General features: G+C 43.9%; 2 protein-coding genes across 2 annotated transcripts; one reads left to right on the top strand and one right to left on the bottom strand.

Moving 5' to 3' along the window:
• Window positions 1-1,699: 1,699 nt before the first annotated feature.
• Window positions 1,700-3,705, top strand: hexim1 (HEXIM P-TEFb complex subunit 1). Its single transcript, XM_080043541.1, has one exon. It carries the CDS (start codon window positions 2,017-2,019, stop codon window positions 3,175-3,177), a length of 1,161 nt encoding a protein of 386 aa, XP_079899667.1. The 5' UTR covers window positions 1,700-2,016; the 3' UTR covers window positions 3,178-3,705.
• Window positions 3,706-4,351: 646 nt separating this feature from the next.
• On the bottom strand, window positions 4,352-40,934 carry arhgap23a (Rho GTPase activating protein 23a). The gene is given in 25 exon segments (XM_080044278.1): window positions 4,352-8,922; window positions 9,041-9,072; window positions 11,053-11,146; window positions 11,896-11,937; window positions 12,059-12,184; window positions 12,280-12,369; window positions 12,733-12,787; window positions 12,789-12,804; window positions 12,940-13,018; window positions 14,842-14,994; window positions 15,107-15,225; window positions 15,564-15,670; window positions 16,134-16,195; window positions 16,311-16,619; window positions 16,719-16,856; window positions 17,301-17,340; window positions 17,445-17,556; window positions 18,434-18,589; window positions 23,322-24,966; window positions 26,719-26,773; window positions 27,459-27,537; window positions 28,817-28,909; window positions 29,347-29,371; window positions 32,291-32,494; window positions 39,176-40,934. Coding segments are annotated over 25 exon segments (5,538 nt in total). The 5' UTR covers window positions 39,416-40,934; the 3' UTR covers window positions 4,352-7,455.
• Window positions 40,935-60,948: the final 20,014 nt, after the last annotated feature.

Here is a 60,948-nt window from a genome sequence, read left to right as displayed (position 1 = left end):
TAGTTCTGAAGAGATTTTATTGAGAATGTATTTGTAGATTATGCTAGCGGGTAAAGCAAACGACCAGCAAAATAAAGGAAAAGCTTCAATGCTGCCTTGCCAGATTGGTGCCGTCTACTTCCTGAAACTTAAGTAGTTCCTCGAGGGGTTCACTGTCACATATTAAACACGAACAAAGGCTGTTTTCTTATATTTGAAGTGTTGCTGGTTCCTGATAAATGCCATTGGTGAGTGATGTATAGAGCGCAAATGTTAAAAATACTGAATCCTATCTCTATAGTGGGAAGCTCACAAGGTGAATATTATGTCCCAGCAGTTACACCAAGCCCAGATAAACACATTGGCCTAGTTAGCAGGCGGCTAATGTTAGCGTCCAATATGGCTTGTTTTGTTTGTTTACTTTGTTGCATCTATATCGACAAAAAGATAAAAAGGACACGTTTGGTTTTGAAACACTTCGACCGCTTATGGTTTATCAGTTAGCATTAGCAAGCTTGAACTACACTATTGTGTCGGTTCTGTTGGTCCTAGCGACTAATAATTTGCTATGAAATGTTTAAATGTCAGATATATACGAATTCATTTTGGTTTCAGTGCGTATGGGTACACACTTTATACTTTTATGTCGTGTAGTTTGGGAGCAAAACCGCGTTCACATTTGGCTAACGCTAGCTAGCTTATCTTTAGCTGTTAACTCGAGACAACAGCGTGGAGACTAGCACTGCAAACATATATGAACATTTGTTTTGCGCAGAACTACTCGGAAAACATCTCCAGCGAACCCCGTCCACTAGAAAAAGCCTTGTTGAGTGCGTGTGATCGACTGACCCACCCTTTAACAACGAAGGGCTTGTAGCTGTGCTCACGGCGGCAGCTCGACTGTAAATGTCGTTTGTTTACGCTGATTCCACACTTGCCCCGAGCCCCTGCCCCCACAACGTATCACTCCGCACAACACACGGACTATTCAAACTGAAACATTTAATGACCAAACCGGCACCAAAAGGACGCCTTTAATCCCACTAAACACGATAAATTCTAGAAGTTTGAGAAAGAGCTTGTTTTACGAAATTGCTTACATGAACATTCAAAACGGACTAGTTTCCGCTAGAGGCTTCTTTCATTTTGCCTCAAATAAAGGAGGGTTTTATTTAATTGTAAACTCTGCATTTGACTGTTTGATCCACCAATACAAATTAAACCCCATAATCTTATAAGTAAATACTGTTAAGGAATTATATTTATAATATAATGCTATTATAAAGTACTGAAATTAACTTCCATTACCTGTCTTTTAACCGTGACCCCCACATTTGTAGATGGTATCGACCATGAAAATGCCCCGGACTGCTTTCTTGGTGTGGGCTACGTATTTGTGATTGACTATCAAACAGTCCAATCAGAAAATACTTTAAGCTTAGCAACAGCAAAGTTACCATCTTGTCCAATCAGCATCGAGATGGGTGGGACTTATCGTGCTCATGATTCTACCATCTGATTGGTTGATACACGGGTCAGTTATGGTGGGCTTGTGGACTGTGTAGTTTGCTGTGGGACCTCCGCAGGCGCTTAGCTGACAATTAAAACCACATGTCCCATAATCCAACTGGCGTCACAAGCAGCAGCATGCGCACGGCTAGAGGCGGAGCTGGTATATAAACACGAGCTCCCTCTTCTTGAGCAGCACACTGGACACTGTTGTAACGGTGAGACGTCGTCCCCGAGTGAACGACAGCCCTGACAGCATCGAAACAGTTAATGGTAGTTAGCGACAGTTGCTCTGACAAACCCTTGGAGGAGTAACAAGTGTTTATTATTCAGAAGTTTACGAGAGTTTAATTTCAAACGTTCGAACTCGAACTTTCTTTAGTGACACCGCTTCATTCTGGAATACGAATATTTTCGTTCAAATTAACTTTAACATCTTTTAACTAACTTTTGAAGCTCAGTTTTAAAGAGCGTGAACATGATTTGAAATGCGCTGAAAAAGTACAGCCATCGGATCGGATCATCAGGATGACAGAACCAAGGGAGCAGCAGACCCACCATCACCTGAAAACTTCAGGCAGCCCATCAGGTGGGAGCAGCGGAGACGCGTTGGAGCATCTCCCAGCGCGCAACCGTGGAACGCCAGAGAATGGCGACAGGGGGCGCCAGAGAGAGCTGAAGTGGCGGCAGCAGCAGAGGCAGCGCGCGGAGAACTGCGAGGATATCAACACAGACAAGTTATGGCAAGTGAAAGGCGGACAGAGGGGGGTGTGCCCTGCCTTAACAGCCGGAAACGATGTCCTAAAGTGCACGATTGCAACGCAGTCTCGTCAGAAAAACGACGTGCGTGCAGCCGGAGACGGCAACCACAACAGCACACATCAGCAGGGGGAAAACGGAGAAGGCAGACCACCACTGGAGGAGCCTTTCAACCAGGTGCAAGAGGAGAGTTTGCAGGTCGACTCCGACACTGGCTTTGACCCGCGTCTGGGCAGGAAGAGGCACAGGCGCAGGAACCACAAGAAGAAGCGCGCCTGGAAGCCTTACTACAAACTTTCCTGGGAGGAGAGGAAAGCCCTGGAGGAGAAGGAGACGGCCAGGGCTTCCCGGCTGAGAGAGGAGATGTTCGCCAAGGGGCTTCCAGTGGCGCCCTACAACACCACTCAATTCCTGATGGACGAGCACGACCGAGAAGAGCCCGATCTCAACACTGAAAGCGGGGTAAGGCGACCCTCGGGAGTGGGCATCCGTATAGAGGACACGGGCAGCGAGGAAGAGTTTTGCGACCATGAGGAAGAGGACGATGACGATGGAAGCGGCGGAGGCAGCGACGGCATCGGGAGGCCAGGGAACGCAGGTGGGGAGTTTCTCCAGAGAGACTTTTCCGAGACCTACGAGATGTACCATGTCGAGAGCCTGCAGAATATGACCAAGCAGGAGCTGGTGCAGGAGTACCTGGAGCTGGAGAAGTGCATGTCTCGTCTGGAGGAGGAGAACAACCGACTGAGGAGCGCCGCCGTCCCTCCCGTGGTGCCGGAGCCCGGTGGGGTTGTTAAGGTGGAAAGCCCCGTGGACCGGTTCAAGGAATTGGAAATGGAACTGGAGAGACTGAGGGCCCAAAACATGGAGCTCCTCCTGCAGAACCAGCCCAGCAACGACAACAGGGGCCCGGTACCCGCCACCAATTAAAAGGACACAATCCAAGTTGAGAAAAGGTAAACAAACAAAACAAAAAAACATGATGGGACTGCTGCATTTTTTAAAAAACATTTGTCATATTTTTTCTGTAATCAGTCAGTCATGTGGACGAGGACGAGGTCCTTTGCATTGTGATGCAATTTACTTGACGTTTCTTTTCTATAAACTGTTAAGGGTGTCCTGTTAATATTTTTTTTTCAAGAATAAATGTAAATATTTCAAAAAGTTAAATTCTTTTTATAAAGAGAATGTATGACTATACGAGAATACGTTGTTCGTTTCCCTGATCAACTTCGTAGTATGTACCCATTAACTTAATATACTGTTCCGTTTTTTGAATTTTACAGACATATGTTGCATTTTTCTTTTCCCGGAATAAAATCATAAACAAATGAAGTACAGTTAATTTGGGCCAGTTTGGCAAAAGACCGTGTTGCAAGAAGTAAATTCCAGTGTGAACGTTTTAACAGTTGTGTGTTGACATAAGTTCAAATAAAAAATAAATAAATTCTGCTGTCATGTGTTGTAAAGCCTCTAAAAAAGCACAGGAAATGTCTCATATTTGTTACAGTGTTGTTGTAGGCCTACTGTATGCGGCTTTTTCTTTTTTGACAACATAATAATCACAAAGCCTTCGTTGTGAGGATCCTGAAATGGGCCAGACAGACGACATCTTTTCAGAAGTGGGGGGATGGGATATGATGGGAGATGCTCTTTTCATGAAGGTTAACCAACTCGGAGTTACATCTATTGGTAATATTTTGGAAGCAGGAATGCAAAATGGGTTTATTTGAAACATTAAGTTAACGAGAAGTGTTTTATAAACCAATTAATACACATAGCATTTACTAAAGCTTTATTGTTAGGCAGAAAAGACCCTGAGTTAGGCTATATATTTGCTATGTTTAAGCTAATTTTAACAAAATGCATAAATATTTAGCTCTTCATATAAGTTAAAAATGCAGATTCAAAGTAGTTTTAGCTGAAGTTTCCTTCATGTGTAGAAAGGATCAGTGCCTGAGCCCTGGAGAGACATTACCCACCCGCAGCCACCAGATGGCGCCATTCAGCTCATATTTTAAAGTCGACCCACACACACACACACCTAGCCAAGTAGAAAAAACAAACACACCTGTAAACATACGTGTTTTTTTGTTGTGTTTTGAACATAGTTCTGTTTTTATTTACATCATATAACCTTGCTTTAAAGCACACAGCCACGGGGGGTGAGGGGGGAAATAGTTTCAGGTGGACAGCCTTTTTAAGTCCAGTCATTTTTCATATTAGTTATACTCAAAAAGCAATTCCAAATGTACACAATACAATATGTTACATAGTAAGATAGTATGTACAAAAAGATCATTTCTTTAAAATACAACAAATGATAGACATCAGGTGAATCACATTTCAGACGACACAAACCAAGTTGAGTTTTTTTCCTTTCTGATGGGCTGTTCATTCATCTCATAGGAAACTGAATGCTGTTTAACATGACCTAATAATGGATTTTTTTCGGGTATAGGGCTCGTTTTAAGTGTACCATATTCACACAGTCTATATCGAGAGATATCGAGAGAGATGACCTGGGTTCATTAAGAAAAAAGCAGCTGAGAGAATAGGCTACCACGCCTCCTCCCTCAATGCAGCGTGGGTAATAGCTGTTAACGCCTCTGTTAAAGTCAGAGAGAGTGCATAGACATATCCTTGGCTTGAAGTGTGCTTCTGTCTATTCTTTACAGCTCAGTTAGACAGCTCCTATTATAATGTATGTACACATCTTTGGGGTCTTTAGTTTATACCGTCATCAGCCACTGGAGAGGAGGGAGAAGACCCAGGAACGACAACAAAAGGAAACGGAAAAGATAAAAACCGACCATGGCACTGCAGAACAAAAAACACATTCCAGAAAATCAGGCACTTTGTAGAACAAATCTTTGAGGTAAGACGAGCCTATATAAATTATGGTTTACTACTATTATTATTATTATTTCTTCTTCTCACTGGGTGACTTGGTCAGGTGAACAAAAAAAAGCCAGTGGGAAGTGTGTGTGTGCACCTCCTGTTTGTGTTATTTACTATGTGATGGCAAATTGCTTCCACAGCCAAGAACAATGGATTCACTTCTGCGTTTTTCATTTCCTTTTAATGTACCGTTCCACACCAAGTCAGGGAGGATTTATTAGGGGCCGGTTGGCCTCATGGAACACTCCTCGTCACGGTTTACCCCTAGAGGTCATGGAAGTGATGTAAAAACACACAGAGATCCCAGCCGACACAGGTGGAAATGTAGCCGTTTGTATGCACTGCACAATATCTTGATAGCCTATTCAACACTGTTATGCTTCTACCCTTTGTCAGTCGTACAAGAGGAGAACACACTTTTGCTGGAGCTCAGTAAATACACAGTCGATCTGTGGAGAAATCCCAGACATGAATAACAAAACAAACAAGGTTTAGCCATCACAGTGTGGCGCTGAGCTGCCTGGAAAACTGCCCCATGTAATATAAGAATAACCAGATTGCATTTTATTCTATCTCCTGCTACTCTGCAGTGTTACCCAGATAGATTTGTGTATGTCAATGCAAACTTAGCTGGAAATTAAAGTCACCCAACATTAATTGATAAAGGTTTTCCTGCACAGAGCTAAGAATCAGAGAAGAAGGCCATCTATGAGGAAATAAGGAACAGGTTTTAGTCATGTTTCGTCTTGTCTCCTTTCGAACAGGTACACGAAAAGAGGTGAAATCACAATAAAAGTTTTTTTTACTTTAATACAAAATATATATAATATATATATATTGAATATAAAACAAAAAAAGGAATATATTAAGGGAAACATTTCAAGTAACATCTTGAAAGAAATGACTGTGCACTCGTACGCACTTTTTGTAAACCATAAAAAAAGGAACTAAAAAAAGTAAAAACACATGTGATGACATAATATTTATATTTACAAAGGTTAACTTAACAAGGCTTTGTACAAATGTTACAAAATTCTTCAACACAAACACCTGCACACGCTCGGACATGATCACAAATATTGTTGCGCAAACACACACATACGTAGATATTATTAAAACGTAGAGAGAGACGAGGGAGTTTTGTCTTGTTTGTAAATGTGTTGTTAGGAGAATAAATGAGTGGATTACAGTGTGTGTGGTCTAAGGAGGAAGACTGATATTTAAAAAATCTGTTGAAATGGTTTAAAACTGACCAATTAATATCTTATAAAAGTGTCAGTGACTTTGAGTCTTTAGCTTGAGGGAAATGTTCTAAAAGTTACCGTTAAACCTCTATTTTGATAAAAAGCACCATTTTCTCAAGGACCAGAGGGAGTTTTTTTTGCATTTCAGCATCCTTCTCTTCTCTTCTCTCTGGTCGATTTTAATGTGTGTCGTCTGCGAGACAGGCAGAACGGTCGAGGAGGCGGGAAGGATGCTCTCCTATAACCCCAATGATATATCTTGGCTGTAACGTGGATCTTAACGAGGTCTGTTTGTGTCTCTGTCCTATTCCTCTTTATTATTTCTATAAAAGCACACATATAGAAAAAAAAACACAAAAACTTTGGCAACACTGGAATGCCCCTTGCCATGCAAATGGAGCTCATCGCAAAATAAATTTAAAAAAGTTGACCTGTTTCTTGGTACTCTGTGCTGCACCTGACAACTATCACTGTAAAAATGAAAAAGTTAGGAAAACTTACATTTTCAAGGCAACTTTCTTCACTAGATTTTAAACTAAGACCCTTAAGTTTTAAGGAAAATGGATTACATTTGAGACAAACTTTTTATCTTTTATTTTATTCATTATAAAAAAAAAGTTGTGCAAGTTATTCTTTTTTTGTTCAGAGTTTTACAGACAGCTTAACACTGTTTACATGTTTAAATCAACATTTCTTTTTGAACTTGGTTTTGCTTGTTATCTGTATGACAGATAATTAATTGGCACAACTGTTATTATTCTTAGTATTCAAAACTCTAAATCCTAAATTTGTTTCAATACATATGAAAGTACATTGTCATTACATATGAATGATATGTTATCTCAACAGAAGATAATTATTTGGCTTAAGGCCATTTTCCTTAAAACTTAAAAGTTTTCAGGAAAACTAAAAAATCTAGTGCAGACAGTTGCCTTCAAATGTTTTAGTTTTCCCGAGGTTTTGAATTTTTATAGTGTAACCAGCACCCTGTTCATGCTGCTGCCGGTCTACTGACCTGCAGGGGGTCAGCTTGAGTTAAGGGTGTGGGTCAGCTGTATGGGTGTCACAGGTACTGGTGGAATCTAGAGGTGGGTGCTTGACGTGTGGCCGGTGATTGGTCGAGCCCGTCCGCATCCCGAGGCAGCCCTGGTGTTTTGACCTGGTTCTGAGGGGACATGGGGAAGTCATTGACAGTCATTGTGGGTCTCTTTTCGGACGTCTCGGTCGGGGAGGCTACCACGGTGTGCCGGCGCCAGGCCCGCCTCTTCCTCCGCGTCTCGGGCGACAGCGGCTTCCTCAGCCCCACGCTGCGCAGGTCGTCGGCCGAGCCCAGCAAGCGAGCCCGCACCTGGTCCGCCAGAGACCTGGGGCCTCCTCCAGGGCCGGTGGGGGTGAAGGAGGCCGCCTCACTGGGGGGCAGGGAGGGCTTGGGCCTGGCCGGGCGCAGGCTCTCCTGGCTGCTCGCAGAGGAAGGGTTGGTTCTGGAAGTGTCTCTCCGCACTCTAATGGGCGCACCATCTGTACCAGAACCCGAACCGGACCTGTCGCCCTGGGAAACAACGGCCCCTACCCCAGACAGCTCCAACAGGTCCATGGAGCGAGCCTTGGCCTTGTCCGACTTCATCTTCTTGCGGGCCAGCGTGTCGCATTGGATCAGCTTGTGGGAGTTGAAGGACGGCCGCGAGTGCAGTCTGTGATTGGTGGAGGAGGAGGAGGAGGAGGGCGTGGTGGAGCGTGCCCCTCCCTCGCTCCTCTCTGCAGTGGTGGGCTCCGGGGTCTGTGTGAGAGATGTGGGCGGGGCCTGGAGGTTGGTGGGCGAGAGAACTGGGGATTTGTAATGTGTGTAAAGGAAGCTGCGCGGGGTGCCTGGCGGCTGCTGCTGTGTGTCTGCGGGCGGCGTGGCCGGGTGTTTGTCTGGTCTCTCCTGGGTCAGGGAGCGCGATGCGAAGCCGCTCTCGTTGTCCGTCTCGCTCACCAGCTCACTGTTCTCGTCGTCTGCGTCGTCGCCCCGCCCCTCTGAGCCCAGGCTCCGCCCCAACGTGGAGAGAGTGGAGTAACCCGACACGATGGAGCGAGCGTCCTCTGGAGCTCTCTTCACATGCGCCCGCACCACCACTACCTCCTCCTCCTCCTGTAACAAGATGGCTGCCTGTCTCACTCCAGCCTCCTCTACCTCTTTACAGGGAACCACCGTCGACACAGGCTCCTGTACCATTTCTGCCTTCACTTTTCCGCTTTCTACAACTTCCTGGTCTTCCTCTTCCTCCTCTCCTTCCTCTTCCTCCTCTTCGTCCTCCTCTCCCTCGGCTCGCGGTGCAGTGTCTCCTCTCGCGGGCGCCTCTGTCCCCTCCCCCTCCCCAGCCCCCAGAAGTCCAGCTTTGATTGGCTCGTGCTCCGAGTCGTCGTCGGTGCTGCTGCCCACGCGGCGCCCGTTGTGGCGTTTCCTGCGCTTGCGGCCCGTAACGGCTGACATGATGGACAGAGCCAGGAAGTCCTTGGCTCCGAGGTCTTTCTTTGAGCCCCACGACCCCTGGAAAAAAGGGGAAAAAAATTACTGTGACAATGTCATACATTATGTTTGATATCTAATAACGGATGGTCGTACGACTGGAACAGCTAAACCTTGTACCATTAGAGGAAGGTTTTACCTTTGATTTAGCTGAGTCACTGTTGGTTGAGTCTGGGGAAAAGAGAATAAAAACATCAGCGGGTCAGAACCATTGAAGTTGACAAAAGGCCAGAGAAGTCATGGTGGAGGGCACAGAGGCAGTTGGTGCGATCATATTTTTTTAAAGGACAAATCTACACTGTATGACAGAAAATGAGTTGGCACAACTGCTATTTTTTTAGTTGGCCTCAAAATTCAAATATCTAGTTGCCTTGCAATTTTAAGTTTTCCTAATTTCTTTATTTATACAGTGTTCAATAAATCACAGCAATCTGCTACTGCACTGCTTTATGGGATGACGCTTTAAAGACTGTTAATGGGAAAACACCTGTTGTGACATCATAATTGATTGACGGACCACAACATACTCTGAAGTTACTCTGTGTAGTGAGCAGCAGTTTGTATTAATTGAAAAATAAAACGATAACTATGAGACAAATTCTCCTCTACCTAATCTTCCTCTGTGCCCTCGGACCCTTTGACAGACAATGTAACAACACCAATGTGCACACTGGAGTATGTGGAGGAGAGAGACAAATGATTGGGTAAGCAGGGGTTTTGGTGTAGGAGAAATTTGAATTGAATTAGGGAAAACCACGGCACACAACAATGACATCACAGAAAAAACAACTGATGACATCGTCCAGAGAAAGAAGCGTAGGCAGAAATGATTTTGAGTCGACGATAAAATCACATTCCCTCACAAACACAGACACACAGGTACAGGATGAAAGCCCTTATTCTGTCTTCCACAAGTAGTTTATCAATCTAGATCTTTTGAGTTGGTGGCTTATTTGAGGGTCTCTAGATGGAATTACTTCTCATGTACAAACAACAACAACAATAGTAAAACCAATTATTTTGTGTGCTGCTTCCAGTCAGTGTTGTTGATGTTATGCCTTTTAGAGAAAAATCAATCAGAGTACTATAAGGTCAGCTAAGGATAAAAAAAATCAAACAAATATTGACATGTGAGGCATGTTCAGGCACAGACAGTCCTGACAGGCCTATTACTACTAGTCCTGAACCAATATTTTGAAGAAGTGAATCAGCATAAACACATAAACTTGATTCAAATAAATCCATCTCTTCTATCGTCATTGGCATGGAGGGTCAGAAATGGCGCCATCTAGAGTTGATGAGAGCACTATACTGACTGAAACTGCCTGTAGGACGAGTGGAACCACCAGTGACGGGCCACACTTTACATTCAAGTGTCAGACACAGCAGCTCTAACAGGCAAAGAGCGAACCTGACACTGGGGGGCACAAGCTGACTTTAAGGACGGTAATGGAGACCAGGGAGACACAAACCATCACCATCACCATCACTAACACTCTCTCACCCACCCACACATTATTTCACTTTCACAATATGATGCACTGACTCGGTTGCACACACACACACACACACGCACACGCACACACATACACGCACACACACACGTATTGCCAGGGGAGTTCCCATCCTACCGCAGTGGCTGCTCCACAGGCTCAGCTAAGAGAAGGAAATGCAGAAATGTACAGAGAAAGTGAAAGATGAGCAAATGTGTCAGGGGGGAGAAAAAGAGGTCAGCAGTAAAGAGAGAAGTATAGGCACGCTATCAAACACAGAAAACACTCCAATTGATAACGGATGCAGAGGAAATCTCAATCAAGCCTCATAGTTCCTTTTGTTTAGTTTTTTGTTTCTAAAAAGATCAATCTGAAGTCATTTAGTGTTATAGAATCGAAGATATATATACAGTATATCCATTGGAAAAAGGAGTCATTTGCCAAAATCTTCTTCAGATTTGACCAAACTCGTTTTATTCATAATTAAGTTGACTGTATTTGTAATCATCATGACACACTAGTCGGGAATTTTCCTACTTCCAGCTTCAAACAGCAACAGCATTCTTTTCTTTTTACTCAGCTACAACGTTTGCTATTGGTTGGTACTTTGGTCAGAGCTGGCACATGATTGGCTGAGAGTGACGCAGTGAGTTCTCACCTGAGGCCTCCCCGAGCAGACCGGTCCTGCCGATGTTGGAGAGCAGGTGGTCGATGTTGGGGGCCGGCTGCACATCCTCAGTGTCAACCGGCGTCTGGATGAAGCAAACAACAATGTTCAATTATACAATGAAAGGCACTGATTTACTGCCACTTTAAATGCATTAAAAAGCATTTTTTGTATCAGAACGTGTTTGTGTTAAGAGTATCAGTGCTCTTAATCACAAAGCCAAAGACTACCAGATCAAATTTACAAAGCACTGTATTTGCAGTAAGTGTCATCTTGCAAACAGCATAATCATTTCCATTGTATGGTCAAAAGACCAAGATCACAATTCAATCAATCTTCAACTTCAATGCTAATTAGCTGAATTATGTTAACGTCAGAGTGCAGGCTAATGAGGGATGATTAGCCAGCATTTGTCTCAGATCTGGGCCGAAAAATATATGATCAATTCACAAAATTACAAGTTATGTGCAAACGAGAGATTTTTTTTAAAAATTGCTGTGCTACAATCCATTGAATGTCACTTCCTTTTAGGATCCTGACATACTTTTACTTTTATTTTGTCAAAGGTGAGAGAGTGGAAGATTTTTTTTGCTTGAGAAAAATATAATACCTCATAACTTCTGTCCAAATAGAGATCCTGAGCTTTTACTACATAATTGAAGTCACACACAAATAAGGAAAGATGAAATTGCGAGTCTCAGAGCTCCTGAACGACCTCAGCTAAAACACTGAATAACTAAATAAACAAACGAATAATATATTTAAATAGGCTAATTAATAGTCTAATAAAGCTTTATTGTCCCCTGCTATAAAACAGGAACACAGGGAGTGTACCTTTTCATCCTTGTCCTGCTCTTCAGCGAAAAACCAGTTACACTACGAGAAAGACAGAGCAAAATAATTAGCATGATGATGAGTATTAGTCATTTGTGTGTGTATAAATGTGTGTGTGGGTGTGTGTGTGTGTGTGTGTGTGTGTGTGTGTGGCATCTCTCACATGTTGGATGAGCGTCTCCACTATCTTGTAGCGGTCAGGCATGTGTGTGACCATATCTTTCATGTTGTCTTCAGACGTCCGAACCAGAGTCGGCCCGAAAACCAGAGCTAGATTACGAGGCTCCATCTGCACACACACACAAAGAGAAAAGAACATTAACACCAAAAGATACTACATGTTAACATTTTCATAACATACATTCATCAAACTTCCTTCCGCACCTTGTTTTTATCGCAGGCATCGGCTACAGTCTTCAGGTGAACGACCAGGAATTTGAGAGTGTGGTAATAATAATCTGGGAGGTCTCGGATCTGTGGAGGAGAAACCAGAGGAATGACAACACTGATAAACCAGTTCATCCTGCCGCGCACACACACACACACACGCGCGCACACACACACACACACACACACACACACACACACACACACACACACACACACACACACACACACACACACACACACACACACACACACACACACACACACACACACACACACACACACACACACACACACACACACACACACACACACACACACACACACACACACACACACACACACACACACACACACACACACACACACACACACACACACACACACACTAGCTAAATAGCAAAATGATTCATTTGGATTTCACTCATGAATAAAGAACAAAACACCAACCAGTTTCTTCATTGTCTTTAGTCTCTCTGATGTAGTGTCCAACCGATTGGCGTCTGAAGTCGTTGTACTTGTCTGTAGAGATATTTTTGAATTATTAAAAATACACATGTGGTGTGACCTGGTTTGATATGAATGCATGTGGCAGCGTGAGAAGGTGGTCTGGGTATGTGTGATGGATTGTGCGAGTCCCGACATGTTTGGACTCACCGTTGGTGAAGAGCGGCTCTGGGAGTTTCCTGAAGAAGGATTTGAGTAAACTGCTGACCACGTTGAGATCCTGCCACTTCTGTAGGACGGCAGAAAAGACACAACAAGAGTCAAGGGATTATAATGCTTAACCATGTGCAAATGAATCCATCTGTAGTAATCATTTAAAGTTAAAGGAGAAGTTAATTATATATTTTTAGTTAATATATGTGTAAAATCACTATATATTCATACAGCAATCACTTAAATGATCTGCACAGTTCATAACACAGGTCCTCCAGTCATTCAGCTTTACAGTAATTTCCAGATAAAATAGTTCTCCATTAAAGCTGGGGTAGAGGATTTGGGGAGAAAATGGCAGTTGGGATAGAGATTCGAATCCAAATAGGGAGACCGGGGTAAGTAGGCACAATGTTTACTCTAGTGAGAATTGCTCATCACCTAAACATCTTTCAACAGTCATTCCTACATTAAATTTAAGCTTAAGGTGTTGGCTTGAAATGTGAACCCCTCACTTTTACTGACTTATTGTAATAAAGAAGAAATTTACCATCAAATACACTCTAACACATTGTGACAACCAACCCCATCAAGGGGTCAGTTGTCACACACTATGGGGTTGTTTGTCACAATGTTATCTTTATGGGAAAAATCTTAAAAAGAAGGCAAGAAAGCAGAACTGCATTTGAAAGTTTAATTTCATTGTCACGTTGAAAAATTGGCCTACATAACTTAAAACACAAAATGAGCAAGGAATTAACAAAAAGGAAATCCATATTAAGACCAACCTACTGTATGTAACAACATAAAGAACAAAACAAATAGGTCTAACAATAATAGCCTACTCAACTAGGATACACACATTCACTATCTGAGTTACAGTGATGGCAAATGTAGGGTCTGCTCACTCTAACTAAGCAGAGATTGTGTGCCCACTGGTTGCACATACAACACTTCTCCCTTAACTCCCCTGAACGGGTGCTGGATAACGTTTCCATACAAACCAAACACAAACTATCCTCTTCATCTGATGAAGATTCCTCCTCCTGTCTCTTTCTCTTCTGTTTCTTCTTCCCCAGCTGGGGTGGAGTGCACTGGGGTGCAGTAGCCTTGGCAACTGGTCTAGTTTGGGATGCACTGGGTCGTTTTGATTTTGTTGCCCCTTTTCTCTTTTGCATGCTAGCTGCCTTTCCTGCTCAATTCTCTCCTTCTCTGGGGTGTCAGTGAGGATACAGCTTGACATTTTATTTTGTTATTGGGTTCCTTTCCCGGCTGCACCCTTTGGATAACATGTGACAACCAACCCCCCAAAAAATGTGACGACCAACCCCAACTGGAATTTCTTGCTAGCATCAAGGCCAACAACCATCTGACAACTAATTAGCTTGCTAAAACAATCTAAACTATAGCTTACCCTTCACACATTTTTAGGGTAACAAGTGTTTTGTTATAAACCCATTGTGTAAAAGCCTAGAAGAAAAATACTGAGGAGCTAAATATTTTCAATTTGACATGAAAAACACTAACAGTCCTCTCACCTCAAATGCAGCAGTCTAACTCCAAGGAAGACTATGTAGGTGACCTCTGATCCCAGTTGTGGATATTTACATACCAAAATTTAACAGACAGCGCCTTCTGGTTCCGAGATATAACGATTGTGACAACCTACCCGTGTGACAAATTACCCCGTTCTCCCCTACCTCAACCGCTCCACTTGTTCTCTTTGGTCCCTCCCCTATGGTCCCAACAGCCAATAAGAACAGAGAATCGGAGCCTCGCTCTGATTGGTCAAAGTGTACAGCTCATGTTAACTTTGACCAATCAGAAATCACATACCCCAGCTTTAAGTGCGGACATATTATGTTGCTCCTATATACAAGTCTATATGGTTTTTCTACTCACCTCTTCTTCAGGGTTGATGTCCACGCCTTTGTTGAGCTGATCCTGGAGCAGCGACACCATGGCGTTGTTGCCGGGCACCCTGTATATCCCTGTGTATTCCAGACCCATGTCCTCCACCAGGCCACAGCAGATCTCCACGATCAATGGGATGAACTGAGATGAGACACAGGCAGAATGTTATCACCAAATAAATAAAACCCTCAGAAGTCATAAACATCTGTTTCAATGCCCTTGGGTTAAGTCAGAGGAGGTTGTTGAGGCTGACCTTGTTTTTTACTCCCGGCTGACAGTCCTCCAACCTCACGCCGAAAGCTTTAGGCCCCGCCTTCTTGGACTTCTTCATGATGTTGATTCCCCACGGAGACTTTGGCGGGCCGCTCTCATCTACAGACACAGACAGTGAGTAAGTAAGTAAGACTTCACTGTTTGACACAGATCCTCAAATTTGCTTTTGGGTTAACCCCTGTCCTTTTGGGTTAACCCAAATTGTGGTTTAATTAATACGAAAATTATACCGTTGCCAGTTTTGGGCGGTTTGAATGTATAGCAATGATGGTAACTTTACAAAAAGAGTTAATGTGTAGCTGACTGTGTGCTTCAGTCATGTTGAATTGATTTTTTCTTTTCTTCTTTGTTGCACAACAAGAGGTACGTACACTTTTCTATGTGCAGCAGATGCTTGCACTGTGTTTTCTTTTTTCTTTGCAGTGACACTGACTGACCTTTGCCGTCTGGTTTGGGGGAGCGCGGCGCCCCGGCAGCGTTTTGCAGGAATGGAGGTTTCATGCGGGACATCCTGGGAGAGGAGTCGGGCTTGCTGCCTGTTGGACTGCAGGGGGAGACAGAGAGTCAGGTTTAATTCAGTTGGAGCATGTACAGTAGATCGGCCAAATTCCAATCCGGCCCCTATATGTCAGTTCTGTACAGTTATCCTTCTGTGCCGAAGTATTATGTTGCCCTACCTAAAACAGACATTTGCTTGACATTTTTCGATTGTATTTTGGAATAAACATTCTGTTTTACCTGTGAAAACACAACACTTGTTGAATTGACTAAATGTCAGGGCTGGGGATAAAATTACGGAGCTTATTAATTAAGAATGAGACATATTAAAATGTAATAAAAAAGAAATGTGGCAGAAATTTTTAATTATTATTTTTTTATCTCAAAGGCTTATTGTGTAATGAATCTGACATAGTCTTATTAAAATTAATAAAGAAGAAAGGAGATAGAAAATAGAGACAGGAGCATTTTGTGGAGTGGCATTCCAATCCATCATCACAAGAACTCACCTCTGTTTTCTGTAATCATTCAGTTTCTTATTGATGAGGGCCTGCCGGGAAAAGCCCAGCTCCTGCAACAACCACAAACACCCTTTTATTATTGACTTGTCCCTAATAAGAACTGCACACTGCAGCAGCCACAGTTGGAGGGTAAAACGTGAGAAGGTAAAATGTGTGTCCTCTGACCTCATTGTCCGTCTTGCTGTTCTCCCTGATGACTTTGATCCAGTCCAGCATGTCCTCCCTGTCCTCGGCCTGCAGCAGATACTCACAGAAGTCCTGCGTGGTGAGTCGCAGTGCATGTTTTCGTTTGGTCTCGCTGTACGCGATGTCCACCAGACAGCCGCGGATGCTGATTGGCTCATCGTCATCGGCCGAGCCCCCTATCGTGGCGCCACGAAGCACCGCCTCCCTCTTGTCCTTGTAGAGGAACAGCGAATGGGAGCGAAGCACCGAAAAGACTCGCTTCCACGGGCGCATGCCGCTGCCCACCTTCTGCGGAGGGACAAATCAGATGCGGTGTTGTGAGTTATTGATTGCTTTAAAATACTTTTCTGTCTTCAATTGTTTTCTTATCTAGCTTGTCGTGCCCACCTTGCCCTTTTCCGTGAGGATTTGTTTGTAGTGCAGCCACCCTTCTCGCCGCACGTCGCTGTACGTGATGTTTCCCAGCTCGGAGGTTGAGTGGCGTTTGGATCGAACCTCCTCCGCCGTCCGTAGGTTCTCCAGAGACTGAAACACAAGCATGGAACTGTTGAGTTTGTTGGGTAAGCCAGAATTTCAGTATTAAAGTTATGGTGAAATCGTAAGAAAATCTAATACAATTGTATTAAATAAATAACATCCATTTTAACTGCTCATCATTTTCCTGCTGAGGTGTTGAGTCAACTTTGTGTTTGGCAGATTTTGTCATGATTTTTGAGACATTGCATAATTTTGCAACTGCTGAAACTATCTGACTGTAAATTACAGAACATTGACTTTGAAACTCACGTTAAAATGATTTGTGATAGAGATTTATTACAGCTGACAATTTTTTTTTTTATATCTTAAGTTGCTAAACCAGCTACGAGGAACTTTTAAATATCTTTAAAAAAGCCCCATTTTTCCTCTGATGATCATGAATTACCACACGTAGTTGATAAAAAGTCGCTCTCTGAGCATTCATCAACTCACCCCATCTGTGAAGAAGCTCTTCACTCTCTTTGGAAGCCTCCTGTGAAGCAGAACAACAAACACAGCTAAGAGTTAAACAACTGCATGCACACGTCATGAAAAAGCAAATGTCATTTTATGAATCCGATGCACAGCAGTACTCACGAGAAGACCCGGCCTTCCTCTCTGAACGTGTTGAGTCCCTCGTCACACGACTTGGAGCGCTCGGTGGTGATGGCTAGAACATAGGAGGAACGGCGACTGGATTTAATACTGCCTGCTCGGTCAGAGGATGAATGAAGAGAATAGAAAGAGACAGAGAAAGAAAGAGAGAGATAGTGGAAGAACAAGAGAAACAAAGAGACAGACAGAGAGAGAGAGAGAGAATGTTGTCGATGTAATGCCAATCACCGGAGTGGACAGTGTTGGATTAGGACAGGGTGCAATGAGGGAGCAGCAGAGGAGGGGTGAGGTGAGGTGAGGATGGACGGTGGGCAGATGAGCTGGAGCGGTGGGTTAGATCAAGTAATCTCCCATCACTTCTCTCATCACTGACATGCAGGTGGAGCTTCGGTCAACATCGACAGACGTGCATTGAGCCAATACTTTTTTTTTTCAAGTTACGAATATCATGCAAAGGTGGTGAGTTGGTCAAATTGAACTAAAGTGGGAACCAATTTAATCGAAAAAACACTGACTTTCGGGCATCTTCATGCTGGGCACAGTTGGAAAAATACATTCGGAAGCACACATGTTTTTGGTGCAAACATGCAATCTACAAATTTAGCATGCAAAAGTGTTGTAGGAAGAGCTGCTTGAAAAACATTATCTTTACAGGGATTTTTTTTTATCTATTAATGAGCCTTAAAAGTCTATTACAGTTACTACCACCACTTACTTGAGAAAATAAGACTTTTACGGCCCAGAAATAAGGAATCAATTCTTGATAAGATGGAAACTATTAGCAGCGAAGACGTACAACCAACCACAAGGGGTCTTGAAATATCATGCATGAAACGTCAACCCCTCTATGAGGGTAAGAAGAGTGACAATCTACGCAATCATCTCGCAGGTAAACAAACATAAAGTAGATCCTTTTTTTGGGGGCTGCATGCAGTGGCGGAGGAAGGCAGGGAGAGATGGGGGGCACTCACTGCCGTCGGGTGAGAAGAGCCTAGAGAGGGGAAAGGTGAAGGTGGGGGAGGCGGGGCTGGTGACCACGGGGGGCGCAGAACTCATGCCGCTGGACACCACCGAAGAAGCCGGCACGTGGCGGGCGCGCAAGTCAGCGCCGGGGCTGGTCGGCTCATCTGTTGGAAGGGGGGGAGGGAAGGAAGGAAGGAAGGAAGGAGAAATGAAAGAAAGGGGGAATAGGGTTAGGTGTTAGAGCAAAAAAAGGTCAGAAGAGGAAAAAAAGAAAGGACAGTTAGAAAAAGGGGTTCAGATTAGGTGTGGAAGAGGAGAGGTTTGTTTGTTAAGGGAGAGGAGAGGAACCACGAGGGGCCGCATGGTGGGTTACCATCGGAGATAGATACCAAACAAGACAACTCAATACACAGTTGTTTCCATTTCTTTCATAGTATCTTTGAATTCAATTCTTTCAAATGCAGAAAATCGACACACGCTCGAATGAGAGGCATTCAGTGGATTCAGGTAATGAAGAAGTAAGAGCACTTTCAAAGACAGAACGCAACCTCGTGCATCTCACTCTACTTTACAAACACGCAAAAAGAAGCTGAAGGATTTGAAAGCCTTTGCGACTGTCTAGGGATAAAAGAAGCACAAATGCAACCTGGGTAAAGTCACACAGAAGTTACATAGTGACACACACGTGTAAAAATAGGTAGAAAATCAAATAGTTTATGAATAATGCAGTACCTGTACCTCCTGTTGCCATAGGAAGAGCTATTCTGAGGCTTACAGAGAGGGGGGACTTTGGCTCTGAGATTTACTGGCTCCAGGTTTCAGTTCTTCAGGAAATGTACAGTAGTGTTTAATCGGATAGGTATGAAGATACATGCAAGATAAAGTGTCCAAACCACGGGCCCCAAAAAAAGAATTTTGTGGAAGAAAATAATGTAGATATCAAGAGGTGGTTTTGATGCCATGAATGAAGCTTCATGGTGTTTAAGAAGAGAAAGGCATGAGAAAGCTTCACAGGGTACACATGCTACAAGTCTTTATCTGATCAGTCACAGCACATGCAAAGGGATATGAAACCAAACAAACAAAGACAGTGACACACACACACACACACACACACACACACACACACACACACACACACACACACACACACACACACACACACACAGACTGACAGAGAGGTTTCAAACTGCCAGGACTGTAGCTGCGTGTTCCCTGTGCTAGCAATAGAGGGCAGCACCGCCTCAGACAGCTCTGCAGACTGGAAGGACACAGTCAGAGATCCATCCACCACGCCCACAGACAACCACACAAGAGTTCTTGCCATTCTTGCTATAGGGTAGCTCATTTTCACTCACCCCTGCTCCGATTTTTCCTTTATTCCTATTTTATTTTGTCCATGCAATTTACCTGCAAATATCCTTCATTATTCCTAGTCATCATTCCAAACCCTCTGCCTCTGGCTTGCCTCCATCTCCCACCCACCCAACCTCTCCCCGTTCTATTCTCCGCTCCTGTGCATAGTGTGGAGCCCGACATAAGGCGGAAAACATTTCCAATCTGGGACCAGGAATCTGCCTGTTTACAGCGCTGCCCAGAAATAGCCGGGCTGTGGGTTTAACAAAGGCCATCATTAACAGGGCAGCCAGAGAGAGAGAGAGAGAGAGAGAGAGAGAGAGAGAGAGAGAGAGAGAGAGAGAGAGAGACGGACCAGCAGAGGGGAGAGCAACATACTACAGCACACTCTGTCCCAACTTCACTGTGTGTGTGGGGTTCAGCTCTGATAGATTACATGGGGGAGAGAGCAAGAGTAGAGGAAAAGCAAAAGAGGAAAATAATGAAAATGAAACAGGAGCTTAAAAGAGTCTAAACTATTATTTTAAAACACACCTGCATACAAGCTGTTTATATAGTTTACCCGAGTTTGTACATTAAACAAAGCAAAACATGCGTAAATCTAAACCAGTTAAAGGGAAGGATACAATTTATTTAAAGCCCATGTAAAGGTAACAATTTCAAATTGCATTATTTGTTTTAGATATTCAGTTTATTATCATGTAAGACCAAAAACAATAAAATTGAAAATCCTCATAATAAAGAAGCCACTAATTATTCAATTCAATATTTTGCTGGAACAATCAGTTCAACAACAATTCGACTATCAAAGCGATTCCATCATTAATTTTGGTACTTTTTTCTAAATGTTCTATATTTCCTAGGTCATGTTTTGGTTCAGTCCCCTGGTTTGAACAGAATTAAAAAATCAAAATCAAATGGAGAAGAAGAGGAAAGAAAAAAAGAAAAATAATGACATTAAGAGACAGAGGGGGAAAAAAGTAGGCTGGTGCCTGTGAGACAAGACAGCGGGGACCAGAAGCCTTTTGGGGAAGCAGGACAGAAGCCAGAACAGAAGGTCTTGGTCCTGGTCTGTTGTGTCCAGGGTCCAGCCAGTAAGGATAGCCACAGACTGAACCCCCACACAGACAAACAAACCCCTTCATCATCTACAGCACAATAGCTGCATTGAGGGCGGGCGGGAGCTGAGTGTATGGGCCCCTACTGTTCCCCACAAGCACCGCCACAAAAACCTCCCGGTAATTTGCAGCTTAGATTCAATTTTAAAAGACTCCAAGTGGGCAGAGAGTAAAATAGTGCATCTGTTGGCATGCCTCTTCCTGTTTTTATTCACAATGCATGAGCTTCACAAATAGAACAATTCATGAATGCTTGATTAGAGATTGCAAATCTTCTATATCTCTTTACAAAAACGTCATAAAAAGCGGCAGACACCGCATGCCATTGTGCTTGCTACCTCACACAGACATCCGTGCTGTGCAGACAAGAACGACAACAGGCAGCCTATTAAAATCGCATGTAGCCAAACAGGCCCGGGCCATATCAGCATCTCTGTCAGAGAGATAAAGAGATGGAAAAAAATAAAAGAGAAAGAGAAAAAAAGCGAGTTCTTGTCTATGGGGAGAAACTAGCCCAGTTTCAGTTCATGGCTATTAAACATGCCCCGGCCTGCAGCTCTGACTGCCTGGTTTCTGAAGGTACGAGGCAAGAATGTGCACAGACTGAGAGAGGCACGGAGATGCATCTTGGTTTGCTGATCCACTGGATTTTCATCCCCTTTAAATGACTTTTCCCCGGGCCGAACGTGGCTTGGCTCAAGTATCGACGGCCATTCCATGTTGGGTCAAAGCGTCCAAGTCAGCTGAATTGAATCTATTCTACGTTAGGTTAAGGGTAAGCAGTGCACTGACGGTGATAGGAGGCCCGGCTCGTCCGACTAACCAACTTGGTTTGCATAGGGTTTGACTTAATGGCTGCTGAACATGGCAAAGTGATACAGGCTAATATGAAGCCTGCAGAGCCCCTTTTTCTATGAGCCTTTTCAAAGCAAGGAACAAGCCGGGACACGACCACAGTCTACTCCCACTGACACTGACAACATACGTAGGCCATAACTGTACAAACAACATATTTATGGAAACGTCACACATACACAAAAATGCATATCCTGCATACAAAGGTCAGATTTAGCCAATAAGGGAACTTTTTTCAACAAATTCCTTTAGTCCAACTTTCATTTTAAACTTCTGCAAACCTTAACATGTTTCAATGTAAAGCGCAATTCTTTCCGCGTTCTGTTCTGTTGCCTTTCGTTTTGCATAGAGCCAATCCCTAAATTTACCAGGCAAAATTCACAATGTTAAAAGTGAACCAAACTGTAATATATAATATAAATGCACATAGCTTCCCTATCAATGAAAAGTTAAAAAAGAAGACATCCTTTGTGATACAGTTTCTTCTTTTTTTAACATATAAAGCTAAATGTTCAATAGGAAAGATAAAACAAGGCTAAAAGTCTGCAGCCATGCTAGCTTAGCTTCTTTTTAAACTACGTCAAAATGTTAGCATTAGAGTGTTTACACTGACTATGCTTACACACCGTTATTTAGCTGGTATAATGTTTCCCTCTTAGTTTATCGTGTTGGAATGCTATTATTAACTAATAAGCATCAACTGCAAAGTACTTGAGGCTGAAGGGAATGGTAGCCTGGTAGTCTTTCAGGTGTTTGGTCATAAACCAAGGTATTAGACAAAAATCAAACGTTTGACCTGATGAATGACCTTGTAGAAAAAGTGATGGGATCATTAAAATCATTCTGATTAAATTTTCTTGGGACCATGAATATCTGTATAAACGTTCATGCCAATAGTTGTTGAAGGGGCATGGACAGACTCTACAATCCAGAACTAAAATAAAATATATATAAAAAAAAACAAATAGATTATTGGACTAAAATAAAAATCAAATAAGAAAATGCCGACATACTGGAGGAATTATCACGAATCTGTAGCACAACTCTGCTCACACACAAACGAAAACACAGTCAAGCCTTTTTTCATCAGCACATTGAGGTGGTGACCTCAGAGACATGAGGACCAGTAAACATTCTTAGGATATGAGTCAATCAAAATACCAATACTGTCAGTAATACTCAGGAAAGTGTCACTATTACCCAATGCAAACAGTCACTCACACACAACCACACAGACAGGCAAAACACACACGCAGAATCTCAATGATTGAATGGAAAGAAACTGAGAAGAATCTGAGAAGAGCCTGGAGCCTGAACAGACAGACGAGTAGGAAATTAAGGAAACACACACATTCCCCCCCAAAAAACCCATTTGTCTCAACATTTTTGTCTGAATTAGGGCTTTGCATTTCCTCTCAGCTAAGCTTTCACTTTACATTCAATAAGCGCTTAACGTGGATTATTGTTATTATATTAGAATGCAGGCGGTGAAATATCAAGGTCGGCTGGAGATTTAAGTCGTTAGATGAAGAGACACAGGATGAGGCTCAAAGGCTCCTATGCTTACCTATATAGGGGATGGAGGCCAAGGAGTCGTCCTCTATGGGGAGGGGGGCTAGGCTTCCGTTCGCTTTGCGCGGGACTACGTCGGGATCTTGGGGATCGGGAGAAAACAAAGAGGGTTCTAGCCCGTCCATGGGCAGTGCGTAGAGCGGGTGGCGCCCTCTCCGCCCGGTGGGGGGTTTCTGCCTCAGCACGACCTCCTGTGTCTGTGCAGCCGCCACTGCCGCCACCTCAGCCTGCCCCTCCACCGCCCCTCGTTCCCTCTCGTGATTGGTCGGCCTGTACGCTCTGTCCTGGGATTCTGGAGTGGCGGAGGATGCGAGCGGGGAGGCGTTAGAGGCGGTTATGGGTGCCGTGGTACCTTCCGGGGGGCTTTTGGGTGTGGGATTCCAGTTCATGTGGGGGCCGGAGTACGAAGGGTCCCTGAAAGAGTGGGCCTGCTGCATGATGCGGCCAGTCTTGCGGTAGAACGAGGGGCTGTAGCTGCGGTAGCCCGTCGTCTGCTCGTCCAGGCTCTGGCCGTGGGGAAGCCGCCTGCTCTGGGGGGCCGCCGCTTGGGGCTGGGGTTGGGGCTGAGGCTGGGAGTGAGTCTGTTGGTTGTGGTGTTTAGAATGTGACTGTGTTCGGGACATTGGAGGAGCTGCCTGACTTGCACCGTAATGGCTGCTTTGCCTTGAGTAGGCATCGTTCCTCGGGGGAGGCTTGGGAGCCTGTTGGTGCCACGAAGGCCTCTCGAAGCGAGGCGAGACCAGTCCAGCTGCCGCCGCCGCCGCCCGGTCCAGTGTCTCCAACGAGCGGCCGTGGCGATCGAACTGGGCCAGCAGGTTTTCAGAGCGTGTCCGGGTGTAGTCAGAGGCGTGGCTGCCTCTACCTGGGCCCGCCTCCCAGTCTCCATAGGACCAGTAGGGCTCCCCGTGGGGGCCCGGTCCAGACTGCTGTAGTAACATTAGAGTGTCCTGGGAGGCGCTGTGTGGAAAGCCAACGGAACGCTGCTGCTGCTGCTGCTGCCTCCGCGTTTCACTGAGCCGGTCCTGAGAGAAGCTGCGGTGGCGGGTCCCAATGTTGCGTTGTCCCGGACGCTCGGGGACTTGGTTGTAGTACCAGTCGGAGAGCGCCTGCTGGCAGCGCTCGGTGCGGCCATGGCTCAGCTGGGGCAGGGGAGGGGGACTGGTCCAGGCAGAGGAGCTGGACTTGCGAGGTGGAGCTTGGTGGTGGTGGTGGTTGGGGTAGTGGACCTGCAGCGGGCTGGATAGAGGGCCTCCCGATGAGGAAGAGGAAGAGTATGAGCGGCCCCTGGTTTGGCCCTGAGGCTGCTGGCTGGTCATACCGTACTGGATCTCCTCTGTGCGATGGGCCGGGCTGCTGTGACCCACGCCGCCCGGCTCTCCTCCCCTACCCTCCTGCCAGCTGGCGGGGCTGCCCACACCAGAGCGGTTGTCCAGGGGTGAAGAGGGACTGGAAGAGCCTGCCCAGCGACTCCAGTTATCCAGCTGGTTGTGGCCCCCGGGGGCTGCGGCCGGAGGAGGGGCTCCAGTGGGGGGCGTGCTCTTGTTGTTGCGCGGGTAACCGAGGGGAGGTGGCGGCGGCAGGTTCTCAGCTCCCCCCGAGTAGGGCTCGTTTCCTGTCAGGTAGGCATCCTGGGAGTACGCCTGGGAGAGGGAGGGAAGAGATGGGAGTGAGATAAGACATAACAAGGAAGAAAACGCTTGAAGGAAAGGTGTGTGTGTGCGTGTGTCGCAGTGACAACAGACCATAACCATAACTACAAGACGAATTCTACCGCTGTACGTTACACACAAAAAGCATAAAGAGTAGAATGGTCTCCCAGCTCAGCCCCTGTCATACAGTTTGTCCCCGGGGCTTCAGCTAACACATGCTAACTAGCAAACTGCATGAACTGCCTTGAGCAAATGCCACAACACTCGCTGCACAACAAGCTGTGAATACATACGTCCCCACCAGTAGCACATAATATAGGCTATATACACACACTGGAAAGCTTTAAGCGTATCCGTTGCAAATGAAAAGTGTATAAATAACCAGCTACTTTATCAATTAGCCCCTCTGTCAAATTTGAAGCATCACTTACAACTTCAACTCAACTTCATAACACCACACGAACAAACGCTAACGATTTTCTTTTCCACTCCGATGGTTAAGTGAGGCGAAATCACACAGACAGTTGGACAAGTTTGTCAAAGTTGTACCTAGACCATCTTGACAGAATCCAGAACGTTTCCTCAGCCTGCATGTTAAGCATGTAGCCACCACAAACACACACACACACACACACACACACACACACACACACACACACACACACACACACACACACACACACACAGAGGAGGAAGGACAAGGCAGAAGACGTATCCTCACCAACACTCTTGCTGCTACCAGACCTGCCGTTGTTTAGATCCTTCAAGCACTCCCTCTCCCAGAAATATCCAATCTTTTTGCCTTTTTTCTCTACTTTCTATCACTTTTTTCGTGAGTTTTCTGTGTGTTAATCTCCTTGTTGTCGCCTCTCTTCGATCCGTCAGAACTCCCTCTCTCCTCCCTCTCATTCTCTGCCTTACTCCACCCTGTGGGAGTGTGCAAGGAGGCGCAGCTCTGGTGATGTCATGCCAGGAATGCAGCAGATACAGGCGCAGCCGCAAAGGGGAGGAGTGTGTGTGTATGTGTGTGTGTGTGTGTGTGTGTGTGTGTGTGTGTGTGTGTGGACGGAGTTATGAGGGCTTTATAATGTCGAGACATGGCAGCATAGTTGAATGGAGAGCTCAGATTTTAGGTATATTTTTAGTTTTTTTGGGCAGGATCCCTGATGTTTTTGAATGTGTGAAAAATTATCCCGTAAATGTCCTAATATCGTTTTTATTTTTTTGTATTGACATGTTGCTCCAAGTGAATGGGAGGGGCGAGGGATGATGCATGTCTGTTCATGTGAGCGAGCATGGAGCAACCTGTGGAGCGACAAAAATGTGTTGTGCATGTACAGGGGTGTGTGAACGAGCACCGAACTGTGTGTTTGTGTGTGTGTGTGTGTGTATGTGTTTTTTTTTCTTTCCCCCAAACATAAGCTTAAGCAGGTAGGACACCAGCGGCCTTTTTAATGAATGCGTTTTGTAATCTAAACACAGGGCAGAAAGCCTCTGAGTCACTCCGCAGCCATTCGAAACAAAATCTCCACATTCTTCGTCAATGACGCGGCAAATCTAGGTTCAACTCTGCAAAAATTTGCGCTGCGGAAAAAATTCTGTTTCCCGCAGCAGAAAACTGAAATAATTCATACGTGCTTTCCCATGTCATGTATTTTGAGTGTGTGATGCGTGCCACGTGTGGGTTAGTTTTTGTCGTGTTGGTGGGGTAAGGTGCATTAAAAATCCCATACTCACACTTACCAACTGAAGCACGTCTTCATCTTTTGGCATAATGGAGAGCTCCAACACACTCTCACTGCAAGAGATAGATACATAAAGGGGGATCATGAGTTTGTAGTAAATATCCCGTCCAGGTGCTTGATGCATAGTGTGAAATCGACACAGAAATTGAGACATATTTATCACATTTCTTCTGTATTTATCCCGATAATTAATCCTGACTAATTTATAGAAAGGTTTTACCCCACTTGGACCATTTCTTATATTGAAAAATTAGAAACTAACAAAACATTTGGTCACAAACAAAAGAAACGTTTAACTGAACTAAACATAAATCTGTTGCAGGAATCACTGACTCCATTAGGGATAATGGATATTGGCAAGATGCAACCGAGCATCAAGTACACTTTGTAGCCAATGTAATTCCAAGCTGTAAACTGTCAACACGCACCTGAGAAAGAAGTTAATTTGCACAATGAAATAAGATTTCAGAATCTAACCGTGCATCTGGGTAGAAAAGTCTCTCTAGAAAATAATTTAAGAATAAAATAGTTTCTTCTTTACTGGAGTTAAATGAAAAAAATGTCTTTCCCTGCATGTGAACGTGGGTAGTGAGCACACTGCTTCAGGCTACTCATATTTTTAAAGCAGAGAAAAACTAATGCTAGCGACTGGGTGTATGTCATCTCTGTGGCAGACTTGCAAAGACAAAAAGCAAATGGACGGTTGACTAAATCAACAACAGAAATAGGAGGCCTTACCTGTTCTGGATGAGGGCTATAACCTGCGAGTACGTCTTTCCAAGGACACTCTCCCCGTTCACTTTCACCAGCCGATCGCCTGCAAAACATATACACACATATCCTTCTATTATATCCAGAACATTTGACAGTATTCAGGTCTGTATGTCGACCACCTCTGACCTCTCAATGAGCAATGCCTGACAAGGGAGACGTTGAGCAGGGACACATTTTCTTGAGAGACCAAGAAAAAAAATTGAGGATTAGAGGATCTGTATCGAAATTGAACTAGACATGGAAGCCCTTTTGAGACTTTGTGGGTGGGTTTGAAGCTTAGTTGCTAGTTGTAGATCAGCATTCAATCTGACTAAAATGTACTTTCTTCTATCCTTCTTTCCTATTTGAGCTAAATCAATTTTTAAATGTAGCTATTTATTTGGAGGGGATTTGTATGGTGGGTGGGTGGCTGATGGGAGGGATGTTGAATTTATGAACATGTTGCCTGCTGCATAAACTGTCTCTTCATTTTAACTTGAAAATAAAACAATAAATAATATTGAGGGCAAGAAAAAAATAAATCTACCAAATACTTGTTCAATATTTTCTTAATTCATGTTTCAATGGCTTATTTGTGTTTTATGATTTCAACCAAACCGAAAACATGCAGGCAAAACATTAATCCCATTATCCGTATTAGGCATGCGAGGACGGTGAGATGAAAGTACTCCAGGCTAAGCCAATACAAATATAATCTCATTCATTGTGATAACAAGCAAGGGTTCATTGTCTCAAACATGTCTCGAAGGCAGCATGATGAAATCTAAATTAATATCATAAGTCTTGCAAAGCTGTGATGTCTGACAACATCTAACGCGGGCACTTCAGCACAGCTTAGAGTTTTGTGAGCGGAGGAGGGCACCGGGAAAGACGTTACATAACTATGTGTTCAAAGTCTGTTTTGCATTCACCGTGACGCAAGCTCAAACCCATACGCTCAGAGTGTATGTGTTTTACGTATGTTCGTGCTAGCATGTGACTTTCTGTGATGTGACAGGCTTGTGTTAAAAACATGCACACTTGAGAGTACTGGTTTGGTGAGAGAGCGGACTGCTGCCCTGCTACACTCTCAGTAGCTCTATAACATTTCAATGCACTTGATAATTAGAGCTGTCATACTGGTATCTGTATTATATATCACCCCCCCCCCCCCAAAAAAAAAATAAAAACTACTGTCTCGCTAATATTTGTTCTAATTTATTTTATCCCCTCCTCTGTTTGAATTGCTCTCTTTCTCACGTTAGCAGCATCACATGACCTCTGTGCTCCCCAAACAGATTTACAATGCAAATCAGGACGCTAACCCCTTAGGATCACTTTACCTGTGCATAAGCCCGCCTGGTGGGCCGGACCTTTTTCTCTCACGCTCTTCACAAATATGGTGTCCATCGGCTCCAAGCGACCTTTCTGATACCCTGTAAAACAAGACATAAAAAGTAGAAACGCAAAAGATCAGAAAATACATACAACAAATTCTTGTTTTTAGAAATACAGCTTTAGCTGGATTCTGGTGTTTAAAAGATAAGAGTGGTTGAGCATAATGTATTGATTACTTTCCTATCCTGGGAAAATATATTAATACTTAATAATTAATACCATATTAACTGTTCTCATCATACAAGTGCATCTAGACTGGACTACTTTGGATGCAGTGCTACATAGTATCCTCTAGGGGGCGCAGAGAGGCTGCATACTAGAGCAGTGGTGACAGCAGAGAATACAGACGGTCCCCAGTGCTCATTACATCATCATTATCCCACTGAACAAGGTATTAATTTGTTGCCTGATGGGAAAGATAAAAAGAGAGAGAGAGAGAGAGAGAGAGAGAGAGAGAGAGATGGAGAACACTCACCCTTTCCGTTACCGTTTTCCTCATCCTGCAAAGAATACAAATAGATAGAATGAATGCCAAATTTCAAGTCAGATTTTATTCACAGAAAATTGGCGGTGTAGAGGTGTTAATGAGTAAATAACTGCAAAAGACATACTATAAAAACGTTTTATTGTTATATTTGTAATCAGGGGTACTGTAAAGAGCTGGGTCTTACATTGTTGTCACAGTCACAAGCACTCATGTTCAAATGTTTAATACACTGAACGTTCAACACGATATACAGGCAAGTCAATTTTAACTAGTTGATATTTTCATCTTCGCAAGCTTGAAATAACGGGCGAAGTTACAGGTATCCTTTAAGAGAATTTAACCGGCAGTGAGTGTCTAACAGCTTTCTACGGATGCCATTCACTCCCTTCCCTGACACCTCAGGACAAAAGCTTCTTAGGAAAGACCTGTTTGCTTTTATGACATTTTTAATGTTGGAGTGTTGCTCCATCAACAACACAGACACTGACTTTCAGGTCGGACTGTCTGCAGGTGCTCATGATGACGTCACATGGAAGTAAACACACACACACACACACAGGCACACACAGGTACACAAACATGCACACACGCACACAAACACACAAACAGACACACACACACACACACACACACACACACACACACACACACACACACACACACACACACACTACGCACTAAGCTGAGTGGACAGTTTGGGGTTAGGGGCACGGTGGGCTGACTGCTGCCTGGCTTTATGCTACGCTGAGTGGGCTCATTCCTGACTGTGCAGACAATAATGGGGGGTTTAGAGGCAGAGAAAAGGAGAGCTGCCGACCCCAGAATAGAGCTCCGAGCCCGGGGACAACTCAAACTCCAGCGACCAGCCCCGGTCTGAACACATCCGGGTACAGTGACTGGGTCAACACACCTGCAAAACCTCATGCACCTGCTAGAGAGTATTCTGATGTTTTAACAGCCCATCCTCACATTACTACGGATATACCTTACACTGGTAATGACAATAATAAAAACAGTGTAGCTGAGCAGTTCACCAAGAAATTACATTTTAATGTCCCTTAAAGACCAAATATGGAATATAATTAGGTATACATTTAAGTTAAGCCAACATTGATTTGTCAAAGTGTCAGTTCTGTCTTAGCCTTTCTAAATAAATATATATACACAATCATTTTGGTTTGAGATGTAGAAATTCCACAAACAAATGTCTTCTGCAAATGGTTGGTTTATCCGCGCAGTGAAATATATTATATATCATGAGATTTCTCCCATTTTGCAGATGCATATTCTACTTAATAGTGCGATATATACATTCAAACACAAGTGCAAGCGGTAAGTGCCTTCTCAATCTCTATGCATCCCCAGGTCTGTAGACATGAAGATGTTTAAACATTATGCATAATCTTGGTCGCCACTCTCCACTACCTTTTATGAATATGATGAGAGTGGTTAGATGAGTGGCTAATGTCAGAAAGGGAAGCTATTTCTGTGGAAATATTATATCTCCACGGACCACACACAGGAGAATAGCTTTGAATCATCGCTTTAGATAGTATAATTGAAGACCCCTTGAAGACTTTCAGACACATGGTGAAATGAAATTCCCAATTTAGGTCATGCAACCCGGTGGGCCTCTGATAATTGGACACTATGAGGGTAATTTGGGAGACTTCCACGAGGGCTCTTCAGATAAATAAATAAATAAATAAATAAATAAAACGGTCAGCTCTGTCTGTGGGATTCGATTGTCCCAAAGCGCTATGTGACCCTGGAGGCAGAGGAGACAGGGGACAGAACCGGGGCCAAAGGGTTGACAGGCAGTGGGCCCATTGTCCGTGGATGGCCTGGTACTGCCAGAGACAGAGTGGTACCAGGCTAAACACAACAGATCTCATTCAATCCGTGTCCCTATATCTGCAGCTGCTGGATGGCGGGGTGGTAAGAATAATAATAGAGGCCTTGTTCCAGCTGGCTCAAACCCCACCCCAACCCAACCTCCATATCCCTCAATTTCACATCTGGAGCCGTTTGCCCCCCACACCTCAAAAGAGCTAAATAATCACTCACTCACTCACTCTCACACACACACACACACACACACACACAGACACACAGAGGCTCATTCCAAAACACCAGAACAGTCTCGAAATTCACCAAGGACCCAAAAACAGGCCCGTGAAAACAATTAGCGAGTCTGGCAGGAGCTTTTTTTTTTGTCGTTCTCATAGATAGAAGGAGGCCATGGTTGCGTTCCGAACTTCCAATATTCCAATATCTATACTGACCCATTATTTAGCACAACGGAAAAGACATGGGATGTCCCAATACATGTGGTCAAATGCAGCACGCTGAACCCTACTACATCCGGTTGTAACTTGTGGTGTTGAAATCAGCACGCTCTTTTGGCGATTCTCACCCACAATCCTTTGCACAGCCGAAGTTACATTACATCGCCCGGGCCTCTGAGTGAAAACAACCAGCGATGCAAGAGGCAAGTTCGAGGCGCGGCGTTATGTAGAAATAAATACGTAAAAGTATGTCCCAATTGTGTGTCTATTGCATGCAAACAATGTACTTTTTATGCTTAGCTGTAGTATGTGTAGTATAGCAAAAAGAAAGAGTATTCGATTTGGAAACGCAGGGCATGTCTATATTTTAAATTACAAATGTCCTTCAACAGGTAATGGTAACTGATCCTCCACTCTGGTATGATTGGCTATATATTCCCGAGCTCAAATTGGCTCTGTCCTGGGTTCAGCGAGTTTAATGCAAGGGCTTTTGTAAAGTAAACCTTTTTGTAAATGCCAGCAGCAAGGACATTTACTTAAGGACATATCCTTAAAATGTGTGTATATATATATTTAACATCATTTAAGATTTCAACATTTATTTTGAAACTGGATTCTAAGACATTTCCTGTTAGGTCTCTCACCTTGAGGTTGGTGTGCATGGCGGACTCTGGCGGGTAGACGATGAAGTGGCGTAGCGTGAAGCCAAAGCCCTGGGAGTTCTTGTGGAGGAGCAGGGTCCTGGGGCCCTTCCAGCCCCCGCAGACCCCCTCCCTGCCCGGCCGAGTCGCCATCGGGGGCCGAGGGTTGTCGCCTGCAGAGGAGACACCATCCCTCCGCCCCTTAGCCTGCGCAGAGACAGAAAGACATGGATGTGGTTTAGATTAGATGAAAAAATGGTACCTAGTTGTAAAATCCAGAACATTTCGAGAATAAATATATACAGTAGATATACAGCATCTTCATTCACAGATAGTTCAACTTGGAGGCGCGTTATCCCAACAATTCCTTTAAGAGATGTGTGTAAATGTGTAGTTTCAGTTTTTTTTTTAAATGTACAAGTTTATAAAAGCATGTCCAGAGTGTATATGTGTGCGATCTCATTGATAAACTGTGCAGAAAATGAAATGAAAAAATCTAAATATAATTTCAGTCTCAAATCCTTTATAATTTGTACCAACATTGGAGAAATGTTCTACAAAACGCAACACGCTTTATGGAGATGTGGATGGAGAAGTTGACCGTTTGCTCAGACTACATATGGACAGACCGCTGAAATCAACCATAGACTGACACACACTTGGGGGGCTAAACTGGACCGGGGGGGGGGATGTGTGGGGCTTTACCCAACTTCTGACCACCCTGACCTTGGCTCTCTTATCACAGATGGAGAGAAAAGGTCCAGCGGGAATCAGAACTCCAAGCAAAGAGAAGCCCACTCTCTAAATATCTCATTCCTAGGGGCCGAGTAAATAGGCCCAGGGCAGCTCAACTGACAGACACACGTGAGAACTATCACCCTCATGTTGCCCCGACGGCCCACATCTGTCAGTCAAACACAATCACCTGACCAAACAGGTAGGAGGAGGAGGAGGAGGAGAGAGAGGAGGGGGCAATCATCAATCAGGCCAGAAGTCAAGTTATCTCTGCATTAGTTAGTGCTGCATGTTCACTATCAAAACCGTCCATGTGTCATCCAGACCTATACAATCGATCACTGCCCAGTGCTAATGCTTCAGAATTCACTCAACTCTCATCGAGCTCCGTACAACTCACTTATATTTGGTTTTACAAAGTTTTGAATGTATTCAAACTGGGATCATGACTGAGTAAAATACACTCGTACATATCGGCATGCATATTCAACTCTCTGCTATTGACAAGACACCAGTATCGCGCAATGCACAAACAATTTGAAAAGATACCGAAAAGGCGAAAAAACAATGTTGTATGCAATAACAGCTTTAGTTATTTTTCTATTTAATTATGCCTTGTTTTACTTTCTGTATTGTAACTTTAGGGCTCACACAGCTTCACTGCAAAAAAAGAAGAAATAGAAACACCAGCCCATGAAAACAGACACCTACTGTACGTTTACAGCACTTTAGGTGCGGTTTGAAGCGTGTGTGCATGTCACGTAAAAATGGCATTTTCATTGTCTGCATCATTCATCTGAAATAGGAGAAAACGCTCCAGGGTTACGATTACACAACAGTCCAATTAAAGTGCACGAGATAGGTGAGTGTACATGCCCTGAGAGAATACAAATATGTTTGTACCTAATCACTTTAACCAAAAGTTGTTGTTTTTTTTTTTTGGGGGGGGGGGGGGGGTTTAGCGTGAGAATGTGTGTGTTTGTGTGTTTTAATGTCAGTGGGCCAGAGGTTAACATGTCTAGACTAAAAGCAGTAACCTCCCTTCATAAAAGAAGATTTTAAAATGCACACCCCACATTTCACTTCCTGTGCCCCTTCTACACACACAAACATACACACACACTGATATGTAACAAACACAGACATACACATTGCACACTTGACCTGTGCACGGCCACACAACAACAGGAAGTAGCGGGTTGGAGGCAGGAAGAGCGGTATAGCCTTAACCAGACGCTCCTATAAATAAAAAATCAGAGGATCTCGCTCTCCGTGGTGGAGTCGCTTCCACTCCTCCACCTCCACTCCTCTTCTCTCTTTTCCTTCCATTCACCTCCTCTTCCTCTCCCACCGCACGCTTTCGTGTAATGGAAATCCGTCTGCGCTGATTTTTTTGACCGCAAAATGTTCTCCCTCTTCAACTTGTACGTCCCATTCAAGGGGGAAAAAAATACCAAAAAATAACATTTGGACATTTAGATTTCTCTCTGAAATGTGTTCTAAATTTACAGATACTTGTTATGCATGAATATCCGGCTTCTATGTGTAAAGGACACACTTTTCAAAGCATTACAAAGCCTGTGATGGAAGTTTACTTTTTCGCAGATCGGGATACAATATACACTTGGGAGAGACTCAAAGCCAGATCTTTAGTCTGGCAGTGTAAACAGTGTAAAGTAACACCTGCTATTTTCTCAAAGAGCCTCAACAAGCGTTGACGCCTATTATGTGGCATTGGTGAGGAAGAGGGAGGAGGAGGGATGTTTGAAATGTGTGGAATACAAAATGTTAAAGAAAAAAATATATAAAAAGGAAATGAAAGAGAAAGAGGGTGAAAAAGAAGGAAGAAAGACGGAGTGAATTCCTCAGAGGGAGCGGTTTGGCTCGGACAAGTTGAAACACACACACACACTGTAACTGGCGGTAGACAGCACGGTAAAAATGAAGGAGAGGAGACGGATTTAATTGAAATTAAAATATGTTTAGAACACGTTAAGAAGAATAAAAGAAAAATTATGAAAAAAATGGACAGACATAATAATAATAAAGTAATATTTACAAAACAAATTGAAAGCACCAAATGGGAAAGAACACTTGGTTTACATGAAGAGGGGGGAGGAGTATCGGGCCCCAGCGAGGGACAGGCTCCAGCACGCCGGTTTTAACCGCATGGCCCCTCCCGTAGAGCTGGGAATACCAAACCCTGTGATTACCCAAAACACACAGGGGCTGACTGGATTTGTGAGCCAGCACCGCTTCCCACTCGGGGCTGCTCTGGGGGGGGGGGGGGGGGGGGGGGGGGAATCATGTGTGTCTCTGGCTACAGTTGAGAAAAAAAAATCCCTTTCCCGTTACCTGTCACCTTGACGGGACCAGTTTTGTCCTTTCAACCGGTTTAGCTTTCCCTCCAAAAAAAAAAGCCCCAAAAAGAAGATCCTTAAAAAATGTGCTGACACTCCCTGGTCTCTCCTCTAGGCAGTTAAGACACTGTGTTTAACCAACGAGGCACTTCTTGGAACATTTTTTTGCTGTGGTTTCACTCTAAACTTCACTTCCTATGCAGAGCTTGGGGCGAAAACTTGGGGAAACCTCGCTGCTGCTGCTCCTAGTTACGCTGACAAAAAGAAGTCGCTTGGTATTTCCGACTCTATGAGGGAATGTATCCTCTCAGCATTAACGCTTTAAGCATGAAATAGACACTTTCTCGCCCGCCGAAGCCATTTAAGATAACAAATAAACTGTGAAAGCCCTTCCGATAATAATGGAGCCTTGAGGGATCATATTACCACCCGTATGATGACATTAAAAGACTCACACACACACACAAGTGGAGATACATGCTTTTGAATATGCAGAGCAGCGTGCGATGCCACTCGACAGCTTCTTGCTTTGAGCGAGTGTTTAATGGGGTACACACACACACACACACACACACACACACACACACACACACACACACACACACACACACACACACACACACACAAGCAAGCTCTTCCCTGTGGATATTTCCTCTCCTGATTCAATTAGAGAGCATATCATTAAGATGCATGAATGGAAAGGCAAAAAGTGGTCCAAGGGAGGCTTCTTCTAACAAAACATTTTCTGTTTAAAAATGAACAATTGTTCCAGATAAGCCCACTTGAGGATCCCTCAGTTTTGTTAAAACAACATTTTTATTTTTTTTCCACGATAAACACTGTCAAAGATAATCTCTCATTGAATCCGGTAAAAATAGATGTCTCTGGGGATAAGAGGCTTTTCTAGGACATGATGATATTATTAATGCTGCAGCCATAATCAGCAGTAACACAGCAGCATACGTGTTGGTTGGCATGCTGAACACACACACACACACAAACACACAGACACAGACACACACACACACACACACACACACACACACACACACACACACACACACACACACACACACACACACTCTCTCTCTCTCCCCTCCTCACTCCATCCAGAGGTAAAGCAGCAACGGAGGAATGCAGCCGGGGCCGGGGCTCCTGCTAAAACCCCAGCAGGGGCAGAACAATAATGCTCTTTTAAACAGCTGAGAGCTGCAACCTGTTTGAAAAGTGGAGCTTTACGGCCGCTGCAAATGCTGACGAGCCTTTAATCCTGATAGCCGGGGCTGTCTGCGCTCTGCGGCCCACAAACAGGGGCTGCCAAGAGAGACGTATACCACCAGCCATCTCTCATCCTGATAAATCCTCAACTCACCGGCCACACGGACTGCGTACTCCACCACCTCTGTAGGTCTAAAAGCATCTTATGGGTCTTCAAAGAGATGCATGATGAATTAATATCCAGCGTTCATCACACTACAACCGGAGGTTTCAAAATAAAGAAACAGGCAGCTCAAGTTCAAACACAGTACTACTCTCCTTGTGTATTTTAGTGTACACAGCTAGATATTTGATGAGCCAGGTGTGTGCTTGTGTGTGCGTGTGTGTAAATATGAACATAGTACAGTATGTGTGCTCAAAAACCAGTTCAACCCCATTGCCAGTTTAACAAGGCCAACCGGGTGATGATGCAATGTCAGTTAAACAGGGTGACCTACTCGAACTGCAAAACATATTGTACTTTTCTTTTGTTTAACTGACTCCTGACACAGCAGATGAGGTGATGCCTGTGAAGTTCTTGTTTTTCAATAGATACTATGGTCATTTTGGCTTCTCTGATTTAAGTCCAGTGCGCAGGAGTTTTAGAATGACTTCTATAGTTTTGTAGTTAGTGAGTGACGTGGGTTCAAATGTTGCCTTGGCTTTATCATCCCGACTGCTTCTACTCTACACAAAGAGAGTCAAATCAAGCTATTCTGGTTTTTCACATGAACCACTAAGGCAAATAAATGATAAACAGCTGTTTCACTACAACACCACTAGCTTCTAGATTACACTGCATGTGTACATGTGTGGCCAGCCATGCATCTTCCAAATATGACGGAATATTCCTTTTTTGCTTTTTAGTCTACACTTATCAGAAAGAGGTATATCAGGTTTGTCCCATACTATAGAAACAAATATATCTTGATGATGGTTTTATCTTATATCTTATCAACATAGAAACGAACAGGAAACTGCACAAGGATGAGTATCAAATGTCATTGTGTATGAGACAGTGACATTCAGTGGAACTGAGTTTCCTCCTTTACCTCCAAATAAACACCCACCCTGTGACAGACACATCTCTCCTTAAAAACAACATTGTACAGTAAGTGTGTGTGTGTGTGCGTGTGTGCGTGCGTGTGTTTGTCCCAGCTGTGTACGTACAGCCGCTCTGTCTCTCCTCCCCCCACACACACATTCCTGATTGTGGCATTTCTTAACTGTGTCATGGGGAGAACAGGAGGGGGGTGGTGGCTACAACCTGGATGGAAAAAAAGTCATATTCCACAGAAATGCCCACGCTGAAATTAGATCATGTGGAGGGAAATAGTGTTGCCCTGAATTATGAGGACATCGCAGGGGGGGTTGCGGTATAGCTATCGCACAGCTTCCACAACACCTCGCTAAAAGTGGCACTTAGCAGCCCCCACCCCCTTCATCTGTCTTTAAGCACTAATTAGAAACTCTTCCGAGGAAGGAAAGGGTCAACATACCATTCACGCAGAAGAAAAACACATGTCAGCTGGAGAGAAATGAACAGAAAAATCAACCTTATGGTGTCTTTAAATCCAAATTCAACCATCTTTTTATATGCGACTGATTTGTTCATGTACTGTTGCTGGCTGTTTGCCCTGTGATGATCATCACTGGATAGTAAGCAATCATCATTTTACACAATTTTGTTTACGATTACGTCACTGAATGAAATCCAGAGATGCTTATCAGACTGACATGTGGCAATTGGCATGAAAAGGAAGAAAACATGCCAAGCACCAAATAATCTGAAAAATCCCTATAAGAAGTCACATATATAAGACCTTTGCCGACAGAACGAACAAGTCCATTGGTAAGTAACAACTTGGAACAACGGAAATGGTTGAGGCGACAATATCATTCATTTCGAGTTCAGTATAAATCTAACTGTGCATCTAGATCTGCCACAAAAATGTCAAGAAAGTGTGTGAACAGAAACTGCCTGAAGGCAACACAACTGCCATGCCTGGAGACACAGAAAGGTTCCAAATCTGTCAACAGCCCAGCAGTTAAAAGACTTCACACAATGGCTATACAGTTTCACACACACTGTTGACAAGCGCTGACTGAAACAATACCACGTATAGCGTTTTTTTTCTGGACAGTATTCTGCTGATATCACTGTGTTTAAGGCTTATTCTTGGGAGAACCACAGAAATCCCCACAGGCAGCAAACCATACATTTGCATTATCATGGTGGGAAGGAACTACACTATTCTCAGCCCTTTTCACAAGTAAAATAAAGATTACTCACTGGGATCACATGGCATTTGTCTGTATTTTCTCACATTTTATAAGATAAAGCAATTAATAAAATATATTTGAAAAAACAAAAAACAAGCGTTACCTTACTTTTGGCAATGCATAAACACTGTCCTTATCAGATGATTTAGGATCAATAAGAAATGAATGAAACCCATAGTTTTTTTAAACTGCGGCCAATGGCTGATGCTTTCCATTAATGACTCCAGGACATACGTATATGACCTCTCCTTACCCTGGGCTGATGAGAGCTCTGCTTGTGGGCATTGGCGGGCATTGCGGTAGGCGGCGCAACTGGCCCGGCGGCGCCTCGTAGCACCGCCAGCCAAATGCAGCGAGGTTCTGGCGAGCTGCAGTCCACCCCCACCGGGTTCTGGAAGCTCCAGTCAGGCCCGGCCGGCGCTGGGCACGGGAGCATAGCAGCGGGCATTGGGTTGGGGAACTTTCTCAAATCCTCATCCCTCACTACCCACATGGGCCGCACACACACACACACGCTCACAAATACTGAGTCGTGGATGAGGTCCAGAAGAAGACACTATTCAAGCAAAGAGAGATGTGTGGTCTCAGAAGAGCTTCCTCCAGTCATAAAAAGTCTGTACTTCTCGTCTCCTGGCAACGCTCCATCGCTGTCACTGGCGAGCCTTCAGAAAAAGTTTTTTAAAATCCCACAAGTTCCACATCACAGCCTCCGGGAATCACACACATTCAAACACAGTCTCGGAGGGCTTTGAGTCCAGTGGAAGAAGCAGCAGGAGGCAGCAGATGGAGGAGTGTGTGTTTGTGTGTGTGTGTGTGTGTGTGTGCGGCGCAGGCATCAGATCAGGAGGTAGGTCTATGGTTTCACTACGGACACACACACAGAACAACTGACAGCGCAGCACCGTGCCTCCTGTCGGTGTCCGATGATGTTCTGCATACAAAAGCCACTCTGTCTGTCCTTCCCCCAAAACACCCATACACACACACTGCTGGCTGTCCCAGAGGGCTGGATCCTCCTGTCTCTCCTCCCTCCCACACTGCCCTCTCTCTCTCTCTCTCTCTCTCTCTCTCTCTCTCTCTACCTCTAGTGCCAAACCAATCCCTTCATCTCTCTCTCCCAAACTCTGACACTCTTTATCTCAACGAGCATCAGCTATTTCATCCCTCACTACCTCCCTCCTTCCTTTTTCTCTTTTGCTTTCTCTTTCTTCCCTATTTTAGTTACACTTCCAAACAATTACTCACTCACTCACTCACTCACTCACTCAATCACTCAATCACTCACTCAATCACTCAATCACCTCTTAACCGGTCTGACAGTCCTGGGCAAACAAACAACTACGCTATACAGCAAACTGTAAGTTCAAAACCACTGGACATCACAAAAGCCAGACGTTAACAGTTTGATAGGCTTAATCCACTGTAGATGTCTCTCTTGTGATTCAAATAGTGGCCGCACATGTGCTCCATGTGTGTGTGTATGTGTGTGTATGAGCGACATACACCCACAGACACACAGTGATCCCAGCGCTAAACTCCACAAAAGCCTACCCTGCCTCGGCAGAGGGGAGACAAACACGGAAAAAAAGAAAGAAAGAAAGAAAGAGAAAGAGGCCAATTTCCAGGACAAAGAGAAAAGACAAACATATGCCTTGCTGCTGCTGCGTTCACTGTTTCAATCCCTTTCGCTTAAGAACGGTAAAAATATAGGAGGGAGGGAAGATGATAATGAGAGGAAAGAATGGAAAAAAGCGGAAGGTTTAACAGGGGAGAGCCCTCAAAATGAAACAGCTGCTCCTGGATGTCAACATGACCTCTCTATCAAACCTATACTCCCTCACACACAGACAAACAAACACACACACACACACACACACACACACACACACACTCCTGTTCACAGTGACACCTAAACACCACAGCACTAAATCAAGTCAGAAAGGGGACTGGCTCCCCCTTCTCGTCCGCAGAGTTCTTCTCACCAAGCCGTCATTCGTCCAGGAGTCATGAGAGAGAGACAGACAGGTGACCATGTTTTTTTGCCCGACGCGTGACTTTCCCCTCCGACGCTCCTTATCCCAGTTCACACGCCGAAAAAACATCCGATGAAGTTACTTACCCATGCATGGAGTTAGACAGGTTTCACCTGCCGCGCACAGTGTGATGGGACAAGTCTCAACTGGAGCCGGAGAAAGAGCTGTCAGTCATACGCACAGAGACCGTACCCTGTGGATATTATGCTGCCAACAGGAACACACACCCTGCGTCTGGTTTGTATGAGATGCATTAAGACACAGGACTCATGAATATCAAGCATCACAAATTGCAAATATCCGCTTTTTATGAAGAGTGATCATTGGGGTGATGTTCCCTTGTCGGGATAGTCTTGAACCTCCACACATGAGTGACTTGTAAAAGCTGTCTAGCTTGATTTTGTGATTCATGTTGAAGCCTCAAGGGGGAGCTGCATCTTTCCAGTCAATCCTAGAACCTGTCACCACAGCTAAAGTGTGTCTAAAAGTATGTTTTAGAGCAAGGATATTTTAATGATTAGTAGGATGATTTTGTGAATTTTTATTATTTTGGTCAGAGTAAAGGTGATAAACCTGATAAACACCCTTTATCCAACATACTTCTAAGCTCTAATCTGAGTTTCTTTGACTCAGTTGCACAGAAAAGTCAGCCCAAGTTCGCTAACATCACTCACTCACTATGTGAAAGCTACTGGTAATATCAGACCAAGCAAGGCTGTAGAAGCAGAATCCCCGAGCGTATTTAATAGAGCAATGGTGCGTTTCACTGCTTATGAATTCCTCTTTTCATTTTAGAACATTGAGTTATTTCTATTTTCAAAAGTCTGTACAGCACAGCTTTGAAGGACATTCTCCTGCTAAAGTAACAGACTAGGTTTATGCGGATCTACACTCCACTTCATCCCTGGTGCAAATAGTTTATAGAGTCAGCACACACTTTCACTAACACACACACACACGCACGCACTGTTTGGACACAAAGGCTGCTTCTCCCGTGCACACACAAACGCAAAAATGCACGCCACATGTCGCACTGAGTCACAGCTGAGTATAAATACACCAGGCTATGTAATTAGAGTTCCTCATAAAGTCAGAAGTCTGCGGCTGTATGTTTCGGGGGGGTTTCTCTTCTTTCTATGCGGTTCAGACCAGGGCTCTGGGTTCTACACAGCAACCTACCCTGCAGAGACAAGTGTGTGTGTGGATCACCGGTGGGGGCAGGAGGAGGTCCAATTCCTCTCTAGAATGGGAAAGACCACACCCGAGGATAGAGAGAAGCAGTCATATTGTAGTGTACTGCATCTCTGGTTGAAAGCCATGCAGACAAGGGTTTAGTATAAAAAAATTGTTTAAAAATACAAGAGCACTCCATTTCACCAGTGGGGTTTCATCACATATTTCACAATGGCAGTTAGTTTTGGCAAAGAAGGCAGCAGTGCCTAATTTGGTAACAAAAGGTCTCTGTCTGTCCATCCGTCCGTCCGTCTCTCTCTCTCTCCCTTTCATGAACCGTGGAGGCATTTACAAAAAAGAGGAGGACGAGCGTGAAGAGAGAGGTCGACAAAGGGGAAATTGAACAAAAAAGGCGTTGAGTTACAGTTTACATGGAGGACACACAGTCACACATGAAGAGTTGTGACAATAGCAGCCGGCCTCCCACCTGTGACCCACGCTGTGTCTGAAGCGTGCCCGAGCAGGCAGACAGCAGCCACACATCCGTCACCTGCATGTGGGCCTGATGTACATCAGCAAAACATATCTCCTCCATCCCACTTGGAACTATTGAATTGCAGAGTTAACACGGTGCACCCAGGAGATCAAACACTTTATTATAGTAATTGTTTTCTATCGTAACAAGTAGGGCTGCACTTTTCTCAAGATTTTTACCCATACAGTATATATTTAATTTATATCACAATCTCTGTTACAACTCTTGTTTTTTTTCAACAAAAACGTTACACAATATGAATAAATTAAACCTAGCACACCCAGTCTGTTTGGACAACCAACCACTGAGCTCATTGATTAAAAACATAGAAACAAAAACAAGTCCACTACAGTATCAAAATGAATACTGGCAAGTTACATTGAGTCGTTTGTGTGCGAATGATACATTATTAGCTTGTTTCATTTTACATCGTTTTACAGTATATTGCAGCTGGGATTGTTTCAAAGTAAAGAAGTGAACATGCAGCTTGACTTTAAAGCTTAGGAAGGGAATCTGACCAAGAGAATCATCATCCCAATTTTTTGTATGATTAATTGTGCAGCCCATAGTAACCTGGCAGCACAAAGCTCTTGCACTCCGGATGTCAAAGGGCTGCCACGCGCTGCTAATCTCCTAGGGGTGATGCCTCGTTGCCTCCCAAACCCGGCCCCACTCTACTCTGAGATAACAAACACATCGCTGGAAAAGTGAGAGGGCTAAGAAAGAAGGGAGGGAGGGAGGAAGGGAGGGAGGGATAGAGCGGAGCACGGTTGTCGGTGTAACGGACAGATTAGTTTGGTGATACGTTTTAATCCCTTTAACACTCATAACATGACCGCGGGGCCAAGAGACTTACACACACAGGCCTCCCCAACTTTTTTTTCCACTGCGGTTGCCTCACAAGACAAAACAAAGCTTTTTGCTCCTCGCCTACACACAACACAGAGGTGAGAGAGGGAAGAAATAAGCTGAGGAGGCTATGGAGGAAATACACAGGAAAGAGTCGATTTGAGAGTGCCAGACTGTGCTGAGTGAGGCTTTCATTGGTGTGTCACCAACAAACCAGGCTGCAGACACAACCATGGGGTGTATTTCCATAAACACAGGCTGTGGGAATTCAAAAAATGTGTCACAAAGGAGCACGAAAACTCTTTAAATCGGACACAAAAAAGCAAAAAAAAAAAAAAAAAAGAGGTGAAGGACTATGTTTAAAATGAAAATCTGAAGTGAAGAGAGGAGAGAGGAGTCAATAGACACGTCCTGTCAACTCACAGTGTGAATCCTGTCCCCTACTGGTGAGAGAAACGCTGCATCAGCTCCACTACTGACTCCACATGTGGCACGGTAGAGGTTTCATGTGTTGATGATGCAGCACCCACATGAATGATCTGTGTCATCATCAGACTGATGCAATCTGGACCACAAAAGTATGCAACTTTTTTGATGCTCAAAATATTCAAATAAAAAATTAAAGTGAAGGTGCTCATGAATTCAGCAACAGTTTTTTTTTGGAGTTTTGCTAAATGTGTTACCTAAGTTTACAGAATATACCCTAAACAAAAATGTTTTGTCAAGTTAACAACAGGCCAAACTGTTCAATGCAGCAGTGTTAGATAAATGGCGTTCTCTTTATGAAATATATATAACCCAAAGTTGATAACATGGTTAAAACTGAGCAAATATCTCATTAAAGCATTAGTTAGAAATCCTTTAGAAAAAGGTGACATGAGATTGACGTTTGTCATTACCAAATTCTAACTTTATAAAATATTGATGTCCTGACAACTGTAGTCTTAAACGAGACCCACTGATGTACAGTGATGGAGTCAATATCTCTGTCTAGACTAGACTGACATTATCAGTAATCTGCTCCAAGAGAAAGTGAAAAAGGACGCAGCTGTTTCAAGCAGGTTAATTTTAACTTTAATCTCCAGTAAATCCCCCCCTGTGCAACAGAACCTATGGGACTACATTCAGAGTGCAGTTACCAACTAGTGGCCACTAGAGGGCGACCACAACACAGAGAGTGACAGCAGACGGGTGTGGGGATAAACCATAGATAGTATATAAAATATAAATAAACCCAGTGTGCAGGGGACAGAGAGAATAAGGGTGGGAACTGAACATACAATCTACACTACACACCTACACCTTCCATGCTGCAGCGGACGAACATGTGCACAGGGTGATTAAGTGCAAGGAGTCGACCTCCGAGCAGTTATCTGTGCTCTCATGTCGGTTATAAATGAGTAACATCAACATCAGAGCGGCCTGAGATCAGAGGGGTCACACCTGTTGTGGGTTTCCACGATTTCTGGAAGTCCAAAGAAAGAGCAGGTGGACTGGGAGGCATAATGTGCCAGGGGTCGGGTATCCCATGATCCCACAGCTGACGGGAGTTGGGTGGTCTTCCCCTACCCCTACCCCACTCCCTTGACCAACCATAGCTGATACAACAGCAACAACAATGCACAGCTCACTTCTGCAGGCTGAAGAATTAAAGCAGCCCACCTGACCACGTGTTACTCTCCGGGGAAAGCTAACGCATTATGCATGCATTCTTTACATGATGTGGCTGTGTGTGTGTGTGTGTGTGTGTGTGTGTGTGTGTGTGTGTGTGTGTGTGTGTGTGTGTGTGTGTGTGTGTGTGTGTGTGTGTGTGTGTGTGTGTGTGTGTGTGTGTGTGTGTGTGTGTGTGTGTGTGTGTGTGTGTGTGTGTGTGTGTGTGTGTGTGTGTGTGTGTGTGTAAGGTCAGTTCATGTAAGTCAGGGTGAATGTAGAAAAAAAAAAGGAGGTAGAAAATAGAAACTTGTTGGTCCCAGTTTCTCTGATCCAAAGCAGACGTCTTCAGATGTCAACAAGCCAAGCAGCATCTATAAATATTGGGCTTACATCGATATGAAGAGGAGATCAGCACCACCAGATCCTCAATTTGGAGACGCTGACAGCAGAGAATGTCTGGCATTTTTGCTTTTATAAATGACTTGATTACCAGCCAATGTGTCCATTATGCTACATTTGCCACAAGGGGACGTGGGATACATGAGTCAGCCAGCCAGGAGAAGGCATCTACGTAGGCAGAAAATGCCAGAAAGAGAGAGAGTGAGAGAGTGGGAGAAAGCATAATGGGGGGGGGGGAGGGTAACAGATGTTGGAACGTACACACTGGGGGGGAAAAACTTACTACTGAGAATAAAAAATGCGGACAGGAAGAGAAAGGTGAGGAAGTTGGAGAGAGCAGATGGTGAAGAGAGAAAGAGGAGAGGGTGGGGCGGTGGGGCGGGTGAGCTAAGATACCAATGACATGTGCACATATTGACTAACAGATACACTCTAATTACCTCCGATACATCTCTTCATTGCTTAATCAGAGACAGGCAATCGTTGACGAAATACTAGTGCCAGACTGCATGACTCAAGGCGGAATGGGAACACGTTTACACACACATCTGCTACCATGCACGGGGGTCACATTCAGTGGATTCTTTGTATGAGGATGAATTATTAAATGCTGCCTGACTTGTGTTAGCGTGCGTAAGCCTACATGTGTATGTCGGTCATGAGCTCACAAGCCTTTGACCCGTTTTTTTCTTACAGAACGGTTATATCCTCAGCTGAGCAAAATGTTATGGTCGAGCGAGACGTTCAGGCATATCTGTATCGTATGGGATCAAAAATGTAGGTATGCGAGTGTGCGTGAGAGAGAGAGAGAGACAGTGATATTGATAGAGAGAACCACAGTTACAACACACACACACACACACACACACACACACACACACACACACACACACACACACACACACAGCCATTATGTTTCCCCTGCACAGTAAGTGGAGTGGTGGTGCTCCACTTTAACCTAATAAGCAGGGAGTGTCTCCAGCCGAGAGAGAGCTTTCCTTCTGTTGAGGTCACATCTTCAACAAAACAACAAGGACTCGCCAGAAAGAGGAAGCTGCTGCATTCTCTAGGAACCATGAGTTTGTGTACCAGATTCCACAGCAATACATTGAATTATTGTTGAAATATGTCAATGAAGACCAGAGTCAGGGGGTCACATCAGTCATAAGAGTACATCATCTTGGCATCATGAAAATTTGTGCAAACTTTTTTGCAAATCCATCAAATAGTCGTTGAGATATTTCACCTTAACCATGGCAAAAAACAACAACATCTGTAAAGTGCTTTTTTTCCCAGTAATCAGGTGTCCCTTCTATAAATGCAGCCAATCACCGGTTTGTCTAACTTCAATTTGACACCCGTCCTCAACCTAATCACAGTCACCCATCACTGCTGACAGTTGCCAAGGGAAGCAACAAGGTGCCTCTGTTGGAGCATGAGAAAAGACCCTGGGGGGGGGGGGGGGGGGGAGTTGAGACACTTTTGACAGCAGGGACATTAACGCTCGTTATTGATTTAGAATTGGCTTTCACAGCTGATTTTTCCAGAGTGTGAAAGTCCACAACGTAACGCCTTCAGGATTACTTGATACATGTTTTGACTTTCGAACACCTCTTCAATCTGGAACTCAGTAGCCACCAGTCAGGAAAGCTGTGTGATGAATTTAATTATGAATAGAGACAGGCAACAAAAAGGGAGCACCGCAAAATGAAAAGAAACTACAGATGTTTGTTTTTCTTTCACACTGAGGCTAGCGCGAGAGCTCTTAGATCCAACAGGGTTGCAAAAAACACTTGAAATCTGTTCCAGTTAAAGGTGGAGTCAGTGATTCTTGAAAACGCTTGCTTTTAAAATAACTTCTTTGAAACACACAGTCACAGGACAGTTAGCTTGTTCATGTGACGATTTTCATTGATTTTGACAAAAAAGAGACAACTCCAGAATGGCTTACTCTACCTTTTAAAGGTGTTATCTTTCAGCCTGTCCTCGCACTTTGATGAAAAACATGGACACGCAGAGGGACGGAATACAGCCTTCTAATTGCCACTGCCTGCTATTTCTTGGTGCCACCGTTTGGCGGCGGTGGCTGGGTTTTGTCAGGTAAACTCCCAGCTGTGAGGTCTGACTTGAGGAGACACATCTGTCCCCTATTCTGTGTATGTTTCCCATATATATATATATACCATGAGGCCAATGACGACATCTGGCAAAAAGCTAACCCTGCTCCTTTTGCACTGTACTCCTTCTTTCCCTCCCTCCACATCTCTCTCTCTCCTCTGTATTGACCACAACCGCTGGGAGCAATCAGAGCGTCACGTATGAGCTCCACTGCAATAAGAGCAACCCCCCAACCCCTCCCTCCTTCTTTCTCTCTTTCTTTCTTTTTCTTTCCTGGTTGTTTTCAGGAGCAGGCCTCAGCAGCATACAAACCACAGGGCTCCAGGAGGCCTCCTTCCACACACACACCCCATTCGTCTACAGTATGTCTGGGGCGCAGGGACAGCCATACTTGGAGGGAGCACCCCCCCCCCCCCATTTTTTGCCCCCCTCTACCAGCCCAGATGTATATATTTAGCTCATATCTGCCTCCGTATAATTAACAGGGGGAAAATTATAACTTTGGGGACTGGGAGATGACGTCGCCAGTTCTCCTAGGCTAAAGATAGAGCGGGACCCATGCAGAGCGTAGCATGGAAGCCCATATAGACCCAAAAGCCAGGCAGCGCTCCAAGATTTTGGGGCGTGGCAGTGGTGGAGGCGATGCGATGCTGGGCCAGGTTGGGGGAGGAAAGAAATGGAAGGAGAGAGAAAGAGAGAGAGAGAGAAAGAGGGAGAGAGAGGGAATGAGAGAGAGAGGACTGCAGAATGGAGAAGGGGTGTTTATTAGAGCAAGCAAGATGGCCTGCCCTCCTCCTCCAACAAGCCCTGGAGTTTCCATTTGAGGTCATCTGGTTTTTACATTCCTGCCATGCACCACCGCTCGCACCACGCTGAGGAAGTCCTCCATCGCTTTTATTCGCACAGGATTGTACAGTCCAACGATCCTTTAAAGTGGAGTCGTTTGGGGGGAGGTTGGGAGGGGGTGCGGAGTAGCCATTTAGGGAGCCCATAAAGAGTAGTTTGTCATCTAAAATACTCCTTAAATGAGGGTCTCGCAGTCTGAAAGTGATCACTGGGGAATCTCTGGATTATTTCAAGGTATTTTGGGAGTATTGATGTGAAGATATTGGGGTATGGCTGGATTTTACACACACTTATTTTAGCAGATGTTAGCTGGGCAAATTCAAAGTTCTTCATATGTGATATGTGACATGTATGCTAAATAATTACAAAGTCTTTGTTCTCAAGCTATCTCCATCTACCAACAATGCATGTTCTTAAACATCTAAAAAAGTATTTGAAACCGTCTCTGAATTCCAATCTGTTTTCCGGACCCTCGTGACTCTCCACATGTTCACGCTGACCTCTGTAAACTGTCGAGCAGACATTGCCACTGGGCGAAAGATATTCACACCACATAATCAATTACTGGGTGACGAATGTCATTTTCTCTCCTGTCAATTCAGATTGGTTTTCTCCCAACCTAGCGAAAAAACTTAAAAGGCGATTATTACGGCATCAATGTGATCAGTCCTGTCTCACACTGTGTGTGCACTGATACAACTGACGATCAGAAGATTATTATTATTATTATTATTATTATTATTATTTATTTATTTTTTCTCCACAGGCACAATGATGATAAACAGATATCGCCCAGTGTGTTTTTGAATAAACGACGGATAGGCCCATGCCATCGTTTCGACTGCCTGCTTCTCCCTGTTGACACAATACAGACTGTAAAACCCAGCTGCACACAGGGACAAGAGATGCTGCTGGTGTCAGCGTGTCATGTAATGAAGAGAGCCATATGGCGGGCTGATGCTGAGGCCTTTAGCTTCTGTCACTTTGTATCACGGAGTGAGATTCTGAGATTTCTGACCCCCCTGGAAATAAATTGTCCTGAGTTTCAACCCAGAAAATAGAGGGTCAGACTAACTCGCAGCCTCAAGGGATCATGGGTTTTTTGGTAGTCCAGTGATACAGAGCAAAGGACTGTTGCAATGAGAGGCGCACACACACACACTCACACACACACACACACACACACACACACACACACACACACACACGTTCCCACTGTTACTCAAATGAAAGACACACTGGCATTGCTTAGAGCCAAGGGGAACACTAATAGAAACATACTGTCCTGTTAGTTTTCATTCTGTAAACTGAGCGAGCGCAGGAGAAGGGGAGGGTGGGTGGATTTACAAGAATGATACCCAAACAAACCTTTTATGGCACAAACGTTCCGTGCGAATACTTTCTTCTTTACGGACAACTTTTAGCTCGGGGGACTTAGCAGCGTTAAAAAAAAAAGCAAAGCTGATTCAAAAATGAAAGCGACAAACAGACGTTGAAAACAGGACTATCCCCTGAAAGCAGATGACCAAAGAAGGTAACAGAGAGCGTGGACAGCCATAGCTCAAAGTCTAGGGGGATCCGGGGTGGGGGAGAAAAAAGAAAAAAAAATCTGGAATTTAAGAGAGGATACGGTATGAAACAAGGACAGTAGTGACATAGAGAACATGGAGGAAATAAAATAAAAGAGGAAGGAGTTGTGAGAGATAGGAGTGAGAACACAGCTCTATGTGTTCAGATGGACTGGATTTGCATGTGCATAGTATTTTTGGTTGAGGGGTTATCTGGGATGAGTGAGAGGGCTGAGTTTATATCTTTGATAGCTCACATTTAAAACTATCTAAGCAAACCCCAGTAAACTAAACACAACTGCTGCATGTTTAACTGCAACTAGCCTCATTAATAATCACTTTCAAGTTACACCCACACACATCAGTTTGGAATAATGTGGAGTAAAGTAAAGCTCACACAGACCATGTGTGAGCTTTACACACAAAAAGAGATCTCTGATGATGTGCAAATGCAAATTGATCTGAAGCAGACCCTGTCAGCCAACCGATACTGGATTATAGAACATTTACATGGGAGAGTATCTGGAGTATCAAAGCTGCTCTATCCAGGTCGGTTCATTATTGTAAACTGGATGTAGCATTTACAGCCACACAGGCAGAGAAGAAGGATATTACTATTATAAACAGGATACCACAGTCCATTAGAAATAACGCTTATCTTACAACATTCATTTTTAACTGTGATTTATTGATACTTTCAGAGAGAGAGAGAAAAGAAAAGAAAAATATCTGAAGTCTTCATGTTTGCGTAAGTTGATCTCTTGATATGATTTTAAGGCAACAAACAAGGTTTGAAACAAGGCGGAAGGATGAAAAGCGAGCCAGAATGTCACTGACTGTGCTGGCCGGGCCAAGAAATAGTTCCAGCAAATAACTCTCTGTAAAAGTACAACTTGTTTAAAAAATGTTATGTTTCTGCAGGAATTAAACAAACAAAATCTTCCAACTTAACCCAATTTAGAGGTGCTAGTAGGGCCAGCTACATCATGTGCCGGCTCAACCTTTGCATTTAGTGGATAGATAATGTGTGTACTGTATATTTAGCTCTATTTCTCAAAATGTCAAACTATTTCTTTAAAAATACAAAGTCTGTATAATACTGAAGAGAGACAACATTTGGGACTATCCGCACAGAAAAAAAAAAAAAAAAAGGTAATGAGCACGTAAACAGAGGCGATGTTGTGGTGGACCAGCATGCATCAGGGAAAACCACAGCGCTCTATCTCTTCCCAGCATCCGCAGCTCCTCATTAGCTTCTCTCCATAATCTCCATCCCGTGATTTAGCCAGACTGTCAAAACAACCTCCTCCTCCCCTCTGAGACTGCTTACAAAATAACAAGAAAGACACGAGCGATGCCAGTGTGTGTGTGTGTGTGTGTGTGTGTGTGTGTGTGTGTGTGTGTGTGTGTGTGTTCCTTTCATAGCTACACATGCGTTCACACTACAGCGGGTGGTTTGCTTCAGGAAATAGAGATAGAGGTCAGTGAGTCAGCTAGCTAACCCTAATGACAGTCATTTCACCGTATAACTCGCAGCTCATCGACTCTGGAGTGGAGCTTTTGATGGACGTTATCTGGCTGAGCGCCATACACAGTGTAAACAGCACCGGAGGAGGAGACTCCCTCTTAGCTACAGTACAGTGAGAACACATCATGCTGCTATCAACCATCCACAACTCTTCTTCTGCCAGAACTAGTTGATTAAAGACTTTAAACTTATAACCATAACACATTTATGAGTTGACATCCCTGAAAAATACCAAGTAGCTTAGTTAAAGTACTGTTAATAATACGTACTGGTGAAATACTGATTTCAGTCTCCCCATATGTGTATATTTCACTATATTTTTTCTAGCTTGATACCTTCCCCTTTTTCTCACAAAATCAACCCCAACTATAAAATAGTGCAATAGTTATAGCAATCCCTTGTGTAGCCCTTTAATAGCTTAGCTTTTATAAAACTGATGGTTAGTTGTGAAACTCGTTTACATCATTTCGAATGAATGCACCTGTGTAATGAAGTATACCTTGATCGGTCGGATATGTAATTCTTATGGATTGGACAGAGCCATAGTGTGACATCTGGCGGGCTTTGTTCTTTATGGTATGCAGGGATGACATTCTTTCCTTTGGCCTGTCTCTACTTTCCATTGCTTCATTGTGTTTTTGGCTGTCACCGGGGCATCATTCTCCCCACCATGACTCATCAGGATTCTCTCTTATTTTGTTATCTTCTTCTGCGCCCCCTTTTTCCCCTCTCTACCAATGTTCTCTTGACTCTCTCACATTCCAGTGCAATCCCTAAAGGTTGGTAGAAAGCGTCCGGAGCAAGACACAGCGTTCCGATTTCTGCAAACACTCTTATCGTGGCAGTCCTCCTCTTTGCAAGAATGTAAACACGGTGAGAGCGCGGCGGGAGAATATATGCACATTTGATAACCGAGACGTGAGAAAGACAAAACAACAAGATTTGGAATCGGATCATCTGAATGGGGGATCATAGTAACAGCGGCCCCCGCTTAACCTCTGTGGCCCCTTGTTTCTGCACACAATTACAAGGGTTCCCTCCTGCCTCCTTAGGCTCTCTATACATGGGGGCCAAGTGTGCGACCGCCCGGGTGGAGGGCCCTAACCCTATGAACCTTGACCCTGATTCAAACCCCCTGGCATCGACCACCTTCGGGGCAGATCCGAATAGACGAATACAGACAAGAGTCAAGTCTGCATTTCACAACAAGAGCCGACCTGTTCTCCAGTTCCTAGTCTGTGCTGATGAGCATCACATCGACATGAACCGCCTCACCTACAAAAGTACAATGTCTCACACACACGGTTGTATGGCTATACTTGTGAGGACATTCACTGACATAATGCATTCCCTAGCCCCCTCACCCTAACCATCAAAACAAATGGCCGAACCCCAACCCTTACCCTCACCTACACCATACCTAAACCTTAAAACCTACTGTAGTCTTAACCCTCAAAAAGCCCTGTAAAGGCCTGTCCCTGAAGTGAGAACAGTACAAAATGTCCTCACTTTCCAAAAATGTCGGCAAGCTTAGGTCTAAAACTTGAATTGGTAGTCACAATTCAAGTACACACAATGACAAACAAGTAGCCCATATACACACACACTGACACACACACACACATACACAGCCAGTGCAGCGTCCTTGCAGGCACACATATAAAGAGGCAGTGGCTGACGCAGACCAGACCATCATCAGGCTGAATCTAATTAGCCCTCATCTGTTTCCGAGAGAGAGAGAGGCTTTGTTTCACACTTAACCTTCCAGCGCCTGCAAATCAGACGCAACATGAAACGCATGAGGGAGAACAACATCAGACACACCGGTATATCTGCACAGGTAAATTTCATGTCCGGGGCCGGCTAACATGATGAAAGGAAGGAGAACAGAGAAATAACAACCAATGAATGCAATGAATTGACATCCAGAGTCCCCTTTGAATAGCTTTCAACTAACACTATAAGAACAACAGAGATATGGCCCATCTGATTATGTTTTAACAATCAGTATAGTAGGGATATGTTTGCAGAATACCACAGGGATGTGATTTTGTGGATAAGTATCGGTGCTGATACGGATTAAATAGTTTATAATGTCAGTGTCATATAAAATTCAATCTCATCGGGCCGCCACCTCAGTCTATAATACCACATTGATCTCTGGCCACCTCCACCTCACCAGATTATGAGCAGATGTTGAATGTGTGGAAAAGGGAAAGGTTTGTTTGGTGCAATTTGTATTCGGTGCAGATTCTCTTCGATAGGAAAATTGGGAAATATCCTTCTTTGACAAAACACATACCTTCAACTTCCATACTTCTTTAATCAACCTTGTTTTTGTGCACTACTTCATGCACACATTCCCACCGGTAACCTAAACCAAAGTAATTAACCTCTTCGACCAAACAAACGGGGTCAGTCATTACTCGTTACAAACTAATGCTGTGTAGCTGAGCTTTGTTTGAACCCAATCAACTTTATGCTGAATTCTATTGAAAATCCCACAGTTTCCAAAGAGACTTAATGTCAAAAGAAAATGATGGATTTATGAGAGAAAAAAATGGATGCACAAGACATCTATAATATTTTTTTTGATGGAATGGTGCAAGCAGCCACAAATAAACATCATAGCTTCAATAAAGATCCGAAACAAGTTGATACAAAATATGTATAAAAAAAAAATGGAAATCTGAACCTTTTGATAAACAATTCCCATTCATAATAAACAGAATTGGATAACTGAATTCAAAGACCTATGCAAGAATGTACATGTAAAGACAGTTTGGACAAAGGAAATTGAGTGATTTGCCGACTGACATGAGATCAATAAAGATCCATTGGCAGCAGAAAAACGCCTGCACCACATGACCACAGCCCCCCCCCCCCCCCACCCCCCACACACACACACAAACACACGCACTCACAAACACACACCCCATCACCACACTAAACAAGGTCAATGATGACTGATGTCCTTCACCCACCTATCAACACGCTGCACACTATTTGTACAACGTCAAGGACTTGGTCATGCAAACATAAAGAGAAGGCCATATATGAACGCTCATCCGGGCTGCTTTTCTAGCCTTTTAATTAAACACAGAAGACATCTCAGCTTGTGTGAGTATTTGTTTGTGACCATGTTTCAAGCACCTGCGCACATATTATTAGTTGTGTGTGTGTGTGTGTATGTGTGTGTGTGTGTGTGTGTGTGTGTGTGTGTGTGTGTGTGTGTGTGTGTGTGTGAGGGTGTAACTCTGACCCTTAAAGTGTTGTAAAGTGAAAAGTGATGTCAACATGATGGAGTGCCTACATTTGGGAGCACCTGTGCTCAGCTCTTTTGAGTGTGTATGTGTGCGTGCATTTAAAGTGTGTCCACACACACACACACACACACACACACACACACACACACACACACACACACACACACACACACACACACACACACACACACACACACACACACACACACACTCTCCAGGTTAATGATTGCTGATGCGAGGTGTGAGCAGCGATGCAGCTGTCGTGGAGTGCAGGAATGCGGGGAGGGGGTGGCTGATGAAGCGAAGGTGTTAAGGTGTGAGAGACGTCTTAAATAGTGTCAAACTGACTGATGCAGGACACTCTGTAACACTCTCTTTACTGTCCTGCTCTCTGTTATCACTGCGCTGACAACAGTAAAAGACACCGAGTGGTCGGAATACCGAGCATGTCTCAGGTATGATGTAGCCCGGCGTTGAGTCTAGGGAGATGACATACACCTGAATGGAATAACACTGGAAAAAGTGGAAAACAGCTTTCGGGAAAACTTGGGGAAAATGTTTTACTTTTCTTTTTGTGTACTTTCCCAACTTCAGATTTTGCAAAAGTTCCCCATAGTTGCAACATGAGTGATGTGTGAGTTCACATGACTCCTGAATCATTTTCTGTTTTCAGCAGAAAAGGGCCCATGACAGTAATTTCTTAACAAAGTGAAACTGCTATGTATGGTATGCTGTGAAGAAATATGCAAAGTCCATGTGAATTTGTAGTGTAAGTTTACCAAAATAAAAACAGGTCAAGGGTTACAGATGTCAGCTGAATGTGACCACTTCACTTTAAGAAACTTTCTCTGCTCAGTGTTTTCTCAAAATAGCAATAGTCTGTAATTCACAAGAAAGAAAAAACTGAAATAAGGTAAAGGTTTATCAGAAGCATAATGTTCGGTTGCAGAAATATTATTTTCTTTCTTCAGCTGTTTCTCTGTCCACTACCCCTATATATAACATGGACCTGGAATACAATGTATGAAGATGGATGAAAATGAAAGAGAAAGAGAGTCCAAAAAAATCTGAAGAAATTCCCAACATTGCAGTATTGCCTGTGCTTTTACATCTATGCTACGTGGTGAAAACATCTGCTTATGATCACAGAAATGCTTTCCTATGCAGCATTGTTCAGCTGTTTCAAGTTACGTGTTAACGTGACATGAAGCTGATCCTAGATCTGCCGACTGGACTGACCCTCTGCAGCCTGAGGTCTGAAAACTGTCTGAGGTGGATGTCAGCTAGTGTGAATCATCAGCTCCAGATCAGATGTTTGACTCTCCATTGCTGCTACCAGTTAAGCTGTTAGCGAGCTTCTATTGCTGGGTGGACACGAGCGTACAGACGGTCCTCGGATCAAGGGATAATAAAAGGTCAAAGATCAGAAAAGAAAGAAAAAAATACAAAATCAAGGATAATGCTGCATATAAATCCTCAGTGTGTCAGAGAACAAACAGAGGAAAACAAGTCTTCTGCAGGGCTTTAACATCGACCGGCTGAAGATTATTTTGCATAAAAGCGCTCTCACGTTTCCCATCATCAATAATAGCCTACATCACGTGGCACAGTGCAGCAGCATTAGACATCAGGCTTCACACTGCCCTCTGCCCCACCCTGCTGCAACTATTGATCTCTTATTACCCACAAACCCCTGCACTGCTACAGCAAAGCAAGGCCCAACGCTAACAACATTACAACCAGTCCCACCGGACAATCATCACAACTGATCTCCTACAACCAAATGCTCTCATCCACTTGCTATCTGAAGCTGGAACAATCAAACTAAGGCTGATTGAGGCTTTACTTTACATTTTGGACTATTCTAAAACATTTAAAATCTTACTTAAAGCTTTTATTTTATTTTTTGAATCCCACCATTGATCTTTATCACTTCATCAGCTTAAAAGGTGGAGTCAGGGATTCTGGAACACGCTTGTTGTTTACATTCCTTTTTGTCCAAATCATTGAATATCTCCTCACGGTCTGCTACCTGTCTACTGTGTGTATGCGCCTAAAACAAAAACTGGTGTAAATACACAGCCAAGAATCTGTAAACTGGTATGTAAACAAAGGGTACGTAAACAAAGGGGGCCCATTGTAGCTAGCATCATGCTTGTTTACAGAGCCAAAGCTGTGTATTAACACTGGCTTTTTGTAAGTGCACACACAGGATGGACAGGGAGCGGATGGAGAGGAGATGTTCAATGATTTTGATTAAAAAAATTGGACTTTCAGAACACCTTGAAGTGTGTTCAACTTTACCTGTAGGAGGTAGTTTGATTTACTGTATGGGGGAAAAAAATCAGCCTGTCTGAAGTTAAATTCCTCTCTCAAACAAGATAACATGCCGGGTTGAATACGAGCTGGGTGTTGGCCGAGAAACATGCAGGGTCAAAGGTCAGGTATGAAACAGGTCAGGGTTTAAGTCGGCAGCATACAGAGAGACATACGCTAAGAGTAAACAAAGATGTACTGGAGGATATCAGGCACCCTTGAATGTAGTTTTATGAGTGTTCATTAATGCAGCACTTGTAGTGGGCGCATGAAGTTGTTGTTACACATTTACTACAAAGTGTGTGAGGTTTTACTACAGCGTAACAAGCGTCAAATTGAAAAAGAGATAAAAGTGATTTCAACGTGTTTGAAGCCAAGACACACAAGTAGAGAGGTTCAAATAAAGCCGTGACCGCAGAAGAGGAAACGTTATTCCTTGCCCGAGGGAGGGGAAAAAGTCAACCGCCACACATGAAAAGAGACGGAGAATTGTGGGAAAACACCACTATAAATGTCTTATTACACACCACACAGGTGAAGCTGAAAGCGATGCCGCAGTCACTGGCACACATTAAGGCAGGTACCCCCCACCCCCCACAAACACACACACACACACACATCCGTTAAAGCCACATCACACACAGATCATCTCTTGGGTAAATCAAAGATACACACACACACACAACGGTAAACCATATGCCTCCTTCAACAAGCAGACCACCGCCCAGAGTCAGTGACATATCTTTACCTCATGACTTCACTCTGACACATCAGAGCTTCAACACACACACATTCCATTAGGAGCGGGAGGAACAGAATGTATAGGCCTACTAGAAGTTGTGTCTCTTTTGGCATAGCTTTTTAGTGATAATCTCACCATAATAATAATAATAATATCCCAAGCTGTTTAATTTTGGGATTGATGCAGAATATAAGATGTTTATTAATGTAATGTATGTAATTTATGTCAGAAAAAGATATTTAAAAAAAATTCAAATCATGAAATAGCAGGTTTGTTAGTGTGACAGTTACATTGCTGGAAAAAAACCTACAGAACTCAACACTGAGTCCCCCTTAAGTGGTGATTTAAGAGTAAAATGAAAAAATGGGAAGAGTGTGACATCAATGAGCATCACAAGACTTCACCACCACCAGTTGAGAAAGGATTCACTCATGTCTCTCTTTCATAACTCTGACACACATTGATAGCCTACTTTGATTATATGAAACTCACAAACTAACCTTTGTTGCGATTTGATGGCTTGTTTGCATACGTTTCATAGTTTTTAAAACACCAGCAAACTCAGATTCAAGTACTTAAAGATGTTGATCTCCAGTTAATAAATTTCTCTATTTACAAATAGAGAATCAACATTAACAAAGAGGTGATCGACCCTCTCCAAACAGTCACCATCCCTTCTCGGGACGTCCCGTCTACTCTGACAGCCTCCTGATGCAGCGAGAGGGGGACAAAAGACTGGAGCAACCCCGGGCTTGAATCAACGCGACTCTGGATAGTTTTTTAGTGAAGCAGCGACTACATTCATTCGGTTGCGCCCCATTTACCGCCCACAATACCGAAGAAAAGCTGCAGAAAAAAACCCTGATCGAACAATTTGGTTTCTGTACAGTATGTTGTTGGTGTGTGTGTGTGTGTGTGTGTGTACACAGTGGCTATGCAAACTAGTGTTAATCCTCTTAGGAAATCACGCTCTCTGACCAGCCCCAGCAGCGTTGCACTTCAGCCTGTCCAAACATCGAACATAACGTCCAGGTATCAACATAATGACGAATATACGCACGCAGCGAGTTAACGGTAGGCTACTTACGTGGTTCTCACAGTAGGGTGGTATTCCAACAAGGCAAAAAGCAACTCCATTCATTGGACGGCAGGAGACTGTTCGGCTGCAACAAGGAGAGGCAGATTTGTTGCTGCACACAGGCGGCAACGCACAGGCGGGGAGTAACAACGCTCCACTCGGACACTAACTTTATACGTTCACCGCTGATCCCGTTTCCTTCCTTCCAGGAGAAAAGAAAGAAATTCCCGTTGTTTGGGGCCGTTCAGCGCGCGCCCCCTCCTCCTCCTCTACTTCTTCTTCCGCCAGACCGCATCAGTTGTACATAACTAAATCCCTCTGTGCCCGAGCCTCGGCCTGCCTGGAAACGGACTGCAAGCACAGTCAAAACACACGAAGGTGGTGGGGGGGACACCGGAAGTCTTCAGACGGCGCCTTCAAAGTAAAGTCATGGGAAGTATAAACAAAAGCGCTGAAGTTTTCTGTGGAAACTGACTGGCCGTGCGTAAAGTTGCAACATTTGTGGGAACTTTAAGTAAACAATTAGTGGAGCGATTGTTTCCTCATTGGTTTTGGTAAATGTTTACTCTCGAAGGAAATGAAGGAATAAAAAGCCCAATAGCCTAGTTCAGCTGAATCCGGAAACACCTTGTTTTCACAATGTTTATCTTGACAATGTGGGAATACAGGGAGTCAAATTAGAGGCGGGTGCGTTGGGTAAAACTGTGTGCTCCGCCCTGCGAACCCACAGCGTGCGGGCTCCCTCTGGCTGTGCCACAACGTGTGTGTGTGTGTGTGTGTGTGTGTGTATGCGCGCGCGCGTGTGTGTGCGTGTGCAGGCCCCCCAAGACAAATGACTGGGCCCCTGAAAAGGTCCAGTCATTGGGCCCCCATTACTCATACTGAACATGTATCAATGTGCATGACGCGCTTATTCCTACATAAACACACACCTGTACACAGGGCCGGTTCTAGCCAGTTAGATTAGGGTGGGCTAATAGAAATAATAGTGGGCAGAGATACTGAAATGTTTTGCCCTTGCAAGATCTTTGCACCTGCTTTTTGGCACATTTACTGTAACATTTACTGTAATGTAAGCTTTTAGACACACCAATGCTGTAGGGGGGGGGGGGGGGGTTTACCATGATACCACTGCTACCAGAAGCTTTCCTCATCAGTATAACAACCATCTGCCACCTTCGTTTAAAGGCTAAATATGTAATTTTCTAATTTTCTTAGAAAATAATAGATAGAATATACACAGAATAATTTGCAGAACACCCTCACAAAGACACCTCAAAACTTGAAGAAATATCACAGTATCTCTGAATTGAAAATCCACTTCTGCTGGCAGAAATACTGATATTAAGGAATTTTCCGGGGGTCTAAAGCCCTTGAAAGTTCCCTCTTTTTTTCCTTTCTTTTCTGGTACCCTGATTTGTGTCCAGGTCCTGGCATCACTGAGCTTGCTAGGTTAGCTTGCTCATCAACAATACATTGCTAACGCTTGTTTGGTTGACCTGATGTATGCGTCGGTTTTGAGGGGGAAAAACGACCCATGATATTTTTAGTTTTTCAATATCAAATGTGATATATTTTACCCAAGTAACAATGAATAAAATGTTTTATTTTAATATAGAAAGTTATCTTGCGAATATAGCGTTCATAATAAAGGTTGGCTAAGGTAGGTCATCTGCAAAAAAATTAAATAAAAAAAAAAAAATCTCTCTGGGCCCCCCCTGGTGGCTGGGCCCTAGAAAGCTTTCCCACTTTCTACCCCTTATGGGCGGCCCTGTGTGTGTGTGTGGGAGGGTCGACTGAAGGCACCGACGCGGTAAAAGTAAAACGGTTCTTAAAAAATTAAGTTTTAATTAATAATTAAAGCAAATTTTGTAAACACTCAATTTAACTCTATAGGGCAAATGACTCAAGTTGATCTTAAT

Source organism: Ammodytes marinus, assembly GCF_949987685.1.
Source record: "Ammodytes marinus genome assembly, chromosome: 16".
Lineage (NCBI taxonomy): Eukaryota > Metazoa > Chordata > Actinopteri > Uranoscopiformes > Ammodytidae > Ammodytes > Ammodytes marinus.
Note: the sequence above shows the minus strand (reverse complement) of the source record. Positions and strands in the feature narration are given on the sequence as shown.

What these genes read in the sequence shown, in the direction of transcription:
- hexim1 (XM_080043541.1), top strand. Translation starts at nt 2,017, where the DNA reads ATGACAGAACCAAGGGAGCAGCAGACCCACCATCACCTGAAAACTTCA.